The sequence below is a fragment of the Akebia trifoliata genome, chromosome 13 (genome assembly GCF_017979445.1).
Source record: "Akebia trifoliata isolate Shusen 1 chromosome 13, ASM1797944v1, whole genome shotgun sequence".
In the NCBI taxonomy this organism is placed as follows: Eukaryota; Viridiplantae; Streptophyta; class Magnoliopsida; order Ranunculales; family Lardizabalaceae; genus Akebia; species Akebia trifoliata.
Genome location: NC_141387.1, coordinates 12,828,023 through 12,900,111, shown reverse-complemented (window position 1 = coordinate 12,900,111; position 72,089 = coordinate 12,828,023). Strand labels below are relative to the sequence as shown.

Here is a 72,089-nt window from a genome sequence, read left to right as displayed (position 1 = left end):
CATCTCTCCAAATCAAACACCATACCTCTTCAACCATCTCAACACTCATTCTCCAAACAACTCCCTTACACCACCATTCCTCCCATCAACCATCACTCATCTCACCCCACCAAACACTCTACCCAAATGGATTTGGATAAAATCCAAACCATTTGGGTTAAAACACAACCCATTTCCCTCATTACAAAACTACCCTTATTTCTCCCTCAAATTTCATACCCTTCTTCTCTCAAACCCATGCCATTATCCACTATTCTCATCCTTCACCCTATTATACCCTTAAAATACCTCCCAACCTCTATAAAAACCCCTCCATTCTCCTCTTACAACACCTAATGAAAATTTGACAAAAAAACCTCTAAAAAAATCACAACTCTCTACTCTACTCTACTCTCAACACCTCACTCTCAACTCAACTCAATCTTCTACAACCTCAAGCAAGTCTAAGTCAACTCAAGGGAAGACCTATTTGAAGATCAACTCAAGGACAAGGTTGGTTCAACAAAAAGGAACACCCCCTCCACATCCCCTCTTCTACTCTCCCTTTTCCCACACATTTGCACACACCACCATGGGTTAAATCACCAAAGGGCCCCTTCTACATAAGGGTGCCCTTAATGATTGAAGCCAACATTGAAAGTCCCTCATGCTTGAGGGCACACATTGAAGTTTTTTGATTTTATTTTATTTTTATTTCAAAAAAACCGAATCCGAGGTTACCACCTATGGTGGGTGGAGTAGGGTGCCTAACACCTTCCTTACTCCATAAATGGACCCCCTTACCTTGAATCGAGGTTGGACCACGTGCATTATCCGACGAGAGTCATCAAACATACAAATGTATGATTTTTCAAAAAATGTGACATCGGGTGACCATTCACACCCTTTTACCAATTTGAATGGTGGCGACTCCAAAACACCCCAAAGTGGAGGGATGTTTTCGAAAATATTGAAAATCCCGTGTTCACAGCTTGGCGACTCCACTGGGGAGTACATACTAGTGGGTCCGACCCTCTTCCTTGATTCGGTTATTTCAAAAAAAAAATGTTTGTTTTCTTTTTGTTTGTTTTCTTTTGGTTTATCTACTAACGTTTGCCGTGTTTCTTTCTTTCTTTTTTATTTCACAAGTTTCATATGGGAATGGTTGTAATATTTATTTACATATGCTTTTGTTTTACTTTTATTTTGGGACAAAGAATGTAAGGATGGATACGTTTAAAAAAAAATGCACGCACATGCACATGCGATTCACACCCCTATGCATAAGCCACCCCCCTCCTCTTTAAATTCTAACCCCGGATGCCGGTACTCTCAAGCCCCTGAGATTGCTATTTTGGGTGGCTGGGAGGAGAACATCCACCCCATTCACCAACCTAAGACATGCACACTTCGGTGTGCATCGAGGTTTGAAGAATGGGTAGCCGGAAAACTACCTACAAACCGCATACATCGAAGCGTAACTAATAGACAAAGGACACTAAGGTTTTCAAATTTTAATTCCGTATCCATCCCACGTGTGTGTGTTGTAATTTTATTTTTTTTATTATTGCTTTTCTTGTAGCCCACGATGGCAAGTTGTATAGACGTTAGGATTTTTATTTTGTTCTTGTTTATATGTCCCCCTAGGTAAAAGGGGGAAATCTATTTTTTTTTTATGTTATCATGTGCATCATCAAAAAAAAAAAAAAGTGACATTTTTTGTGGCCCAAGCCAAAAAACAGAGGCTATGTGCCTCAAAACCCAGAAATTCTGGGTTAAAATGGGATGAGGACCAAAAACAGAGGAAGTTTGGAAAGCTAGAAAAGGTTCTGGTCCATGCTTGAAGCACGGACTCAAGAAATATTGTTAAGTACGTGCTTAGAAAACGGACTGGGCAAAATTTCTTAGGTCTGTGCATGAAGCACGGACCAATGCAAAAAAAAAAAAATTTTAAGTTCTGGTCCGTATTTGAAGCACGGACCAGCCAAGAAATGTTAGGTCCGTACTTGAAAAACGGACCCAAAAAAAAATAAAATTTTTTTGATGTTCTGGTCCGTACTTGAAGCACGGACCAGCCAAACAGTGTGAGGTCCGTGCATGAAAAACGGACCCCAAAAAAAAAAAAAAATTTTTTTTTTTTTGCTCATTTTGTTCCTTACGTCAGTCTTAACAACTTTTCTTCTTGAAGTTTTTTTGATTTTGAGTTTTAAAACTTGAAAATGATCAAATGATTCGCTTTACTAGAAAACTCAGGGCTTACTACTTGTAATCGATCCCGCTCCAAACGAAGTTTGCCCAACGCGGCTAACTATCGATCTCGGTCATAATCAAACTTGTCCTTCATCGAGTATACACTTCAAAATGGGTCCATGACCCAGATCCAGTCCAACTGGGTCCCCAACCCAGATCCACTTCCAACTGGATCCACGACCCAGATCCAACCGAACTGGGTCCACGACCCAGATCCGTGTCCAACTGGGTCCCCAACCCAGATCCATTTCCAACTAGGTCCACGACCCAGATCCGTTTCCAACTGGGTCCACGACCCAGATCCATGTCCAACTGGGTCCCCAACCTAGATCCATTTCCAACTGAGTCCACGACCCAGATCCGTTTCCAACTGGGTCCCCAACCCAGATCCATTTCCAACTGGGTCCACGACCCAGATCCAACCGAACTGGGTCCACGACCCAGATCCGTTTCCAACTGGGTCCACGACCCAGATCTATGTCCAACTAGGTCCAAGACCCAGATCCAACCAAACTGGGTCCACGACCTAGATCCATATCAAACTGGGTCCACGACCCAGATCCATGTCCAACTAGGTCTGGGTCCACGACCCAGATCCAACCAAACTGGGTCCACGACCCAGATCCATGTCCAACTGGGTCCACGACCCAGATCCATTTCCAATTGGGTCCACGACCCAGATCCATGTCAACTGGGTCCACGACCCAGATCCACTTCAACTGGGTCCACGACCCAGATCCATGTCAACTGGGCACGACCCAGATCCAATCAAACTAGGTCCACGACCCAGATCCATTTCAGCTGGGCATGAACCAGATCCACTTCAACGGGGTCCACGACCCAGATCCAATCCAACTGGGTCCACGACCTAGATCCATTTCAGCTGGACATGACCCAGATCTACTTCAACTGGGTCTACGACCCAGATCCATGTCAACTGGGCACGACCCGGATCCAATCAAACTGGGTTCACGACCCCGATCCATTTCAACTAGTTCCGACCCAGATCTATTTCAACTAGATCTATGACCCATATCGAATTAACAAAGATGACAACCGATCAATCAATTCAGATACATGCAACTTTCTAAACAAAAAAATAATAATAAATAAACAAAAAAAAAAAAAGAGATTTCGGAAAGTACCAATTGCAGTCCTTGATCAAAGTCGGTGCCTAGAAAGATCTTACCCTGTTGATACGAGGGGGATAGACTACGTCTATTCAGGGAACAAGGTGATTTAAGAGTGCCATTGTGCGCCGCCTCTTCCTTGGAGATCGGCCTGACCGGCGATGATTTCATAGAACTGAATTGGAGGCTACCACAAACATGGGTTACTCTAACTCGATTTATCTCGGAAATTACATTATTTCAAAATACTTTCCCGACTTCGTGTCGATGCCAGCTCCGTGCTGATGAAATTACCTTTTGCAAAATGTTTTACCAACTCCGCGTCGATGCCAGCTCCGTGCTGATGTAATTTCTTTTCAAAATGTTTTACCGACTCCGTGTCGATGCCAGCTCCGTGCTGATGTAATTTCTTTTCAAAATGTTTTACCGACTCCGCGTCGATGCCAGCTCCGTGCTGATGTAATTTCTTTTCAAAATATTTTATCGACTCCGTGTCGATGCCAGCTCCGTGCTGATGTAATTTCTTTTCAAAATGTTTTCCCGACTCCGTGTCGATGCCAGCTCCGTGCTGAGGTAACTTCTCTTCAAAATGTTTTACCGACTCCGCGTCGATGCCAGCTCCATGCTGATGCAACTTCTTTTCAAAATACCTTACCGACTCCGTGTCGATGCCAGCTCCGTGCTGATGTAAGTTCCTTACCGACTCTGTGTCGATGCCAGCTCCGTGCTGATGTAATTTCTTTTCAAACAGTTTTACCGACTCCGTGTCGATGCCAGCTCCGCGCTGATGTAATTTCTTTTCAAACTGTTTTACCGACCCCGTGTCGATGCCAGCATCATGCTGATGTAATTATTTTCTCTCAAAAATAACCCAGCTCCGCGCTGACGAACTATGTTTTCTTTTTTTGAATACCACCCCATGATAATTACCGGACCTAATAAACATCATGCATTTCCCTTTTTGTAAGTAAGATAGTAACACTTGGTCTTCTGTACCCACAGGTGGCCAAACGAAAAAAGTACAAACATCCTGAGAAGCCTCCATACTTTCTCCGATCATCTTCATCAGCTATGAGTAACTCAGATGAACCACAACCTGCGACAAATGAACTGGCCGAAGCCAATGCAATGATAGCAAAGCTGTTAGAAACAACGAAAAGGCAGGAACAAATCTTGGCGGCTGTCTTGAGTAGCACCAATTTTCTGCAAGCACAGGCAACTCAGCATCAAGCATCCGGGTCAAACCCCGAACCCCCTGAACAAATACGACCAGAACAACAAACCACCCCACCTCCTACTGTGCCAATATATCAGGGTCCTCCGCTTTATATACCACAGAACCCACCACCTCCCGTGATGATCCCAGATGACGAGTGTGACTTTAGGGCTCCTGAAGCTAAGAGTGCTACTGACGACAAAATGGCCCGACAGATTGAATCTCTCCAAGAGGAAATGCGACGGATGAAAGGCACAAATACTCTGGGAGGAACAAGATTCAGGGACCTATGCTTCTATCCCAACGCACAGCTGCCGGCTAAGTTTAAATGCCCGGAATTTGAGAAATATAATGGTGTTGGGTGTCCTCTGTCACACCTCAAATTGTATTGCGGATCAATGTGCCAATACGGCGAGGATGACAGACTGTTGGTACAACTTTTCCAAAGAAGCTTGACAGGACCGGCTCTCAAGTGGTTCTCAGGATTGGACCATACACTCATCAAGAGTTGGCAGGACTTGGCTGAAATGTTCTGGCACAATTATCGGTTCAATACAGATGTGGGTCTGGATCGAAACGATATGGCTAAGATGACAAGAAAACACAAGGAGACAGTGAAAGAGTATGCCCAGAGATGGCGAGAGTCCGCCTCACAAGTTCGGCCTGCGATGACTGAACAAGAGATGAACACTACGTTTATCTCGACACTGGGGCATGCCTTTTACACTCATTTGGTTGGACACACTACAGGCACCTTCTCAAACTTAGTTCAAGTAGCAGACCGGGTCGAGGACGGGATCCGAACTGGTCTAATATTTGACTTTACAGCCTTGAGTGCAGCAGCGGGGACCTCGGCACAAAAGAAATCAGTGCCTTTTGTCAAAAAGAAAGAGGATACCCAGGTCAATAATGTACAACCCAACCAACCTCTCATCATTCAGGCACCAGCTCAAAGGCCACAGGCACCTCAGGCACCTTGGGCGCCAGTACCTCGAGCTGCTTGGGCTCCAGCACCACAGAATCCCTTCCGAACAGTTCCTCCACAAGCCATGCCAGCACAGCCAGCACAACAATATGGGCAGAATCAGCAAGCAAGACCGAACCGAGTAAATAGAGTATTTACCAGGTTACCCATGACACTATCTGAGTTACTGCCAATCTTGCTTAGGGGTGAATATCTCGCAAAACGTCCGCCAAATCCTGAGGCTGTCAAGGGGCCAGGGTACAACCCCAATTTGTTCTGTGAATTTCATATGGGTGCACCGGGGCACTCTACGGATCAATGCTGGCAACTCAAACATCAGGTACAGAACCTGATTGATAAGAAGGCTTTTATCCTGGATGGACCTCCCAACCCACCCCAACAACAGAATATCAATCAGAACCCCCTACCTACCCACAATGAAGGGGGAAGTGGACACAGGGTAAATGTCATTCATAAGGAACTCGATTTCAATCCGTCTGTCTTGATAGCACCTGTCGGGTCCAAAATCAGGGTACATTTAACTCAGGGACCAGAAGCGCCAACAGTCAGTACAATCAACCATTATACGACAAATTCATCCCAAAATTCATTACCACCACTCAGATTGGCCGACCTCACCATCCATCCCACTCACCAAAATGCCGCTACCCGACCACCTTTGGTCATACCTTATGGATCACCCCATCATCAAAGTTCGACTCGACCCCCTCTTGTCATACCGTACATACCACCATATCCACAAGGATCAACTCGACCCCCCTCCATATACCATACACTTCATCTCCACATTTACCACTCGTCATCCCATACACTACATCGACTCCACCAATTTCCACCAGCACTACATCCAAATCACCACCACCTCCTCTCATTCTCAATATGAAACCCGATCCACCCCCCATAACCATACACTCACCTAAACCATTCCCATATAGCTCCGATCAGGCAATTCCTTGGAGCTATGAGACTACCATCACCACGACCGCCGGGGTCGAAATAATGAAGAAAGCAATGGTGGCTGATATCAGCCGTATAACCAGGGCGGGAAAGTGCCAAAAATTGTCAGAAAATGGGGTAAAAATCAGGGAAGAAAGTAAAGAGACTGCAGAAGAGGTGATCGACGAAGACAAAAGAAAAGCAAAGGGAAAAGGCAAGCTGTATAAAGAGGAGAAGATGGAAGAAAAGGTGAAAGTGACAGATAAAGAAGCCACAGACTTTATTAAGCTCATCCTCAAGAGAGAGCATAATATAGTAGACAGGTTGAACAAGCAGCCAGCCCAAGTCAGCATCCTAGGACTAATACAAAAATCGGAAGAGCACCAAGAGGCATTGTTGAAAGTCCTAGGGGGATCACATGTACCTTCGACCACGACATCGACGCAGTTAGAGCAAACGGTCAGCCAGATCATGGCCTCCAATCCTATTATCTTCACAGAAAATGAGTTTACACCTGAGGGAACGGGGCACGTCGAGCCACTAAACATTATGGTCATATGCAAGGGCATGATGGTTGCCAGGGTGCTGATTGACAACGGCTCAGCGCTTAATGTTTGTCCACTTGAGACCTTCCGAAAGTTGAACGCCGATTGGTCGTATGTGAAACCCAATAACAAGGTCGTCCGAGGCTTCGATAGTTCGAAAAGGGACTCGCTGGGCGAAGTAGACCTACCAATCACAATATGCCCATGTACGTTCGAAGTAACGTTCGAGGTCATGGAGATACCAACGATATTCAACTTACTATTGGGTAGACCATGGATCCATACTGCCGGGGCTGTGCCTTCCTCGTTGCACCAAAGAGTCAAATTTATCATGGGGCAGAGGATGATATCAGTATTGGCAGAGAACCTTATTCCAGCTGGGAGAGCCCCAGACGTGCCTTTCATTGATATCGAAGTGACAAAGGACAAGGCACTCTACCATTCGTACCAATTCGCGGCTGTCAACCACATCGAGAAGGGAAATGAGAAGGTAAAGGCAAAGCTATCGAGAGCGAACATTATGGTTGGTCGGGTCATGAAAAGGGGAGGTTACCGGCCCAAGCAAGGATTAGGACCAGGGGGAAGAGGAAGAGCTACACCAGTCGAAGCAAGCAAATATACTCCTTATTTTGGTCTAGGGTTCAGGCCCACAAAGAAGGATATAGCAGAAATGAAAGAAAAGAAGAAAGAACTTCGACTAGCAAGAAAGCAAAATCGGGAATTGAATGTCTGGAACCCGGGCCGAGTCCCTCACATTAGTGTCAGCTTCTCAAAGTCCCATATCAGACCTGACAACTTATCAGAACCACCACGGGCAAAAAAGGTAAAAACGGTAAATACCGCACCACTGCACTTTCAAGAAGACTCAATCGTCGAGTCCCAATCATCCTTCGTAGAAGGCATTGACGTTTTTTTCAATGGGGATTCCGAGGAAAGTCCATCGGAGACCGCTCCAAAATCCATCGAAGTAGAAATCAGTACCAGCCAAGGGAACGAATCACCTTTTCCCACCGGCATTGAGTGGGCATCAGTCTTCATCCCACCAAGTTTGGGAGGGACTGTGCCCCAACCTGACAACAACAAAGATCAATCGGAAATCATGGTTATCTCCGAACCACCAATCGAATCATCCAACAAATCACTTTCACATCTCATTCGTCCCCTCAGAGAAGGGGAGACTCTGAACAATTGGGAAGAATTCCCTCTAACCCTTGAGGCTACCATAGCCTCCAAAAAAAAATGCCGTTAGGCAACATCAGTTTGCCCGAGGATCATAACGAGCCCTCGTCCTCGGGTAAAGACTGTTTTGAGGGCTCCCTATCTTTACTAATGCATGATTGTTCTTCTTATTTCAGATGTCCGAAAAATAGCATTCAAAAATCAAAAAAATCAAAAATTCTTCAAAAATCAAAAAAATTAAAAAGTCTTCAAAAAACAAAAAAATCAAAAAGTTTTCAAAATCTCAAAAAAACATATATATTCCAAAAACCAAAAAAAGAGTTTTCACAGAATTTAAGGGATTTGTCTCAATCGAATGGACCCTTGGACAGAACAGAATATGAAAAGGATGAGTATGACTTCGATCTCGAACTCGACTTCGATCTCATGGGAATTGAAGAAGAGTCTGAGGACGAAGTGGAATACCCTCCTAAAGAAATCAAAGACTTGTTAGAACGACATGAAAAAGGTGTTCAGCCAAACATTGAGGATACAGACTCAGTTAATCTCGGCACTGAAGATGACCCACGTGTTGTAAAAATCGGAGCCTTGTTAACCCCTCAGCAAAAAGAAGAAATGATTGAACTATTGCGTAACTATCAAGACATCTTCGCCTGGTCCTACAAAGATATGCCCGGTTTAGACACGGATCTTGTTGTTCATAAGTTGCCGATCGCACCTGGGAGCAAGCCGATCAAGCAAAAATTGAGAAGACTCAAGCCAGAATGGACACTCAAAGTCAAAGACGAAGTGATGAAACAATTTCAAGCAGGATTTCTCGCAGTCTCTACGTACCCCGAATGGCTAGCCAATGTCGTTCCGGTACCAAAGAAGGACGGGAAAGTACGAATGTGTGTCGACTATCGGGATTTGAACAAGGCCAGTCCTAAGGACGATTTTCCACTACCTCACATCGACACTCTAGTCGATAGCACAGCGGGGCATGGTATGTTCTCATTCATGGATGGTTTCTCCGGATATAATCAGATAAAAATGGCAGAAGAAGACCAAGAGAAGACAGCATTCATTACACCCTGGGGTACTTTTCATTACAAAGTCATGCCATTCGGGCTTAAAAATGCAGGGGCAACCTATCAACGTGCAATGACGGCTTTATTCCACGATATGATCCACAAAGAAATGGAGGTCTACGTAGATGATATGATCGCTAAATCAGGCATAGAAGAAGATCATCTGATAAATCTCAAGAAACTGTTCGACAGGCTAAGAAAGTACAGCTTAAGGCTCAATCCAGCAAAGTGTGTCTTTGGGGCAACATCAGGCAAACTATTGGGCTTCATCGTTAGTAGAAGAGGCATTGAGATAGATCCAGCAAAGACCAAGTACATTCTTGAAATGAAAGCACCGGTATCAGAAAAGGATGTCCGAGCATTTCTGGGTAGAATACAATATATCAGCAGATTCATCGCACAACTCACGCCTATCTGTGAACCAGTATTTAAGCTACTCAGAAAAGATATGCCGAAAGCATGGAACGAAGACTGTCAAGAAGCCTTCGACAAGATAAAGAAATATCTGCTCAATCCACCAGTTTTGGTTCCTCCTACGCCAGGACGACCCTTACTGATGTACATCTCGGTGCAAGAAACGTCTATGGGCTGTGTACTGGGGCAACACGATGAGTCAGGCAGAAAAGAGCAAGCCATTTACTATCTCAGCAAAAAGTTCACTGATTATGAGGCAAAGTATTCGGCACTCGAGAAGACTTGCTGCGCACTGGTATGGGCATCTCAACGACTACGCCACTATCTCCTCAGCTACTCGACTATGCTCATCGCTCGAATGGACCCTCTCAAGTATCTCTTCGAAAAGCCAGCACTAACGGGTCGTACTGCGAAATGGCAATTACTATTATCTGAGTTTGACATCACCTATGTCACTCAAAAGGCCATCAAGGGGCAAGCCATCGCCGACCACTTAGCCGAGCATCCATTGCCTGATTACGAACCATTGAAGACAAACTTTCCTGACGAAGCCATATTGCTCACTGAGATTGAAGACGATGATGAAGAACCGGGCTGGAAAATGTACTTTGACGGGGCAGCAAATCAGAAGGGAAACGGAATAGGGGCAGTCTTGATCAAACCAGATGGGTCCCACGTGCCAATTGCAATCAGACTAAAGTTCCAATGTTCTAACAACGAGGCTGAATACGAAGCGTGCATAGCAGGGTTGAAAGCGGCACTGGATCTCGAGGTAGATGAGATCGATGTTTTCGGAGATTCAAGCCTAGTAGTCTATCAGACGACTGGAGAATGGAAGACTCGAGAGCCGAGATTGATCCCTTACCATGAGTATCTAGAGGAACTAAGCTCATGCTTCGATAGAATCTCATTCACTTATATGCCGAGAGCTAAGAATCAGTTTGCTGATGCACTAAGCAACGCTCGCTTCTATGATCAGTATCTCAGAGGACTTAGTCATTGATCCTATTGAGATCGGACTTCAAGATGAGCCAGCTTACTGCCTACCCGTCGAAGTATAAGAATCTGAATAAAAGCCTTGGTATTCAGACATCAAAGCCTATCTCGAAGATCGAACTCTCCCATCAGACGCAACGTCTAATGATCGAAGGACTATTCAGAAGCTAGCAGGCCAATTCTTCCTAAGCAATGGCATTTTGTACAAGAAATCACATCATGAAGTCTTACTCCGATGTGTGGCAGAAATAGAAGCAAAACGACTTATCGAAACCGTGCATGGTGGAGTCTGTGGACCTCACATGAATGGTCACATACTTGCTAAGAAGATCATGAGAATGGGATATTACTGGACAACAATGGAAAGTGATTGCTATCAACATGTCCGTAAATGCCATCTCTGCCAGATTTATGCCAATAAGATCAACGCGCCACCTTCAGAGTTGCACAATATGACTACTCCTTGGCCCTTCTCACTCTGGGGCATGGACGTTATTGGACAGATTTCGCCAAAAGCTTCAAATGGGCACCGCTTCATCCTAGTCGCTATCGATTACTTTACGAAATGGGTAGAAGCAGCTTCTTATGCCAATGTCACAAAGAGCAGTGTTCTGAAGTTTGTCAAGAACAATATTATCTGCAGATACGGACTTCCTAGTGGGTTGGTAACAGACAACGCCAAGAACTTCAAAAACAAGGATATGATCAAGATGTGCGAAGATTTTCAGATCACTCATCACAACTCTGTACCTTACAGGCCCAAAATGAACGGAGCAGTTGAGGCTGCCAACAAAAACATCAAAAGAATCATCGAGAAAATGGCAGTCACTTATAAGGATTGGCACGACATGTTGCTTTCGCCCTTCATGCTTACCGGACTTCATTTCGAACCTCAACTGGGGCAACTCCGTATTCATTGGTATATGGAATGGAAGCAGTCTTACCTGTCGAGGTTGAGATTCCCTCCCTCCGAATCTTAAAAGAAGCAGAGTTGGATGAAACAGAATGGGTTCAAGCTCGATTTGATCAACTAAATCTGATAGAGGAAAAACGTCTCGCAGCTATTTGTCATGGCCAAATCTATCAGAGACGAATCGCACAGGCCTACAACAAGAAAGTCAAACCTTGAAATTTCTCACCAGGAGACCTTGTCTTGAAAAAGATCTTACCAATACAAGAAGATGCTAGGGGAAAATTCAGACCAAATTACGAGGGATCATTCATTGTGCAGAAGGTAATGACGGGAGGAGCTTTGATCCTTACAGAAATGGACAGACAAGTCTTCCCTCAGCCGATCAATGCTGACACCGTTAAAAAATACTACGCTTGAGATCTGACCCTGAGATGACGAAAGGCCATCTTTGCTATCCCAAACAAACTATCTAACCCTAGTCAACCCCTTTGAGCCATCACATTCATTTCTTAACCCAAGACGGGGGCAAGTCAACGTTAAAAAAAAAAAAAAAAAAAAAAAAAAAAAAAAACAAACAAAAAAGGAGAAGAAAATCAAAAGTCAAAGCACCAAGTTACTCCTGGCCCGCATGAGGATAAACTGTGAACGGCTAAAAATACAAAAAAATAAAAAAAAATTCAAAAAAAAACTCGGACACTTGATCTTGAGCTCGATCCAAATCTCCAGCCTAAACAAGTTCGAGAGACGCTGGGAGGAGACATAGATCACCTTTTCGAAACAAAAATAGCCGAACCACATGTCTAGCCCACGTTAGATAAACTCAGACCTTAACCTATTTTGTACCTTTCCACTACACTCAGCCTTAGCCAACACTTCATCCCATCAAAAGTCCTTTCGGATTAGGGAATGTTCTAAAGCATCATAACGACGGTGGCAGCACCAATGATCTTGCGACTTGGTCCGGACCTCAAAGTCTTGCTAGTCGTTGGAAGATTCGAGAGGGGAGTCCAGGTCGGATATTCGAAAAAAAAGAGTACTCGAAGTGTAGAGTAATTGATCTCGCGGCTCAACTTGAGTTGCCGAGCCACGAATAGTCGTCAGCAAACTCGAGAGGGGAATCTAGATCTGTTACTCAAGAAAGAGTGCCACTACAAGAGTAGAGTCGCCGATCTCGCAGCTCAACTTGAGTCACCAAGCCACAAAGACACAGAGGCTCCAAACAAGATTTGCAATGTAAAAATCCAAAAAAATACAAGCATAGTCTGAAAGGGCATAGTGAAAACCCGAAAGGGCGCTATGAGTAAAAGAATCAGACTATGGCAAGATCAAAACCACCGGCACGATGAAAACCCAAAAAGGCATCGATGCGCAAAAATGTGGAAACCGGGTCTGGTGAAAATCGTAACCGGCACCAGGGGCAATAAGGGAATCATAAAATTTAAAAAAAAAAAAAAAAACAACTCCTGGCCCGCGTGAGTATAAACTGTGAACGGCAAAAATTTCCCAGAATCCTAAGTCTCATTGCTCGATCGATATTCACCCAGTACTGGGGCACTGGGGATGACTCTAAGAAGAACCTGAGAACTGCTGACATCTATATCCTCAGTAGTTGGCAAAAATACCAATATCATCGAGATAACAAAGGTTTTTCAAAAATCTTCATATTTTGGATCTACAATATCTATTCGACAAAGACAAATTACCAAAAATTCAAATGTTTTCAAAACTACTATTTTGGCCGATGACGAAAAATCTAGGACTTATTCAAACATCATGTTTTCAAAGCAATAGATACACCTGAGGCCAAGTAAGTAAAAAACCTATTTTCCTTCCATTTCAAAAGTTTCACGTTATATTTTGTAAACAAAAAAACAAAAAAAAAATGGTGCCAATCACACATCTCGTCGAGAAATGAAGAAGGAATCGAGTCTTTCTTCTAAGGCGCGAATGCGGGCAGCTTGTCCAATCATTACCACCTCAGCGTCGGAAGCATCACGACTCACCAGGTAAAATGCAAAGGCATCAAAACAGGGACCTTGAGCAAGTCTCTCCCGGAGATCATCAATCTCCGCCCTCAGGATAGAAGACTCTTCATTCTTCAAAAACTCGAGTCGAGCTATCTGGTTCTTCAGGTCATTCTCAGAACGCAACCAAATCTTCTCAATCCGCTTATGAGACACCTTCATCTCCGCCAGTCGATCACGGTGGTCAGAGGAATGAGAACCAGAAGAGCTCCTTTGAACTGAAGGCGTGGCACAAGTTCCCTCAGCAATCTGTTGTTGCATCCAAAGTTGGTAGTTTTGAAAAGAATAACCCAGAAATACAGGATAATCAAGAGTCACCACGTTCTTCCAAGCTTTCTCTAACCGATTACGCAATTGCCATGAGGAGGGAGAAGAAGAAAAAGACCCGACCCACTCTCCAAAATCTCCATGAGTCACTATACCCTGTTCTTCACCAAATTGCCGCAACACACGAAGAGGGATGTAGTGAGTAGCTCCAGTCAAACCAATCAATATGGCAAAACAACTCTGAGAGAAGGAAAGAACAGGTGAAGCCGAAGGCTGGAAGGTGCCTAACCAACGTATCTCTTCATCTGACATACCTTGCAAACCTTCAAACCAACCGAACTTGCCACCAGAATGGACGGGAAGTTTCCTTCGGTTCATCAAAGCCACCAAATCGGCATGGACGTTGAAAGGGCGACTAATTGGTGTAGTCAAAGCCAAATGATCGAAGAACCAAAGCTGCACAAAAAGGGAAGTCAACTTTAATCACAATGCCTCAAAATCTAAAAGCTTCAATTCTAATCATGATGTTTCCAAACTTGAAAGGGACATTACCTGCAACAATGGAGCACACCCATGATACACTCGCTCTCTCCCGCTCGAACAAGCCGTGAGAGATAAATATGTTTCTCCTAGAAGCATGGGAGCCAATCTAAAACCTTGTCGAACTTGGTCAAGGACGCTTATCAAAGCTAGATTCACATACTCATTGTTCCGAGGAAATAAGAGTTGGTTCATTACCACCAATGACAAAACATCAAATCGAGATGGAGAATTCATGTCCCCAAGCCATCGAAGCAAAAATTCTTTAGAAACCTTGAGGAGATTCGAGTTTCCATCCACCCATTCTAATTGTTGTTTGGTGACCCCAAAGAATCCTGACGCTTCTTTTCTATAACTTTCACGCAAGGGTGGTACAACCACCCGAGGCGATTGGCAAAGGCCAAGTATGCGCTCAAACTCTTCAATCGTACGAGTCATTTCTTTGTCTCCAAAACGAAACAAGTTGAGCTCCGGGACCCAAAATCCCATAAGAGCCTCTATCAAGTCCCACATGATAGTGATCTTTGACAAAGAGAGAGTGAACCCAAGCTTGTTGGAATCCCACCTAACTCTCTCTTCATGGGTCATAAAACTAAGCCATTGATGTAAAAATGGGTCCACAACGGCATACCTTTTGAGATTTGGAAGATTGAAGTTACCTTCGAGGGCGGAAGACGAGCTTTCAACCGTAAGATCAAAGTTGGTGGAATCCTCCAAAACATGAGTGGGCTCCATTGATGCCCTAGGGGGTGTGAAATTCCTAAAAATCGTGAAAGAGAATGACCAAATGAAGGTCTGCGAGTTAAAAGGCAAAATGAAAAGTTCTGGTCCGTACATGGAGTACGGACTGAGTAAATTCACTTGAGTCCGTGCTTCATGCACGGACCGTTCAAAATTCAAACAGTCCGTACATGAAGCACGGACCGTTCAAAATTAACGCAGTCCGTGCTTCATGCACGGACCAGTACATCCAAGATGTTGAATTGATGCAGGAATTAATACATAAAGGGGCCCATAAACCCTAGTTATTTGATGTTACCACTTCCCAGCCTCGGTTGCTCAATGACGGTTCTAATCACCATTTCACAAGAGGATTCAAAATGAAATAAACAATGTCATATATATAATCAAAATGAGTCACACAATGTGCACGAAATACAAAAAGATATATATACATGTGTTTCAAATGTTCATAAGCATATCCTAAGATCTATCGTCATCTGATCCAGGAGCATCTCGAGCAGCAGAATCAACGCCAGATAGATCTACGTTCCTCAGTCCGGAGAAGACAGAACCGGTACCCGAAGAGGCAGGCAGATCGTGCATCCCTAAGCCCATATCAGAAGAATCTACAGTAAAAGCTGGGGGTCGGGCAGAAGGTCCGGCGCCATCCGAAGCCTGAAAAGACAAACAGATGCACTCAAATAACAGGCAAATATGCAAACAGGCTAATGGAAGAAAATAACTGAAATTAAAGGTACCTGAGTAGGGGGAGGTGGATGAGCAGATGTGCTGGCCCCGTCACGGCGTCGATGATAGTCCTGAAACATCACAAGAAAACAAAGCAATTAGCCTACAGTGATAAAAATACTAAATTGGAAGAGATAAGGGAAAAAGAAGAACGTACCATCTCAGCCTGTGAGCGAGACTCTCTCATGGCCAGCCTCATCTCTAACTCATGGATGCGCTCGGCCTGAGCTGCCACCTCCGCCTGAGCAGCTCTCCACCGAGCCTCCATCTCAGCACAATGGGCCGCCTGGGCCTCGATCACACTGTACCCCTCTCGGAGGCGACGTAGATCATCAATCTGAGAAGAAAGTAGAAGATTAAACTTCGACAAATATGGAGAATCAGAAGACAAGAAAAAGAGAAAAGTCAAGACTCACAGTATCATCATGCTCCCGGATGAAGACTCCACCGATCTCAGTAATCCCAGCACGCATGGGCATAGCAGGCATCAGGCAACCAATGGAGGTGGTCCTGAACCAACCAATGTAATCACCCTCCACTAGAAACCCTCGTGCTGGTACCCCACCGACCTAGGCCAAGTACTCCTCAGCCGATAGATCCATAGAAGAAGGCGTCACCGGAGCTGCTGGGATACTGAGAAATCGATCATGCTGAAAGAATAGCCGCTCTCCAAAGTAGTACACATAAAAGAGACGACCGATGAAACAAGGATAGAGCTCTCGTCGCATGTCTCGATCGAAGGCTGCCCACACCTCTCGGCGCTCCTGGACCGACTTAGGGAGGTCCGAAAAGGTGACTGAAAATATCTGCACAACAAAGAAAAGGGAAACAATGAGATATTGGAAAGAAGCGCTAGTACTACAAACCAAAAGAAGTTACTCACCTCATGAAGCCTACACCTGTCAAAGTGGGCCCGGGCACTACGGGCGTTGCTCTTGATAGTGCGCCCGTCTCGAGTCGCCCAAAAAGCACCGAGAGGATAGCCCTCATCTGGATGGCGCATCTTAGGCAGATAGTACGGGAAGTGAACATGTACAAAAAGCTGGAAGAAAAAGGGAACGACAAGATCAGACCAATCAATCAAAAGAAAGGAAATGCCCAAAAATTCGAAGACTTGAGAAAGAAAGTACCTCGATAAAGGGCCAGAAGAATCTGGCAGAGATACCGCCACCTCGTGGGGAAGTGATACCCTCCACGATACGATCTAGGCCACCAAGGATGGTGCCATAAATCAGACTCTCCCAGTCATAGGTAGCTACTCGGCGAATGTCTCGAAGAAAAGGGAAAAACCAGGTCATCACCGTGGAGTCGTCCTCCAAGAAGAAGCAGCTCCCCAACAACAGTAAGAAACTGAGGCGGAAGACTGCAGCAAAGTCAGCATCTCCTCGCCTCACTGTCCGACCCCGCTGGCCTAGGGTCGACCATAAAAACCGCATGCCCAGTCTATGTAGCTTGCCCACCTCGGCAGCTGGAATATAAGGAGCCCCAATCAACTCGGCAACCTCGTCTAACGGCAGCATATGAGGAAAAATGGCATCTCCCTCCATAGAGATCCCGGTGATGGTCACAAAATCTGATGGCCTGATACCAATCTCGGTCTCTGGCATATGAAATGTGTGCGTAGCCGGAAACCACCTCTCCATCATCGCAACAAAAATAGGTCGGTCTGACCTAAAGTAGGGAATCCTCAAGAAAGCTCCAAAGCCGGCCCAAATAAACTGGCCCTTCAGATCCTCAGTAAACTGAGATAACTCTAGCATAAAAGTTCTCCAACTACCCCTGTAGCTGCTGGATGGGTAAGGAGTCGGCACGTCCATCCGTACGTACATCGAGACGTGTCTGCTCAATCCACTGAGAAGAGGAGTATCCACTACACCCTCTCTGGCCTCTGCAGGAATCGAAGCACGAGCTCCCTCTACCCCTCGACCTCGACTACCACTATCACCTCGACCACCACTACCACCCTCACTACTACCATCACCTCGACCACCACTACTACTACCACCATCACCTCGGCCACCACCACCACCTCTGCCTGCCGCCTCTGTAGTCCTACTCCTCCTAGGCACTCGTCGAACCGCAGCACGGCGTCGCGAAACACCAATATCCGCCTCGCTCCCAGAGGATGAACCACTCGATGAAGACTGAGTCGCCTCCTCTGTAGGTGGAACCCTCACAGTCTCCTGCTCGTATCGAGTCCTCGCAGACTGCCTGCCCTCGGACTCACCAATCAATGCAGCTCTGCTCCCTCGAGTACGCGCCATCTACATGAGAAAACCGACTACCCAATAAAAGCCCAGATCAAAAGTCCTAACCATAATCAAACCCAATAACCAACCGAAGCCTATCCACAAATCAAAGCATTAACCCGAACCAAAACCTACCAACAATTAGCCCACCCGAGTGAGCTCATTCAAGACCCCTTACAAGTCAAAATCCCACCTATCTTGCTCCAATAACCATGCCCCACCACCTCGAACCTCGAAAGCCAACCCCAACCTACGCCTAGCCTACCCTGAAAGCACTCAAATCATTCCCCTCTACGGCGTAACCATTCTCCCCATCGCTTCCCAAAGCCCACCACCATCTAATCAAACCTACACCTAAGAAACCCGCCCCAACATCCCAAGCAAAGCCTATGATCTCAAGGAGAGTACATCGGAGTGATAACATGATAAATAACAAAAGCATGTAAGGCAAAACGAATAAATCATAAGCAACATGCCACGAATATTGCACATCCAAAAGTAAGTACGATAAAAGAACATGCAAGGCAAAATGAGCATGCCACGAAGGTTCTTATGCGAAAGCAAGAATAGGCAAAATAATACAAATCACATTGGGCATACAACGAAAATTTTGTAATTCAAAAGCGATGTGATAAGGAGTTCCAAGAAAAGGCAAGACATATGATGAACCCTCATGCAATCAAAACCCTCAAAAAAATAATGAACGAAGCATAAATAGCATACATACAGTAGGTTGTGTGTTCGTCATAAATTGTTCAAAACAGGTGATCATGCGATAGAGGTTTGCAAAATCAAAAAGAAATTAATCTAAAAGGAGTAGATGAACTGACCTCTATCGAAGGAATAATCCAAAGAAGTACCAAAAATGCTCCAAATCCAAGTCTCCACACGCCCGACATGTCTCTTCGACCACCCAAGCACGCAAAAGAGAAATGAGAGAGGAGAAGACGAAGAACCAGAGGAGAAGACGAAGGAGAATAGCCAAGTGAAACATCTAGGCGCGACATTCGATTTTTAAAAATGTTCTGGTCCGTGCATGAAGCACGGACTGAATTAATTTTGCGCAGTCCGTGCTTCATGCACGGACCGAAAATATTAAAAATAGAGTCCGTACTTGAAGCACGGACCGAATGAGATTTAAACAGTTCGTGCTTGAAGCACGGACCGAATAAAATCTAAACAGTCCATGCTTCAAGAACGGACCACTGAAAAAAAAAAAAATAATAAAAAAAAATAAAAAATAAAAAAATATAAAAAATATAAATATAAAAAATAAAAAAATATAAAAATATAAAAAAAAAAAAATAAAAAAAATAATATAAAAAATAAAAAATAAAAAATAAAAAATAAAAAATAAAAAATAAAATAAAAAAAATAAAATAAAATAAAATAAAATAAATAAATAAATAAATAAATATCAAAATGGTATTCTTGCAAAAGCCAAAATCAATTGCTTAAAGACTCGTTTGAAAATACCTAAGTCAAAGTTTTTTTTCTCAAATCATCACAAATTCGAGACCTCACACGAGCTCCGCGCCACGAGGTCGAGGAAATCAACTGGCGCCTTGTCAGACCCCGTGCTTGGGTAGCCATCTCTCAACCATCAAATCAAATCGGTGTTTTCAAAAACTTATCTAAGCAAAATCCTCGGACCCGGAAAAATCAGGGTTTCGTCTATTCTTTGCAGTTCTTTGCACGCAATTCCTGCAAAGAGGGGCAGCTGTAGACACCCGAATTTGAGCGGGCCCTCGACGCAAAATACCCCAAAAATTGGGATAGGCCCCAAAGTCCAAATCTACATTAATGTCCGAGGTCACCCACGTGGCCCATGGACCCACACACCTCACCACCCTCCTACATCCTTAAATTCAACCCAATACTATTCTACCTAAACCCAATCCATCCCAAAACCCAATCCATTATAAATCCAATCCATCCCAAAACCCAATCCACCTAAATCCAATCCATCCCAAAACCCAATCCATCATAAATCCAATCCATCCCAAAACCCAATCCAATCCATCCCAAAACCCAATCCATCATAAACCCAATTCCACCTAAACCCAATCCATCATAAACCCAATCCAACCTAAGCCCAACTCATAACCTAAGCCCAATTCAATACTCAAACCCAATCCAACCTATCAATCTCATCAAACCAATCACCAACTCAATACAAAAAATGACACATGTCATCACACCCTTCCCCCTCCCTCATCTAATCAACCAACTCCATCACTTCCCTCCAAAAATCAACTCAACCCATAATCCTACCATAACCTAACCTATTACCCAGCCTCACATCGTCATCAACCAACTCCATCACTTCCCTCCAAAAATCAACTCAACCCATAACCCTACCCTAACCTAACCTATTCCCCATCCTCTCATCATCAACAACCAACAACTCAACCATACCCTATACACCCTAACCTATTCCCCATTCTTTAACAACCCACATCATAACCCATATCTCCCACACATCAAACCATCACTTTTCCTTAAAACACTCCCACAAAATCACCTCAACCCATACCTCCCATACTCTTCTCTCTAATCATCCAACCACCATCACCAATCAACTAATCTCTTCATCCCTACATTTGCCACATGTCATCATCCCTTCAATCCTCTCAAAATCAAACCAATCACTACTCATCTCTCCAAATCAAACACCATACCTCTTCAACCATCTCAACACTCATTCTCCAAACAACTCCCTTACACCACCATTCCTCCCATCAACCATCACTCATCTCACCCCACCAAACACTCTACCCAAATGGATTTGGATAAAATCCAAACCATTTGGGTTAAAACACAACCCATTTCCCTCATTACAAAACTACCCTTATTTCTCCCTCAAATTTCATACCCTTCTTCTCTCAAACCCATGCCATTATCCACTATTCTCATCCTTCACCCTATTATACCCTTAAAATACCTCCCAACCTCTATAAAAACCCCTCCATTCTCCTCTTACAACACCTAATGAAAATTTGACAAAAAAACCTCTAAAAAAATCACAACTCTCTACTCTACTCTACTCTCAACACCTCACTCTCAACTCAACTCAATCTTCTACAACCTCAAGCAAGTCCAAGTCAACTCAAGGTAAGACCTATTTGAATATCAACTCAAGGATAAGGTGGGTTCAACAAAAAGGAACACCCCCTCCACATCCCCTCTTCTACTCTCCCTTTTCCCACACATTTGCACACACCACCATGGGTTAAATCACCAAAGGGCCCCTTCTACATAAGGGTGCCCTTAATGATTGAAGCCAACATTGAAAGTCCCTCATGCTTGAGGGCACACATTGAATTTTTTCGATTTTATTTTATTTTTATTTCAAAAAAACCGAATCCGAGGTTACCACCTATGGTGGGTGGAGTAGGGTGCCTAACACCTTCCCTACTCCATAAATGGACCTCCTTACCTTGAATCGAGGTTGGACCACGTGCATTATCCGACGAGAGTCATCAAACATACAAATATATGATTTTTCAAAAAATATGACATCGGGTGACCATTCACACCCTTTTACCAATTTGAATGGTGGCGACTCCAAAACACCCCAAAGTGGAGGGATGTTTTCGAAAATATTGAAAATCCCATGTCCACATATACAAATTGGAGTGTCAACAAAAACATTATCGAAATAGAAAATTTCCTAATTGGAAAAAATAAAAGCCTATCCTACTAATTAAAAGTTCCTAATAATAAATTTCTAAAATAAATAGGACTAAAAATAACATAAAATAGACTCATAACTAAAACTCAATAACTAAAAATAAGATAAAACCCTAAAACCAAAATATGGTCCAAATAGGATAGGTCCATGAACTTTGATGTCCCCATCAAATACCCTTACTATATATTTAAACTTATTAATTATTATGAACTTTTTGGTCAAAAGGAATAAAATTGTAAATACACTAAGGCTAACAATTGATTGGGTTTGAAGCAACCAAGGTTGATTTGGTACCAATCTGAAAGAATCAAATGAGTTTCTTATTTTGTCGAATTTTTATCAGATTTCAATATTTTGTTCCAAACTCAATCCAATAAAAATTAGATCAGATCAAACATGACTTGATGTACAAATTCTAAACAAACTTCATATATTTAAAGAAAATATATAATATAATTTATATAGTTTTTTTGTATTTTAACAAATTTGGTCCTTATTATATCGGGACATGATTGATCCAGACTTGATCCAAAAAATATCATCTTGAATCTTTATCAAAATTCAAACCCGAAGTTATTGAATCAGAACAAATCAAATTTTGGGTCTGATATGGTCTATTACAAATCCAAAAACATGCAACTCCCGTAGCAACTAAAAACACACACATATCTTTATGTCATTCAATATTATAATGTGAGATAACAAATTTAAAATAATTATAATTATTTAAATTAATTATAAAAAAATTAATTTAATTTAAATTTTAAATAATATTAAAATAACATTAAAATATACATCATGAGGATATTTCTGACATAAATGTATTAAATGTATGTCAGGGCCATGTATGTGTTTTCATCGTCAGAAAAGCATTTCAATGTTATTCCAGCACGACATGTAACACATGTTCGTTGGGAAGTCACCTACAAGTCAATTTTCTTTTTCTTAAAAAAAAAAAAAAAAACTTCTAACATACTTGAAAACGTCACCTCAACAATAGGGAGGTGATAAAAGACCTATGAAGGATGTGGTCGGTCAACAGCAAACTCCCAACATACCTAAGTGAGGGTGGGACCATACATGGTTTTTCTTTTAAATTTCGGTCATTTTTTTCATGATTTCGTGGAAGTTTCATAAGGTATCAAACAGATTGCCCACCCTACCAAACCAAACCTTAGGAGTTTGAAAACTGAAAATATGTTAATTATTGTTAAATTAAAGTCGAAAAAGAATAATTTAAAGTATATAATAATATTTTATAATATATTTATTGATTCACCTGTCTTAGTTGAACAGTTTCTAACCATTAAAGAAGTCTTCGCGTTCAAACTTGAAGTGAGAGTTACTAACAATGACATGTGGTACTTAAACTGATTAAGAAATTAATGAAAAAAAATTAAATCTATCATAATTAGAATTTTAAAATATTGACTAACTTCACTAATCATGAACATGGACAAACTTATCTTTAGAAAATTATCCTTCTTTCCTTTGAATATGGAAGTCATATTTATTTATTTACTTTTCTGTTCAAAGTCTTCGATTTTGATTTTCTTACCTTCAAGAAGCAAACTTGCAGAATTCCTTCTACAATTTATATTGCTAAAAACTTGAATTGGTTTGAATTTTTATTTTTAATTATTTATTTTTGTTGTGTTACACAAGATTTTCTATTTTAAAAAAATCCCTTTTGACTGAACTTAGCACATGATGAGTTAATTTGATTGTTTTGTTATTTTAGTGGCGGTCATAAAACGGCCTTAAAATTATTTTTTCTAATAATTGTTATCGTCGTTTTCTTTGATCGCCACTCGTAATTAATATATATATTTTTTTCTTAAAATAATATTAGCAGTACTGTTTGCTCAATGCTTGTAACATTAATATTAGGAGTGGTTTTTTACTGCACTTGTTATCATGAGTAAATGTTGTTAAAATGCAACGATTAACTATCATCTTATAGTGTTTTAGTTGCACAAACATTGCTAAAAGATAACATAAAATGCTCTTGATTGGTCTATATTAGCGACGGTTGTAAAACCACCGGAAGAGTCGTCCTTAATTCCATTTTCAACAACGGTATTAGCGATGCTTCTTTAATTTCCCTAATTCCATTAGGGGCAGTTGTATATTCTATATCATTAATTTTCAGCCACCACTACAAAAAAAAAAAAAATAATAATAATTTGAATTTTTGTTGTGAAAATGGTCTCAAATGGATATATTGACATAATTAAGGGCTTGTATGAGAGGGTTGTAATTAGTGTGGGAAAAGATAAAGAAAAGACAAATTAGTCCCTAGATACATTTGAACATCATGTGCCGTCGTGTATAGTTTGCAGATGATGTAGTATAAATTAATTGTTGAAACTAAAGAGAGGGTCACAGCAAAACTAGAATTATGAAGATATGCGTTGGAGTTCAAGAATTGCAAAATAAGTACAAATGAGACTAAGTATGTGGAGTATAAATATGTAATTAATATTCATAATTAAGAAGGAATATCCAATAATAATTGATGATCTATAAATATCCCGAAGTGATCATTTTCATCACTCTAAGTCTATTACAAATAAATATATAGAATCAGAGGTGAACAGTTAAAGTAGAGTTATAATTGCTATGTGACTGATGCATGCCAATCAAATCAAAAGAAAATTTCTATAAACCAGCCGTGCTTTATGAAATTGAATGTCGAATGGTGAAGAAGCATCATATTAGTTGATTAATTGAGAAAAAGAGTGGAAATACTGAGATAAAAGTATAAATATTGAAAATTTGAAAAAATGTTGGAATAACTCCAATAAATGATAAACAAATAAAAGAGCCAAAAAATCCATAAGAATGTATGGATAGGAAAAGTGGATGTCATCCCACTTTCAATAACAAACCCTGACTTTAGAACATTGAATGGAGCATGATTTATTTAGCTAATCTCAAATCTTTGGGATAAGTCTTCGATGGTGATGATGAGTATGTAATAGAATAAAAGGTGATTTAATTAGACATATGTCTTTGTGTTTGGGTGAATAGCCGAGATCTCCTTTTGCACTATGTGAAAACTGGAAAATTCAACATAAAAATTTGATGGGCCAAGGCCCATGAATTTTAGAAATTGAATTTTGACGGTCTAGGACCGTCGAAATTCTTGATGTTCTCAAATTTGACGGCTTAGAACTGTCGAATTTCTCTCATCCTTCATTAATTTAACAGTTTCAACCCGTCAAAAAAAAAACGTGGACAATGAAAAATTCAACATCTTGGTCCGTCAAATTTTATGAAATTTGACAGCCCAAGGCCATCAAATTTGTGTTTTTTTTCACATTGTGTTGTGTTTTCAAACAAATGACATATCACTTGATCTTAATCGTCTCTATAAGACTAATATAAAAAAATAACGTAAATGATTTCCTCCCCAAAACCTATCACCTTCAATCCCTAGGGAAAATTACTACCCCTAATTTTTGGACAATAACTTGATAGTCCAAACCTTCCAAAACAAAAAAAAAAAAAACCCTGGTAATCCAATTAGTTTTTCAATGTCACATCACCCCTTTCAATTGTAGAGATCGATGATCCAAATCATTGAATCAATCTTTGATTCAATTATTGAGATCAATCTTTTTACAATCGTCGTGATCAATGATTATAAATTTTCAATCTCAATGCTTGAACATGAACTGTTGAGATTGATAATTCAAATATTCTAGGTCAACGATTCAAAAAGTTGTTAAATTTTGGCTCTTGACAACTTAATTTTAAAATATAGTAGAGCGAGGGTCATTAAGAAATAAAGATTTTACTAACTGGGTCGTTAAGCTACTACTCAAAAGTTTGATAGCATTTAAAAGAAATCCTATCGTAGGATCCATAAAGTAATTTTTTCGAAAATGTGTCTTTTTATCAAACAAGGGTGCAACCCCACCTCCCAATGCATAGTGACAAAATTCTCCAATTGTTTTTTAAAATTAAGATTTATTTCAAATTTAGTTACAAAATTTGAAAAAATATATTTAATATGAAATTTTATAATTTTATTTAATATTATGTTTAACATAAGAAAAATATATTATATATCTATACAATAAAATACAACTGTACGACTCACTTTACTATTGTTTTGTAGGGGATAAAATCCCATCCAACTATAATTTTAAAAGAAGATAAAAATCTTATCCAGTTATAATTCTACAGGGTTCATCTTACTAACTTTATTGCATTTTATGTTCACCACTTCAATTTTATTGACTTTTCTCTCTTCCTCATTTTTTTATTTTTCAATAATATCTCTCTAATTTTATTATATTTCATCTTTTTTTCTCTCTAATTTTACTATTATTTCTTGTTTACCCCTTAAACCCATTTTAGGGTCGTTTCTCATCTCTCCCATTTTTTTAATAATATCTATTTAATTTTTTTTTTCTCTTGTATTTTTTATAATCTTAATCTTTTTTTAATAATATCTCTCTAATACTATATATATATATATATATAAATCGTTTTTAGAGGGTCCTCAAACCCTAGTCATTTATGAGTAACAGTGTATTTTTATCTTTTTTATGACGTGGTACATTTTTTTACAAATTTTCCACTCGGTGTATTTCCCAGACTTAATCACTAATTCTTAAGTGCTCCGTTGAGTCAAGTGGGCCAATATACACTCCTACAAGAAAGAGGTGTTAGTGCTGGAGACTGAATCTTTTTCTTAAATTGATTTCAATTGAAAAAAAAAAAAATTTAAATTGCAATCAGTTAAAATCAGTCGGTGTTCAAAGATATTTTACAAAGAAATTGAAATTCTTGATCAATAGAGGAACAGTATCACCATTTTTTTGCATAACAAGATATGGAAGTGTGATGTGGAGAGGCTCAGGAGCTTATGAGAAAAGAGACAAGGTAATTTGTGTCCGATGTGAGACTAAACTCAACTAAGTGTATGATTGACTCATTCCATAATAGAGAACATAATATATTAGACGATACGTATCGATATCAGCCAAGACCGATACAATGTATGGATTTGTATTGAATGCATCAATCGATATCATATAGGGTTTTTTTTCATTAACCGATACATTCAATTGATACAATATTTTTAAACCAAACTAGGAAAAATTGCATAAAATCCTTTGACCATCTATTTTTTTTATTATTTTTAAAAAGAAGAATGAAATCAAGGATAATCAGAATATTAAAATATAGACTGACATCATTGACGAGTCCCCATCTAATTTGCAATCTATTTTGGAGGAAGAAAATCTGGCTTCAACATATCATCATGCTTTGAATGTAGAGGTTTTTTATTTATTTTTCTAGGCCAAAAGTCGGCATTCGCCTTTGATTTTCAGACCAAAAACCGTCTCATAATATATGCGGCAATCTTTTGTGGGCGTAGCTGAAGACTTTAATTGGCTTTTAACGTCAAACTTGACGATGACTCGAAGTTTGAACGCGAGACATTGAAGTCTAAACTCAAGAAGCCGTAAAGTAATTGAGTGGGCTTTTTTTTTTTGTCAGGAGTTGTCCAATAAAGACCACAATATTGGCTTTAGTTTGTTAATCATCAAATTAAAGTGATGCCAGCTGACACATTTAAGCCCAGTTTTCCTTTCATGATGCTTGAATAGTTGAACTTCTACAGACATATTTTCTTAGGAAAATCGGGGAATGACACAAAGGTGAAAAAAAAATGATGCGGTGACGCGCACATAACCGTAGATGCTTTTTACTTGTATCTCATGGAAGCATTTACGGTAATATGCGTGACACCACATCATTTTGTCACCTTTGTGTCTCCATTTGTGTCACCCCAGCACGATTCATTTTCTTGATCATTCAACTTCATGGTGTAAACATCATAATTATCAGTATGTATTAATAACATTGAGATGATTTCATAAGCTTTTGATGGTTAAATAGTGAGCATTATGATTCAAATCTCTTCACTTATACTTGAAATGACTCAAATCCCGAAAGGTCATCTTTCAAATTATTAAGCTTTTGATAGTTAGATAGTGAGCATTATGATTTAAAACTCTTTCCACTTATAGTACTTGAAATCACTCAAATCCTGAAAGGTTATCTTTCCAATTATGAATTGTAGCAAAAATCTCGACGGGGCAATGGATGATGTTTTCACCATGAGTAATGAGTCTTAGTGGACGATCATTTTCTTTCAATGTGTTATAATGCCATCTTAATAGCTTTCTCGAGACCACGAGAATCACACTTCAAAAATTTCAACGGGACAATGGATGATGTTTTCACCATGAGTAATGAGTCTTAGTGGACGATCATTTTCTTTCAATGTGTTATAATGCCATCTTAATAGCTTTCTCGAGACCACGAGAATCACACTTCAAAAATCTCGACGGGACAATGGATGATGTTTTCACCATGAGTAATGAGTCTTAGTGGACGATCATTTTCTTTCAATGTGTTATAATGTCATCTTAATAGCTTTCTCGAGACCACGAGAATCACACTTGAATTGGAGGTAGTTTTAGCACTAAAACTCATCATCATCAAGACCTGTTTAGAAACTCGACTGAGTTATATTATACTCAGAGAGCTTCTATTGATGCACCAACGTCTAATAAATTACTTTGGCAACCAATTTGGAGGAATTTTTGGAACTAAAACTCGCTCGGGGTTGACTCGGCAAGATTGATTAGAAACCATTTTTCAGTCACAATCCTTAATGCATTTTCTATAAATTCTTGAAAAAAAAGATCACATTTAAAAAAAACAATCAAAATCAGTCCTTGTTATCATCCAAAATCTTTAAAAGCAAAACCAGGCATTTCTACAAGAGCAAGATGATCACATTCAAATGATCCTGCAAGTATTCACATTGAAATGATACTGAAAAGATGTTTACACTTAATATAATCCTTTAATATAATTTCTTTAATTTAGAACAAAGAAACCCTAATCAAGTGTAATCTGGGAGTATTAATTTACAAAAAAAGAAAAAAAAAAAGTTGACTCCAATCAAAAAGATATCAGTTAAAACCCATGAAGCTATTCCTAATCATCCATTTTTTTTTTCCCAAATTAATTACTAATCAAAATCCGAGTCTTCATCTTCTTGATCCTCGCCACTTTCCTGATAAGTCAAATGTTGATGCCAACAATGCTTACAACGTATGTACAAATAAACGCTCAAAAACCAAAAATAATATATATTTTTTTTAAAAGAACCAACAAACAACTTACCTTTCTCTTTATATACTCCGCCATGGCCTCGTCGAAGTCTGCTCGTTTTTCTGTAGCTATGTCATAGTATTGAACTTTTTCCTGGAAAAGCAAGCAAAAAAGGATAACCAGTTTGGCTTTGATCCTCATACATGAGAACAATTTTTCTTAGAAGTATAAGGAAGAAAATCGCAAAAACACTTATTGGCACCCAAGGTTGCATGCATAAAGCTAGCAATGAGTATGCTACTAAACTATAGAGTAAAATAAATCTGTTAATTCATCATTGCATTTGATACAAATAAATAATTTTTTAAAAAAAATCATTGAAGGGCATGCTAAAAGAAACCAAATTATGTTCCAAGTACAGAAAAACAATTACCTGCATTTGGATTTCAAGTTACACAATTTTCTATTCGAGGATGTACAAAGACAAGATGCAGTAGTCTTTGATCAAATTAAAGTTATAGCATGGGATGTGTTGAAATTATAGAAGTAAACATAGTTAGAAAGCCTCCATGGAAAGACTGCACACTCCTGGATTAGCTAAAACATAGAAATCCACTTCTAACCAACTCTCTAATGGGATCTATTACATAAGCAAGTCTTCAAGAGTAGTTTCTCTTCTCCATCCATGCACTTGATAGTGTTCATAAAGCCCCTTCAACTCCAAAAGGCTCTCAAAATTATTCATAAATTGTCAACTAAAATAAAGAATTACTTACCATCAGAAATGTATCTACACTGTAAGAAAAATTAATTGAGCCCTCACATAACTTGGACCGTAAACAATTGAGATTAAAATAGTGAAAAAGAAAAAAGGAACCGTTTTTCATACAAATCAATTTCACAAGCTGGCCGTGTCTTGGCTGGTTTACATCCCAAGATAAAGTCCTGGTTCCTTGGGAGTGCTATACAGAATTGGCATGTAAAGAAGCTCTAACAATTGTTCAGTTTAAAATTACCCTAATTTACGGAGAAGGTAAGCCTATTCCAAATGCAAAAAAATCACAATTATCTACTCTGGCTATGTAACAAAGACACATATGTGTGTCCGTCTGATATGGTATACGAGTTGGACACTGACCACCAATAATCCATTACGTCAACAACTCCATACAGGCTACAGCTTATTCCACAAGTTGAGAGACATTTATTAGAATACTCTAGTTCACGTTAAGTATATAATATAGAAAGAAGAGAGATTTACTGGCAGACCTATCCATCACAATTTTATTATAAAAACGCCCTTACTTTATCAAGTTGGTTACTGAACAAACTTTACTTAATAAAATCATGCTAGCATGATTTTATAATCACTAAGGGCCATTGAGCCCACATGGATTATCAAATTTGCAATCCAACCAGTGTTGTCAAATGCGGCCGCATATGCTATTTTCAAAATAAAAATCGCATATGCTGTCATTGCATACACCCAAAATATGTCATTGCATAATATGTGACGGCTACTGTCCATGCAGAATTTTTTTATTCTTTTAGCTTAAACTCACTTTTCTCCAACAAATACCCCACTTCTACCCCCCCCCACTCCTTTTACATCTCTTCTACATTTTAATCTCTTTCTTATTCTCACAAAGCCTCCGACTCTTAAATCTCATTATATTTTCTACAACATTCTCACACAATTATAAATATTTTTTAAGCTCTACTCTACACTATTATACTCAAAGTTCAAGTGTCACGCCCCAAAAACTCAACCCGAATCCCCATGATTCCCAAGTTGAATCCAGAGGCATGATATATAATCCATATCATGATGGTCAATATATAAACGTAAACGACAAATAAATAACTATATGTCATACCTGATAATTGCCCAACAAAACAGATTTGTAACTTCAAACATTAGTACACTTGACATATACTTAAAATAGTAACGACATAATACCGTATTCGTTGCTATATAAGAAAATAACAACAAAAGACTCAAACCTAACTCTAGTTCAACACTCATCAGTAGTACCCATGCTCTTCTCCTGGAAGTTTGGACTGATCATTTGTAAAGTCATGACAGTGAGTCTCCTTAGAAGGATCACCTAAATCAGGTGTGCCTGAAATTTGTGATGTCGTAGGGGTGAGTAACAGGGGAATTACCTAGTAGGGGAATCTTACAATTCTAAATAATAGCACCCTATATGCAGTTTAAACATTCTAGGAATTCGTAAATCGTGAATTTTTTATATTTAACACATAACTGAAAATAATTGAACACCGATATCATGAAATCTAGCAAGAAATTGAAATTCAATTAAAAATCTAAATAAACAATTTTTCATAATATAACATCAAATAATAGAGTATTATAATAGAGATTTGAGGGTCACGACTAATGTGAACATCTCAATCAAAATATGATTATTCCAATACTTCACCAGTATGGAACCCCACCGTTAGTTCATGATTCTATGGCCAGCCTCTACCACAATTTGGGTAACTATTTTCCGGCTCAGGTTGGCCGTTGACTAAGGCCTTAAGAAACGGGCCAAATCAAATAGGTCATTCTTTCTTGACTACTCTAGACTATTAATGATCATTAACTAGTCATCTTCATCTATACCAATCTGGCGTGCATGTGATCCTCGATAATCTCTATCAATCATACAACTATCTACATCTTGTTCTCTATTAAAGATAGAAAGTAAATTCCCGGATTTCTGTTGTGATGTGTTCTTATACATCCCATAATACATAAGAACTCAAACAACGCAACTGTTATCCTAGAATAACATATCGTTCCGGAAATATCACATGTTATTCTTTATAGGTTTTCACAATCTCTTTAATAAATCACTAAAATACTACATATAAGTATTTATTTTCTTTTCAAAACGTATTGAAAGTAAAACATACACGTGTTTTAAATACCCAGTCCACTCTTAAATATCCAGTTTCATTTCTCTTTTCTTTTTCTTTCTTTCGTGTCTTACACAGTCTATGACTGAAGCATTTCTCTTATCTTTTCTCTCTCGTGTCTTATACGGCATACGCCGAAACATCTCACTAACTGGGTAATTTAAAAACACGACAATTAATTGAGAACTCGTTCTCATATTTATTTTAATAAATTACTTTTCTTACCCAACTTTTTAATTAAAAACATTTCTTGGAAATCCATCACCAAAATGATTAAAGTATACTATCCACTAGTTTAACTTATTCAAAATCATGCATGTCTATAAAAATGAGAACAAAATATATGAATTGTGTGTAAAAACAACTCCTCATATATTTGTTGTACTTTTCTTTTTGACAAGTACAAAATACGTATAAAGTTCGTATAAGTAACAAATGTTTTGAGCATTCAACTTAATATGCAGTGTAAATTTATACAAAAACAACTTTCATAGTTGTTGTATTTTATTTTTAACATGTATAAATACGTATAAAACACGTATAAAGTAACTACAAACATGTAATAAATTATTTCTAAGCAAAGTAGCACTAATTAATATTCTTTAAAATCATAAAAACACTAATATAAATATCTATAAAATGTGTGCATGTTGTTGAGAATAACTACAAACCAATATTTTTTTTTTTTTTTCCAAACTACTACAACAGAAAAATATAAAACAAATTATATTTTAAACTACAAAATTTAGAAATTCTTTTCTTAAAATATTCTTAAGGCTATCAAAAAATTGAAATGGCCTACCTCCTTGTTTTTCTTTCTTTTCCTTTCCTTCTTTCCTTTCTCTTCCTTCTTTCTTCTTATTTTTCTCTTTCTTCTTTCTTCTTTATATAGAAAAAATCAACTAATATAATATCTAGATATTTTCAAATGATATATAATATTTACATTTTTTTTTTTTTGAAAAGTAAATTGATTTAATATTTACATATTTCCAAATAGTATCTAGATATTTTAAATATTTAGATAATACTAAAAAAATTTAATTCTTTTAGAATTTCCTAAAAAATGGACTTTAGTCAACTTGACTTAGTCAAAGTTGTTTGACCACTTGAGTCAACAGTGGTTGACTTGGTTAATAATTTATTTATTTATTATTATTTTTTTTTGGGACATTACATCAAGTCTCAACTCAAGTCACTCTCATTCTCAACTCTCAAGACTTAAAGACAAAGAAAACTACTCAAGAATCAAGATTCAAGTTCAACCTTCAAGATTGATCAAGAATTCAAGATTCAAGTATAATTCAAGTTCAAAGATCAATATTCAATATCAATACTTGAGAGAGTTGACTTTGTATGACTATTTCTAGTGACTTAAGCATTTCTCTTTTGAATATTTGTATGACCATTTCTATTTGACTTATTGTTGACTACTTTTAGTCTTATACTTGCACTTTTTTAACTTGTGAATTCTGATTTATGAATGGTAATAGAATTATGATTTATTTGAGCACTTTTTAATTTATTGTGCATTTTTCTAGAACTTTTCAGCATTTTTTTTAGCATTTTCTGCTATTTTTTAAAGCATGTGCCATCGCAAATGCTATGTGTTGGTCGCATATACTATTTAATAACATTGTAACACAGCCTTCTAGATTTCATGGAAAAACCCAGATTCAATAAAAAATAAAAAAAATAAAAAAAATCATTTTTGAGCTTGATCGAAGGTGTTGAAAATGGATGGCTACCGAACTCCCAAATTAAAAACTGAAATTCAAGGGTGAAAATTAAATTTTCTTTTTTTAATTTGTTTTTTCAAAGTTCTCAGAATCTTTTCCTTTATAACCCTGTGGCATTAGATCATGTTTTTGGATGCCACAAATTGATGAGGTTAGGATCCACTCCAACGTATGTAAAGTAACATTATTATTATTTTTTTTTTTGATAACTATAAAAATTTTATTAGAAGAAAGAAGATAAAAAAGACGCTGAGATAGCTAGCCCCTGAACAATGGGAAAGAAACAGAAGAAAAAACAAGCAAACCAAAAAAAAGAAAAATACACTTCCGACGGAGGGCTACAAGTCACATATGGTATCCTCACTCCAATTTGAATTGTATGACGTGGATCCCCACTCCAAGGTTTGCTGGGTAATGAACTTGATAAAGTAAGGTTTGGTGGGTAACAAACTTCATATAGTAATGTTCCCTTGGAGTTGTCATAACTCCAATGGAGTTTTTGTAATAAAAATACAACAGTTTGGTCTGCCGGGTAAATCTCTCTATAAAGAATGTATGTAGATAATATATCCAAAAACATGAATGTATATGGACAAGCTAATGTATTTTGAAATCATATAAGCCATAAAATATTTTAACTACGTTTTTTGATGGTGAAATGTGTAGGGAAGTGCCTAACATGTGTGTATAACACTGCCTGGATAGGTGATGAGCAGTATCCACAATTTTAGATTCCAAAAGATGCAATATCCACAGCAACTGTTTTGGATTCTTTTATTTTTTACTTTGTTAGAGTTTAACTATATATATTAGTATGTATAAGGGCATTATTTTCCTTTCACCTTTTAAAATGATATAAAAGTAATAGAGGAGGCCAAGCTCGTCAAGTTCATTCCTCTCTCTCTCTCTCTCTCTCTCCCAACCTATGTTCTTTTCTTTCTACATAGCATGGTATTAGAGACCTTTTGATCATATTTTCCTTTAATTTCTTCCTCTTCTCTACAATCTTCTTCCCTCTATTCAGTTTTTTCCTTTCTTTTATTTCCAATTTTGTGCCTTAGAAGGTACAAACACCTTAGACAAGGACTTCAACCCTAGGGTTTGATTCAAAGAGGTGCCACACCTCCTAAAATTAGTATTTAAAGTATTTCAGCCTCTTTATGGAGTGAATGGTGACTATTGTGACATATTCCAAGGGTTTTAGGTGTTGTTTGGTGTAGTTCGGGCAGCTATCAAGTTTTTTTGGGTGCTCTGGTTACTACAGAATGATCTTTTGGTGTTGTTTTGTGAATGTGAGAATTACTGCAGGTCCTCAGTGATGGTTTCAAGTATGTATGTGTATGTGCAATTTGGTGATTGTGAAGTGTGCTTGGGCCTTTTCATATATGGAATAATGATTTGTTTGTGTGGGTGAAGTATGGAGAACAAGTCTAATATGATAATGCCATCTGATTTATTTAGTGTTCAGATGACATTTATCGAGTTGAATAAATAAGCTCTTACATTTTGGACTCAGACCTTAAACCTAACATGACTAAAAACTCTGACATTTTTTATCTTGAGATACAAATCCCTTCATTTACTAATACTCAACCAATATTTTGACCATAACGTTTTCAAAATACATCAAATCCGCAAAAGGTTGGATTCATGGGATAGGTAATTTTTTTTTTTGAAAAGTATAATATATTGATCAGAAAGGGAAGACAAGAAACAAAGAGGCCGAGAAAGCCTCAAGGAAGAACAAGAAAGAAAAAAATAACATTAATAATTACAAAGGGAGTGCCATCTAAAAATAAAATCGTCAAATGTAGTTCCCGCGAACTCTATATTCTGCTTTGACCAAAGGTATAACAAACCCAAGATCTCCAAGAAACCTGCATGAGAGCTACTATTCTTCTTATTGAACACTCTGTTGTTTCTCTCATTCCAGATCCCCCAAGCGATAGCCGAGGGAAGCAAAGCCCATAGGATCTTTTTCCTGGTGTGGAAAGCGTTACTGGTCCATTCTATTAACGAGGAGAACTTACGAGGAAGGACCCAGTTAAAACGGAAAAGACCAAGAAAAGTTGACCAAATATTATACGAAAAAGAACAATGGATTAATAAATGATAAACAGATTCCCCATCACACATGCAAAGGGGACAACAATTGGGAATGATCCAACCCCGCACAATCAAATTATCCAACGTAAGAATCCTACCAAGAGAAGCCAACCAAACTAAAAAAGATACTTTAGAGGGAACTAACCTGGACCACTTGATTGACCCCAATAAGGAACTCTCTACGTTGGAAGTAAGCCCCTCATAGAAAGACTTGACAGAGAATCTTGAATCCTTAGCCCTAACCCATTCCCACTTATCCTGTTCGCTTTCGTTGAGATGAACTGTATGCTTGAGATCAAGGAAAGATGTCACCTCACTTAGCTCCCAGTCATTAAAATTTCTTCTGAACCCCAAATCCCAAGTAGGATCAGACTCATTGCCAACCAAACACTGCTGAATAGAACGGTTCTTATTAATTGAACAAGCGTACAAAGACGGGAATTGGACTGCCAAAGACGATGTGCCGCACCAGGTATCCTCCCAGAATTTGATTCTATCTCCCGCTTTGAATCTAATCCCCTTCTCAAAATCCTCCAACCCTTTTAGAACCCCTTTCCAGACACTGCACCCATAGGGATCTTTAGCCTCGCCGCTATACCAGCCTAGCCTCTTCTCCCCATACTTGGCCCTAATAACCTTCCTCCACAAACTACTCCTCTCTTCGCCAAATCTCCATAGCCATTTTCCTAACAGAGCTCTATTAGCTACTCTAAGCCCCCTAATGCCCAGCCCCCTGTTCTTCTTGGGCGTGCACACCACTTTCCATCTGTTAGGATAGGTAATTGGACAACCTTTCAAACCAAACGAAAAAATCAACCTAATAAGATAAGTTTTGACTCCTAAAGATAAGATCTAAAGAAAAATGATGTGAATAGTACTTAGACCCAAATCAAACTCTTAAAATAAACTAAAAAACAACTTCAAACTAGAGTAATAAATCTAACCAGGTTAAAATTAGCTCTAACAAAAATAAAAGTACTAAAAATTAAATCTGGACTCAAAACAAGTGGAAACCCAAATAATTACATGATTCCTCTGGAGTCGCTGATTATTGGCTTGATTTGTGTCCCGCACGAAAATAAACAACCTACCTTGGCCCATGCTGACAATTGAGATTGCCCTAGCTAAAAAGTAAAGCATGGAAAAATTCATCAAAAAAATTGCGGCTGACAAACCTCATATTTCATTGTCTTCCACTTCTCTCCGCATGCCTTGCCAATCTGAAGAATGGGAGTATCGCAAATTTCGTAGTAAGGAGAAAAAACCAATAGATTCTATACATAACTCAAACAAAATAAATGCAACATACATCACGCATCGATTTGACATCTGGATTCTGTTCTTGGTATTCCTTACGAAAATCTTCCCTTCAAAATCACAATAAGGTACTGTTAAATGCATACCTCCTTACAAAAATTCTATGGCTTACACAACTCTAGAGAAAAAACTCAACATCATGTTAGCATGTACTAATTCAATGTTTAAATTGAAACAACAAACCATTGTTGCTATAAGAGAAATATCTTTACCCTCAAAAAAGGAAACGTAAAAGGAAAAAAAAAAGGTCCTCGAACAAAAATGAACTAATTCGCTAGTTGGAGAAGCAAATGCTTAAATGGTCAATACCATAAGCTATTCAGAGAAAATTAGCACTTTTTTTTCATTGTTTTCCCTATATTTGTTCTATTTGCAACCAAGAAGGAAGGCAATGCATTTCAAATGCACCCAAGCAGGCAAGCAAGTATCTGATTGAAAAAAACAGGCACCAAGTATTGCTAATTTCAAAACTAGGACAAGGAGAGGGAAAAAAAAACTTGAGATTTAATTAAACTAAAGAAAAGAGATCATTGGCTTGACAGCATGATTCTGTTATGGAATATCATGCAAAAATCTACCCTTAAAATAACAAAACAATATCAGTTAAACCTGTGAAACAAAGATTCCATGGCCTACATTACTCTAAAGAATTGGTTATCTATTTGTTGTTCACTATAGCATGTACTAATTCCATCTTTAAATATAAAGCATCCTCCATGAAAATCATTAAACCAAAATCACGCCAAGGTTCAGTTAAGTCCATACAATTACAGAAATCTTATGGTATATATTACTCAGAGAAATGCTTATCTAAAGCTTGTTACAGTTGCTATAGGTCTTGAAAAGAGCTTCCTAACGAATTTGATACAACCTCAATCTTGTGCAACTCAAAATGTGTCCCTCTCTATGTTCAGCGAAATTTGCAGATCATGGAGTCTATATGACATGACCCTTGTTTTCTAAGAGTGGAACCCTCAACCACTTAATGTGGCAACCTACTTTTTCGGTTGCATCATTCTCCTATTGCAGTAGAACTCATCATTGCATTCAATTAACAAATTTACGTGAAACAAACTATTTTTGGAGCGTTCATGATTTATCAACAGATTTCAGTTGTGTTTGTGCTGATGATTGTTATATTGGGCTTTTAATACCTATATGAAGAGTTAGAGAAGGCTTAGTCGGTTGCAACTTGAATTCCAAATACTTCTAGGGTTCCCTTGTTGTTGAGAGTGGAGTTAGTGATCCCCTATGGCCTGACTGATTTGGTGTAAAATTATAATATGCCCATTGGTAGGTGATTTTTTAAATTATTGGGAGAGGTAATTATTGTAGGTGATTATGGTGGAGTGTCCTGTATTTTAGCTAGTGTGAATTGAATAGTGGCTGTGTTTGAACCATTGGTGATAAACATTTCCAGATTGCACTTTGGGATCTACTATTGACCAGTCTCTATCTATTGGTAGATCTTAATCCTTACAAATTACAACTTTTAAGTTGAAAGGAACAATTAATACGTGGCTGTTAATGCTATCCATTAATATGGAATTAAGTGACTTGGGGATTGTCTTGACCTCCAGATGATGATCTTCCATTTGGTGAGTGGGAAGCTATTAATAACACAGTTTTGGGTTAGCTTTCATAATCCATAGGGCTTCAGATGTGAATGGCCTATTAGTAACACTGTCAGCTAAATGTATTATAGTCAGCAAAAATGTGGATCGTGTATATATATATATATATATATATATGGGACGTGGTTAGAGGACATCTAAAACTGACAACTATTCTTACACAACCACTCGGATGCTGTCCATTTTTTTGATGTTTTCTACAAAATCACTAGATGCCATTTGATCTTGTAAAATGGATGGCATCCGAGAGATGTAAAAATAGTTGTCACTTGTAGATGTCCCCTAAACGCGACCCTATATATATATGACAACATGATGAGAAAAATCAGTTTAAAATTTTCAGTGGAAGCATCAATTAATCTGGACCTTTCAATATCGCTTGTAATTTTAATCATTATTCAAACTAATTCTACAGAATTGAAAAGGCATACCTTTCAATGTATTCGATGACGAAGAAATATGAACGAAGACAAATGACCTCCAAATCTCAGTGAATATGCTTCTCGTTGATAAGGTACTTTTTCGGTTTCTTCTATATTGGAGCTTGTATGCCTTAAGCTCTCTAAACTATCCCTTTTAGTATGTGTAAACAAAAAACATTTTTCTTTTTCTCGTGTGTTTGTTGGAGCAGTCCTATACCTTTTTATAGACTTCATATCTTTTGAAATTAAAACACCCTAAGAGCTAGGTTCAATCCATGTGGATCTTTCTTGTCTCAAAAGATATCCTAAATCCTTTTGGATTCTAAAAACAAATATTTAAAAATCAAAATATATAGGATAAAGGGAGAATGATATAAATGAATCCAACTTTGTTGGAATCCTTATTTTATTTGATTTTAAGTGGCCTCTCTTAGTAGAATCATCCCTCACATTAAATCATTCCTTAAGTATTTAAACTTATCCAAATAAAATAATAATGAAATGTCCAAACTGCCCTTAACCTTTATTGGTTAATAAAACATTAAATAATGGAGCTTGGGCATTTTTTAAGTTTACACATTGAAAACAGAAATTAAGTTCTTGTACGCCGATGACACATAATAAGTCATTAAAAAATATTGTCTTTGCTAAATGTAATGTAAAGAAACTACTACTACTATTGAATTGAGTAAAATAGTTGCACCCGGGCCAACTCTAAGCTTCCGCACCACTGGCAGTGAGTTTTTTGTCACCGACTCCTTGCAAGGAATTACAAACAAACACAATGCATATAGAATTTATAAAACAAGAGTTAGTGGCCACATCCAAAATATTTGATTCTACCATTGTATGAATTTGATTATATTTCATAACCTAAAGTGGTATTTTTTCCCTTTCTTAAGGGTTGACAAATAAGCACCACATTTTCTCTTTCATTAACCTGTCTTGTCCACAGTGAGAACATTTTCCTTTTTCATTCTTTTTGTTGACATCAAGTCTAGAGCTGGTAACCTTCAAATTTCCTTTGCCATCAAAATTACCCTTTTCTCCTTACCTTTTTGTTTTCTTAAAATTTCTTTTGTAGTTTTTTGAACTTTCAACAATCAAAGCTGATTCTACTTTACCAGATTGCTTCTTAAGCAATATTTTAGCAATTATAAGCGAGTTTGACAACTCACTTGTTGTCATTTCAATTCTGTCCATCTCATAGTTTAAAATAAAGGAATTGAAAGACTTGAGGGAGTGACAGCAACATGAGTCCAATATGTGAAATAGTATCCAACTCACTTTCAAATAATCCAACTAATTTAGGAGACCTATCATTTTCACATGTTTCCTAACCAGTGTTCCCTCTGACATTTTGCAATCAGAAGTGTAGTCAACTATTCATACCAAGCCTTCCGACTTTGTTCACCAAACATCTCATAAAGATTGAGCAAAATGTTAGAAGCTTTTTCAATCTTTTCATGTTTACTTTGCGAAATATTAGACATTGGGACCAATATGTAAAACTTTTGCTAATTCATTCGAATAATCTTACTGCTTGAACTCTGCTTTTGGGTTGTTGTAGCATGTATAGGAAGGGTTGGGCTTAAGGGTCTTCAGGCATAAGCTTAATTTTCCAACAATAAAGATTATTTTTAGTTTTCGCCTCCAGTCAATGCAATTAGGACCTATCAATTTCTCGTCATTGAGATTTTCAACTAATGAGTTTAGACCATACATGATTCAACGATCTAAATAACCAATAAATTTGAATTTAGCATACCATTCATATTTATCATTACACATTAACTATTTATTCAAGGATAATACGATATTAATAGTTTTGTTGACTAGTGAAAATAGTTAGATATCGAAATCCGAATTTACTTGCTATTATAACCCCACCTCCAAATTAGGTGGATCGTATCTATCCATTCCTATTCAAATGATTTGGGAATTGTTGATTTCCTATCCAACCTCAAAATTATCAAACTCACATTATGGCATTTTCTTTACCATTAATTCTACTTATCTCTACTCATGCATCTTATCTCGATCTTGGTGAATAATAACCCTGCAGGTTTTTTCAGAAACTCTAGGGGTTTAAGATAAGGGCATACCCTCTCTCCTTTGTTGTTCATGTTAGTGGCAGAAGTGTTGGGGCATTTCCTTAAGAGGGCTTCTAACCTAGGTAAGGAGTGATGGCACAAGCGTGACACATTTGCAATTCGCCAATGATATGTTAGTTTTCATGGATGCTTCAGTGGATCAAGTGACATACCTAAGGGGTGTGTTAGGTTGCTCTGAGGGGGTTTCAAGTGTAAGGATAAATTTAAAGAAGAGCAAGTTGTTTGGGGTTGGATGCGCAGGTGAGGTTACAAGATGGGCCACAATGTTCAGGTGTTAGAAGGAGACTTCACATACACTTACTTAGGCATGTCGTTAAGGGCAAAGGATAAGAGTAAGGTTATCTAGGAGTCAGTGGTGTAACGTATGGAGAAGGGGTTAAGTTCTTAGAAAGCCAGGTACTTGTCTAAGGGCGATAAACTCACTTTGATCAAAAGTACCTTGGCTAGCATCTCGATTTACCACCTTTTATCATTCTTGATCCCTAGGAGTGTTTAGGCAAAATTAAATCAATTGATTAGGGACTTCTTGTGGAATGATAAGGATGGGGTGCAAAAATTGCAAGTAGTCAAGTGACAAGTGATTTGCGACACTAAAAGAGTAGGGGTATAGGCATTAAGGGCTTTAGAGTGTCTAACTCGATTTTGTTAGGGAAATGGCTATGAAGATTTGGAGTTGAGACTACAAGTTTGTAGAGGAGGGTGACAAGAGGGTAGTACGGGTAAAAAGTGAATGGTTGGGAAAATAAGGAGGTGAAATCTTCTTTCGGTTGCAATGTGTGGATAGGAATGATGAAAGTAGGTTTGAACTTCAGGAAGAGGATTAAATTTAGAGCGCGAAAAGGGGAGAGGATCAGGTTCTAAGAGGATTGGTGGTGTAGGGCTGCTCATATTTGCATCCAATTCCCTAGGCTTTATCAAATTTCTGGAAGAAAAGGTTCGTCTTGCGCTACTGAAGCAAACCTCGAGGGAAATATGCATGTGGGATTTGGGTTCTAAGAGGAACTTCAATGATTGGGAGGTCCGGGAGCTTGTGAAACTTACAGAATAGCTTGATCTCGTTCATAGAAACATCACCTAAGAGAATGGAAGGAAGTGGACTTGCACCAAAAGTAACATCTTCTCTGTTAGCTCTTTCAAGGCAGCATTGACGGAATCTCCCAATTCTGTCCACTTTCCTTCCATTTTCAGTTGGGGATCACTAGTTCCTAGGAAAGTGCGCTTCTTGGTTTGGCTAGCTACCCTTCACATACTTCCTACCATAGACCTTATTCTTAGGGGTTTTGTGACCCCATATTGCTACTATATTTTCCTTTCTAATGCGCAGTCAGTGGACCACATCCTTCTTCATTGTAAGCTTCCCGCATCTGTTTGGTCTTACTTCCTTCCACTTTTCGAGATCCACTAGGTGATTCCTAACTCAGTGGTGGCTCTTTTCCAAAGTTAGGACTAGTATTTGTCCTTTGGGAAGAAGAAAATCTGATGCAATCTCTTCAAGATAGGATATTTTGCTAGAGGTCCTTGGGCTTCTAATCTATTGGTGCAAACTTTTACGGATTTGATAGGGATTTTTTTTAGGATTTTGTATTTCGATGGGATTCCTTGTGTGAGGGCTAGCTACTTTTGTTTTCCTTTTGGTTGGTCATCTCAACCGACTATTGTAAATTCTTCTTCTTTTTCTTCTAATAAATTTATACTTTCTTGCACTCATTGATTAAGGCTCCACTCACCTTTAGTGTAAGGTGACCTGACCAGGCTTCAAAAAGGTTTTGATGACTCAAGGTGAATATTAGGGAAAGGAAAGCAAAGTCCAACCAAATCATGAGCGCTCAATAGCAAGACTATGCAAATGAAGGTCTACCAAGAGTTATTGATAGATAGTGAGTTCCATCAAGGACAAAATGCAGGTTGTTATTGTTAGCTAAACCACATCTTGCTGCCCTCGACTCGCTCATCCAATTCGCTCCAATAGACAGGCATGGTTTGTCAAAGCTCAAGTTAGATTGGAATATGATGTCCCACAGCAATCTGAGTTTGTACTCGGATCGAATGATCAATCTTTTTATCCTCATAACGTGAATAAACTTAAAAAGGCCCAAAGCCCATTATTTAATGTATTTTCTCAAGCTCATAAAGTTTAAGGGTTGTTTGGCCATGAAATTATATTTTAATTGGATAAGTTCAAATCCATGATTTAATGTAAGGGATGATTCTACTAAGAGAGTCCACTTAAATCAAATAAAATGAGGATGCCAACCAAGTTGGATTCATTTGAATCGCTTCTCATATCCTACATTTTTAATTTTTAATTATTTTTTTTTTAGAATCTAAGAGGATCTAGGATATCTTTTGATATAAGAAGAGAGATTCACATAGATCGACCAGGAGATTAGGGCTTTCTAATTTCAAAAAGATATTAAGTTTATGAAAGGATAGAGAATTACTCCAACAAACGCACGAAAAAAAAAAGAAAAATATAGTTTGTTAGCACACACTAAAGGGGACGATCTAAATAGCTTGAGGGGTACAAGCTCCAATTTAGAAGAAACTAAAAAAAGGTCGGTCATTGACAAGAAGCATATTCACTGAGATCTAGAGACCATTCGTCTTTGATCATATTTCTCCATCATCGAATCCTTTTTTTATAGATCAAAAGGTATGTCTTTTTTATTATGTAGAATTGGATAGAATAATAATTATAATTAAATTTGATATTAAAGGTCCCTATTAATCGAAGCTTCCACTGCATTTTTTAAACCGATTTTTTCCATCAGAAAAGACGTGTATATGAGCTCCTTGCTAGGTCAAGGGGTGAATATGAGCCTAAATGGCTGAAATCATTAATCAATTGACCATTCCATGTTAACTATTGCCTATTCCTTACTTCAGAGAGAAGATGACAAGCGACTTGTTATGCAAATATCGATTCCAGAAAGACCTCTAATGACTAATGAGTGAGCAAGCTCATCCTGGCCAAGTTGGTAAAGGTTGAGCCTATCTTTCAACCAAAGTTGATCAATCTATTGAAAGTCGTGGTCCTGGTGTTGAGAGCAACGAATAACTATATTATACTAATTGTAATAAGTCTAACCACACGCATTAAACTTAACCAGTTCCATGGTTGACTCCCTTGAGTTGAGGGGTGCACGCTTGTCTACCATTCCAAACATAGTGAAACTTCTTCTGCATCCTTGTCTTTTATCAAACCAGTATCTCAGGGCCAGCATCTTCTACAATACCCATAGCTAGCTTATATATGACAGAAGAGCAACTGCAAGAGTTGATTACTCAGTGGAATTGTTAAACGGGTGACCAGATTGCATTCATCCACCCATCCGACCACACATAACCTTCTAGCATAATGTTTTTGGCCATTTGGGTATCGAGGCCTCTGCTCTTATGCCTTCAACTGGCTTTTCCTCTTGGATCATTGATTAAGGAACCACTCGCACTAAATGGTATGTATATTTGATTCCATTCATCATCTTCCTACACCTACTTCCATTTGTGTAGTTAATGGCTCCTTATCCCATTTTGCTAAACGTGGAACAATTTTTCTCCATTGTATCTCCCTAACTTTACATGTTCCTACCAATTATTTCAATTAGTCCCATCACTAAAAATTTGAACATCTCCATGCATAACGATACTCCTAATTTGTAGAATATCAACAAAATCATCATCATCATCAAAGCCTTATCCAAAAGAATTAGGGATAAGTTATCTTGACAATTTTTGAACCATCAACCTCCATTTTTATTTTTATTTTTGTGTGTGTAGACGACAGCCCTAACAAGCTTGGCAAAGGTGGTTTCTTGACAAGCTATGAATCCCACAATGCCACATTCTCAAAAAACTATATATATACTCAAAAACTGAAAGAATGCAACATGCATTACTTTAGCTAGTTGTGAAACATCTAAACTTTTGAGATGGAAGCATTGAAGGTTTGGAAAGAGATCGGATTTTCCAATACTGCATCGCTTGAATTGATAGAAGACAATGTCTTAGATAAAATTGAACTGAGGGACAAGATTTGATCAGCTAACCCCAAAAAACAATCCTTCAACAAATATCCGACAAAATTTAAACAATGCATTTTCAAACATTACAATCATAGGAATATTTCACCTCTCCAAGCTCCCATCCAAACTTCTATCACGTACTTTTTCTTCATGATTCTCCTCAAGACTTGCCCGATCCACTCCAAATCTCCAAAGCCACTTTCCTAGAAAAACTGCACCTAAAACCCCCTAATGCCTAATCCTCCATTCTTCTTAGCAGAAGAAATCAATTGCCACTTAAACTTCGAGCTACCTTCTTTACTATTCCATAGAAAATCTCCAATCAACTTTTCAATGATTGCTTCAACAATCGTAGGAATCAAAAACAGGGATTAAGCGTAAACCAAAATGATTGCCACTATGCTTTTGATCAATGTCAATTTGCTTCCTTTTGATAGGTACTTGGCTTTCAAAGAACCAACGCTCTTTACTCTCCTTTCAACCACTGGATCCCCATATGCTTATGCTTTAAAGGGTGGCCCAGGTAGGAAGATAGAAAGTATCCCACTTGACATCTAAAGGACCTTACTAAAATGGTCAGGCTTGGAATTGGTTTAAATTCAAACACTTCACAATTCTTCAAATTGATTGGTAATCCTGAGATCATCTCGATGCAGCAAAGCAAGCCATGAAAGAATCTCAACTGTTCCAACGACCCGTCCAGGAATATTAGAGTAACATATGTAAACTGAAGGTGTGAAACCTCATGCTGTTCTCCTTCACTAAAAAGGAAAATATAACCCCATTAGCACATGCCTATATAAAAGTCTTCTATGAGCTTCCCCACTATGACAGACAAGAAAGGAGATAAAAGATCTCCTTGCCTTAGACCTCGAAAGCTCTTAAAAAATCCAGTTGACATCCATGGACCAGAATTGAAAAAGATGTTCAAGGAAACACATTTCATGACCTGATGAGGGCATCAGAGATCATAGCTTTCCTGGCCATAGGATTTATCAACAAAGATAGAAGAAGACCCAATCCTTATGGATGGGTGATGGCCTAATTTGAGTTGAAGACCTCATGGCATGCCATCATGAAGACTCCACCCTTGGAAAGATACCTATTAGTTGTGTTTGAGAGCATGGGAGCATCATGGACCTTTTCGATTAAGTCGTATTTTAGTTTAGTTTTATTTCTTGTGTTTAGTTATTGGGCCATGCTGGTGGACTTTTTACTATAAAGTGGTGGGCCCACGTTTATATTTATTATTATTATTAAGTGGACCAACCACTTAAGTGATGATTTAATTTAGTGTGGGCCCCACATGAGTGACCGTACAACCTGGCTCATTAAGAGTTTGAGTTGTGCTTTTAATTTTAAAAGGGTATTTTGCATAGTTTGCCATATTTTGGCTTTAGGATTTTCTCTTTATATAAACTATGTTATGCTGGATTTTAATAATTAGAGATTGAATAAAATTTATACGTTTTTCCTGATATTGAGAGATTGGATGTCTAGCGTGAACCCATTGTTTTTCTTGATGTGATTCTAAGGTAGGATCACTTTTCATGGTGTGAAGCCAAAGCAATACTCATTTATCTTCTTATTCTCCATCTTCTTGATCTTCTTTAGATTCTTTCTTTTTTCTTGTCACTAGAACATGCTGTGCAGATATTTATAGCCACCATTCTCTTGGCCGAACACTTTCTAAACCCTAATTTCATCATTAAGAACCTATGGCCCATAATCTACATCACATAATAGTATTCACCGATCCATACATCTACCTCACAGATCCTATTTTTATCCCCAAGTATTCCCAGACCTAATCCCTTGGCTGAACCAACCATTCTTCCAATCTCCCAACCAATCTATCCCATACCCCTTGAAAACCCTGCTGTGATTTTTTTTAGTCTTTAAATGCCCAACCGAATCCTCCATAACATCGAAACCCTAAACCCAAAATCCTTCCAAACCCTCTAAAATCTCACTTGAACCTACACCTGCCATCATAAACCCTGCTGTACAAAATCTAGCACTCACACATCCTATCTTAACCCATTAAACAACCATAATTCCTAACCTGTACCCTATTCAACTATATTTATATACCATACCATCCGTCACCTTTTTAAACCCTATTAATTGTTCTACATGGTACTCAAAAATATTGCTGCTAGTTTTATTATTGATAAATTGATCATATGCCTATTTTAATAAATTCTTAAGCTATCAACTTTAAAAACCCTTTGAGGGTAAGACTTCCTTGAAATCCCTAGGATATCAAGAAACTCCTAATTAGATATTTGACTTGCAGCCCTAAACTAGTGGAAGACCAATCTTCCAATAGCACCCCCTTTTTTTTAAAGTATAAATGTATTAAGAAGAAAGGAAAAAGCAAATACAACCAGCGGTCGAGATGACCAACCGAAAGAAGGCTCAAAGCCAACTGTTACAAAGAGACTCCCATCTAAAAATGAAGTCCTCAAAAAATACACCCTTAAACTCCGGACATAGCTTGCACCAAAGATAAAGTAGCCCCAGAACATTTAAGACTAAATCATGAAAAGAAGTAGCCACCCCTTTAAAGATTTTCTTGTTCCTCTCCAACCATAGCCCCCAAGTAGTAGCGAAAGGAAGAAACCTCCAAAGAATTTTCTTTCTCCCCATGAACATGGAACAATCCCAACTTTAGAATAGAGATAACAAGAAGTAAGGAATTGCATTAAAAATTTTAAATATCCCAAAGAAATGATACCAGATGGAGTACGAAAAATGACAACACATCAAAATGTGATCCATAGACTCACCATTCAAATGACAAAGATAACAAAAGTTTGGAGTCACAAAACCGTGATTGATTAAATGATCAAGGGTAGGTAACTTGTCAAGAGTTGTTAGCCAAGTGAAAAAATGCACTTTTGAGGGATCCTTCAAACCCCAAATGAATTTGAAAGGGAAATGCAAAGAAGAATTGGTAGGAGTTGACATACCAGTGGCGAATGAACTAACAGAGAAGTTTAAACCTTTAGTATGAGTCCACTCCCTCCCATCGTCTTCCGTAATCACCTAATGAATATGATCAAGCTGAGTTGTTAAATCTTGTAGGTCTTGCAATTCTCAATCATTAAAATCCCTCCTAAAACCCAGGTCCCAGCCAGGCTCGTTTCCCACAAGATTCAAAAAAGCAACACATGGTAGCCTTTTTTTTAAGGAAAGGTTATAGAGGCAAGGAAAGCAATCACAGAGCACTAACTTCCTTACTCTCCTAGCCCAACTTTCATAATTCCTTTCCACAAGCTACACCCATATGACAATTTGGCTTCCTTACTCTCCAAGTCATTCCAACTTTCTCCATACTTAGCCTTAATTATCTTTCTCCAAAGACTAGAAGCTTGAAGTTCATACCGCCACAACCACTTACCTAGCAACGCCTTATTGGCGATCCTAAAACCCATAATACCTAGGCCCCCATCCTTCTTTGACTCACAAATCACTTTCCAATTAACTAGATGCATTTTCTTGGCCCCATTCTTATCATGCCACAAAAAGTCCCCGACCAACTAATCTAATCTCTCGTCCACTCTTTTTTGGCATCGCAACCAAGGAGAAATGGTAAACTAGGAAAATACTTTGTTTTCCACGAGCTTAACTTTTTCTCCATTCGTTCGACCACCAAATCTCAAATGGACTAAGTCATGTACTCTACTCCTAAAGGCAAACCTAAATACGACGTTGGAAGAGACTCCCATTGACAACCAAACATGGTGGCCTACCTAGGAATTCCCATATCGGCCCCAACCCCAAACAGCTTGCTCTTTCTAAAATTAATCCTTAACCCCAAAACCGCCTCAAAATAACAGAGCACTCCCCTCAAATACCTCACCTCATCATCCCTTGCATCCAGAAAAACCACTGTATCATCCGCAAATTGGAGGAATGACACATTCGAACCATCCTGACCCACCGAAAAAATAGAAATCTACCCAAGTTTAGACGCCCTACGAAGAAAACAGCCCAACACTTCCACAAATTAAAACAAACAACAATGGGAAAAGAGGGTCTCCTTGTCTCAAACCCCTTGAACTTCTAAAGAAACCAATAGGACTACCATTCACTAGAACCGAAAAAGATGCCAAGGTAACACACTTCATCACCCACTCAATCCACTTGTCCCCAAATCCCATACAGTGCATCAAGTATCTCAAAAAAGCCCAATTCACATGGTCGTATGCCTTATGCATGTCAATTTTACAAAGTAAACCTAATTTACCAGATCTTCTCCTAGAATCATTACACTCGTTTGCTACTAGGACACCATCCAAAATTTTGTCTCCCCTTTACAAAAGCCCCTTGCTCCAACCCGATCAAACCATAAATCACCTCCTTTAGCCTATTAGCCAACACCTTTGCTATTATCTTATACGTAGACTCCAACAGGCTAATTGGTCTAAAGTCCGCTAAATCCCTAGCCCCTACCTTTTAAGCCGTAGTCCAAGAAATTCCTTTCCTTGAGATCCCTAAATACATTCGTCAAATCCTATTTGATTGTAACCCAACACCTTTTAAAGAAAGCCATAGTAAAATTGTCTAAGCCTAAAGACTACTCCCCACTTAACGAATTTAACGCCCCCTAACACCTCCTCCTCCTCAAAACTCCATTCTAACCAAACCTTTTGATATAACGATATTGACCCTAGCTCCAGAAGCTCGGGGACAGGTCTGAGCACTTGATCCTCAAATAATTTCTTATAAAACTCCACAGCCCTTTCTCTAGTCCTCTCATCTCCCTCCACAAACTCCCCATCAATTGCTAGACTTCTAATATGATTTTGACTCCTAAAATTGGCCACCTTATGGAAGAATTTTGTGTTATTGTCCCTTTCCTTCAACCGATTGATTCTTGATTTTGTTTCCAACTCACTTCCTCCATCAACCTACCTTTTGAAATTTCACTCTTAAATAAGTTCTTTTCAACTTCTCTTCCCCTAAAAGCCTAACACTTTCCTCCTTATGACTTACTTTAGAACCTAATTAAGATTTACTAGATTTTCTTATTGATTTATGATTGCATGAGTACTTAATTTATATTAGAATTGTTTTTAGTGATTTACTTGATCTCAAATTCATCATTCTAGGTTAGTCGTCACCGTCATGCATCATGACGCATCCATCCTATCCATTTCTCTCAAAACCTATACGACCCAGTAAATATTGAAGGAATTCCCAAATAACATGATTGTATGCCTTTTTTAGCTCTACTTTACACACATTCCTTGATCTCCCCAACCAAATTCTCGACTCAACACTTTCATTTGCAAATAGAACGCAGTCAATGATCTGATAACCTATAATGTAAGACAATGATGCCTAGACTAAAGATGGGTCTAAGATAAAAAAAAACAATTCACTAAGAGTATCCGCAATGTACAAGTTAGTGAATCTGTTAGTGTCAGACTCACTAACTTTGTCTAGTCAAACCACTCCAATGGACTTGTTAGTATACCCATCAAACATGCCAAACATTAAAGTCTTTGTTAACTGTGGCGAGCCAAGCATCATATTAATTCCTTCTTTTTCACTCAAAGAATATATTTGAATAAAAAAATATTAATTTAAAATTTAATCAAAGGTAAGATGTAGACTAGTAAGTACATTGAAGGTGTTGAGTTTGTTAAACAAACTAATTTGTTAAAAAGTGCCTAGCATATGATAAAAGTGTCTACGTGGCACATTTAACATGTAAATTTTAACATCTCCATAGGACATACTCTAAGATAACCTAAAAATATTCTAAACCTAACTAATGACCACGATGTCCTCACCAACCTATAATAAACACTCCTTACTCTACACCAATGATACCATGCATGACCTTTGCGGTGATTTTGTATGATGAACCCACCGAAATGATTAAGCAGATTAGCCTAAATTTGACATGTCATATGCTACTAGCTTTTTAGGACCAACACTACAAACATTTTATTTGAGCAACAATAGAGAAAACACCTTTCTTGAAAAAATTTAACCACCAACATCAAGTCATCTCAAATTATATCCTAGCACTTTTGGAAGAACAACATTTAGATAATCCATCTGGCGTAGATGAATTTTCACTACTCACGGAAGACAACGTTTGGAACACCTCATCTACCTCCAAAAGGTCATTTCAACCAAATATGCTCTACTGAAATGACATCAAATCCCAAATTATTCGAACAAGGTTGATCTATATGAATCTTTGTGTACAAATTCTTTTAGTGTTCCACCTCCCCTTCCCAAATCCCCCCTTGCCATTTTAAAACTTCCCCATCATTTCAATCATTTCACACTGGATTTATGTTTCCACCAAAATTCTTCCATGGCTGTAGTTTTTTGGAACTTCACTCTTAGTTGAATCTCCACACTCGTTCCCCCAAAGATAATCTTTCCTTTTCCTCCCACTTATCTAAAAGTTAAATTTCTCCCATAATAGCTTTCTTTCTGGACTCAATCTTTCCAAATATTCAACTTTTCCTTAAAACTTTAAGCTTGCTCCCAAAACAAAATCTTGGGCTACCAAAAAAGGAAAATGAGTTCCACCACTCTACCACTTTCACAATAAAATTAGATAGATAGAACCACTTGTTCTAAAAGAGAAAATGAGTCGGATGATTACAAATTATCCAACCTCGAGGGCAATTGGAGAATGATTATATGCTGGATTAGGTACTTTGATGTTGGACGTTTACAATTTTAGTTAGAGAGTCTTAAGCAATTTCCTAATTCTAATAGGATTTGTTTATATTTATTAGTTCTAGCAATATTTCTAATTTCTAGTTTTAGTAGTAGGATTTTTATTTCATAATTACTTTAGGAGTACTATTCCTTGTTAGTTTCTAATTTGTTTTCAAATTTCTACTTTTTTGTCTAAATCCGTTTTTATTCTTTAGGCTATAACTTGAAGTGTTTTTAGGTGTCCAAATTGAGTTATAATAGGTTTTGAAAGTTGGTATTATATTACTTTTTAGTATTTTGAAAGGTTTCTAAGTTTTTATGAAGGAATTATCCATGTAAGGAGTTTAAAAAATGAAATTCAAACAATTCAAAAAACATATCAATTCAATTTCTCTGTTCTTTCTCAGTTACTTTCTACCTCTTTGCTTTATTTTTTTTCCAAGCTATTACTTGTTTATATATTGATTCACATGCTTTTGCTACGTCAGTACTAATGAGTGATATACTGAGATGAAATGCTCCTCACAGTTACTTAGACTAGAAAACTATCCAGCTAGGGCATTCTAGAATTATCCTTATTACTTGCCTTCCAAAGACAACTCTAATAATGAATGTCGATTTACAATTTCGCCAAATTGCCTCATACTCCTAGTGATAGGAGTGTCTCCTTTCTTTTTAGATAAAACTTAGTAACATTAAAGTCTCTCCTCTAAAACACTATGGTTTATCCCAAAATACAGCAAAATCGTCCAACTCATCCCAAAATTGTCAATGTTCTCATCCTAAAGTTGGACCATACAACCTTGAAAATACCTATGTGAAATCACAAGCCACACAGTTGCATAAGGACACAAAGAAAGCCCCCAACAATTGATCATCCACATCACATATTCTTTTTTCCACATAAAAATGACTCCACCAGAGGTTCCTACAGCCAGCAAATACTCCACCCAATATTTCTTCCCCTCAACTATGATGATCTTATTATTGCACTCAGAGATTGGACTCTTGAAGGGTAACAAATGAGAGGATTCCTAAGCCTAATCAAAGCTTCCACTGCTCGGTTTGTCTTATCCCCAAAACTCTCACAATAGAATTTGAATTTTCATAACTAACACAAGAAACCACCCCTTCCTTTTTGAGTTGCCTTATAAAGTGAGTTTAAAACATTAATATGTTGTTCTAGATTGCTAAATCATATGACAATGGCACTCAAACAAAAGAAAACAGTTAGAAAGATATACTTTGAATCCAAAGCAAATAATTATTTATGGGTAGAAGGAGCAACTAATAGTATTTTATCTTCTACTTCTCCTTTCTTAAAGTTAAGTGCAAAGATTTCACTCACAAAAAAAAATGCCCCAAAAAGTGTTAGGAGGCCTAGACAACCATCCCAAACACTTTGGCACTAATTGCCACAGTAATACTTTTCTAACTCAGCAGAAAATGTAGATAAACCTCCTCCCTGCAGCTGAAGTCCCACCTAAACATGAATTTGTCAAAAAAGAAAAAAACAATAAAATCTCTAAACCAGTTGTAGATCTTGTACCAAAGAAAAATAAGTGTTTGACATTGAAACTGATGTCTTGCATTGGATTCTCCTTCCCTTTAAGGATTCTCATACCTCTATCTTACAATAGGCCCCAAACAAAACACAAGGGATTTGAGTGCCAATTCGAAAAAAGTCGATAATACAATGGAAGAGAGTCAAATAGCTACCAAATAAATTAAAAAAGTGGGCTTAGATTTTCAAAGTTAACTCAAAAACCAAGAGATGGTTATCTAATTCACATTCAATAGGCCCAGTGTGTGAACAGGAGCCTCTCATGCCAGTCACACCCAAAATCAATTGTCTGCTTCATTAGTTTTACATGTCGAGAAATGCATCATTAGCTTTACATGTCGAGAAATAATCTACTATGATCATCCTACAAGAGATAATTTGATCAACAATTGAAATCTTAATCAAGACCTTTGTCCAAACAAAGAAAGCTAGCTTTGATGGAATTTTGGAACCAAAGATGAAGGAACTGGGGACTTCTTCTACACTCACTTGTCATCGACTATAGGATAAATGGTGTCATGGATACATCTCATGAGGTCAACCATGGAACCAACCTCCTAATTTTTTTTCCTAAATCCAAGGGTCTCAAGAAACCCAACACGGTATCACACCATTAAATTCTAAATTGCTGGCTTTTTTTTGTTCGAGATGGAATATAGGTCAAGAACCTAAACCATCAATAAACATTCACCACACCAACATTCTTCCTAATATCTCACCCTATTACATTTGCTTACTTTGAAAGCCACCCCTTTATTAGATCTATCAACCCATCATGTATACCTATATAAATCCCACATCCATGTGCCAATCTAACCATGTCACTCTCCCATCCAAAATTCCTACTTCCAGATTCAGTAAATATCATTCTCCACTGAAAACTATTAGATTCCACTTCAAATTTCTAAAGCCTCTTACCTACCAATGTTAAATCAAGAGCTTTAAATTCCAAAAACCTGACTGACTACATGATATTCAGTGCAGTGTTCCCTATCATTCCATAGAAATCATCTTATTAATTTATCAATCTACTTCGTGACCCACTCTGTCCTCGACCATATAGTGTGCTCTAAAGGAAGCCCGAGGTATTATAACAAAAATTCCTCACCTCACACCTCCTAATCCTTGCAAGACAATCAATGTTGGGTATAACTAATAATGCATCATGGTGGAGACATTACTTCACTTTTGTGAAGAGGGCTGCATCTGTGGTAAGGTTTTGCCCATTTTCACGCCTTTTGTGCCCTTAAATCAATTCTTTCTTTGCTTTCCAAGATCCAAGTTTCAACATTTTCCAACCTTAATTCAACTAAGCATGAAAAAAAAAAGAACTCTATCTCAGTTGGGACTCATGAACTATCAGTCACAACATAACACATATAGAACACAAAGAAAGTAATAGAAGTGAAATAAAAGAGAAAAGCAGAGACTTTGAGACATACAAGAAGTAGAAGAAAGCAGTTGGGGGTTTCTTGGGCTTGTTGGCATCCTCTCTCTTTGTTTTCTTCCTTGGCTTCACTTTAGGCTTTTTTGTTGAAATGGGTTTCTTCTCTTTCTCACTAGTAGCAGCTCTGCTTTGTCTTGCTGTCCTCTTCATCTTCTCTGTCGATTTTAGTTTCAACTACTCCTTCCTGGAAAGAGAGAAGTTAGGAAACAATGTAAACAACCCCACACAAGGAAGAAAACATGTACGAAGCTAAAGACTTCAATTACTTCTCAGCCATCTTTTTGTTTTTCTCTGCAGATAATGGGAGAGATTTCAGGGTTATCTTGCCCATCTCTCCCATTGTTGGGTTTTTTTTTTTCTTGTTTGTTGGGCTTTTGAGCTTCGTTGTCTGTCGCAATGTGAATTGTAATTTTGACTAGGCCTGTCAACGGATGCTAATTGAATCGGATAGAGGCATATCTAAATTCAAATCCGGAAAAAAAAAAATTGGTATCCAATAATATCATATTCAAATTTGAATGATAAATCAAATTACCTGTATCAAAAAGAAAAGAACCCTTGATTTTTTCCTCAAATCCAGCCATCTTCAACTCTTGATGTTTCATCTTCAACCCTCATGTTCAACATTGATTAAAAAAAAAAATCCTTCATTTTTTTTCTCAAACCTTGACGTTTGAACTTCAACTTGTAAACCTCAAGTAAAGTTGGGTTGTTGGGTAGTAAACAAACGTGATGGAGTTTTGAGAAGAAAAATCAATGGTTTTCTACAAATAGTCGATTGAAAAAAGATGGATTTAAACTTTAAAGAGATTGAAAAATGACAGATTGGCAACCACAACAAAACAAGGGTTTTTTGGCTTGAGGTTGAAATGATAGAGAGAGAGGATTGCTTACCTAAACTGGTTCACCGTTCGGTGGAGAAGATTGTCGTCGCCGGCTGTCACCTGGTTCGTTAGCCCTAACTCCTTGAAGATGAGATGAAAACTCCGGAGTTCGAGAGTGGAAAAGATTACCGATGTCCGTGTTTTCAAAACTTTTACTTATCACGCCCTTAATTTCTTAAATCATTTATCACCCCCAGTTAAAGATTAAGACACACTCATCAAACCTTACAAACTAGGGGTGCACACTGGATTGGGTAAATCCGATAACCAAACCAATCCGAACCCTTTTGGATTGGATTGGATTGGTTTGGATTGAGCATGGCTTGATTCGGGTGCGGATTGTAAAAAAAAAATCCGATTGATTTGGTTCGGTCTGGGATTAGGGGTATAATAGAACCAAACCAATCTGAAGTATCTATTACAATATATATATTTTGTACTAATTTTTATATGCTTTAATAATAAATATTAAAAAAGAACAATTTTCTCCTAATGAATTTTAACTTCCTTTCTATTTCATTTTATGAGTATTTAGTGTCACACTCATATTTGAATATGATTCTAATATTTATTTTCTTTCCCTTTTCATTAATTACGAATTTTTGAATTATAAGAATTTCTCTATCAATCACTCCCGCTTGAAATATTCATGGAATTTTCATTTTTTTAAAATAAATTCCAGTAATTTTTGGTGTATAGGTAGACTAATGTAAGATCGGACTAAGGGTTTGTTATTTTTGTGTTATGTGTGATGCTTTGTTTATGTTGAAATAATAAATATGTTAATGTTTTGTTTGTGCGTGGTATGTGTTATGCGTGATGGTTTGTTTAATATTTATTTTGCTTAGTTTTAAGTTTTAACTATTTTAATTGTAGTATTGAAAATAATAAGTATGAGAATCGAGATCCGATCCGAACCAAGGTTGGTTTGGATTGGTTCAATTCTATAGGGTAATTGGATTGGTTCGATTTCAAATTTGTAGAACCGATCATACTTGGTTTGGTTCCAATTTTGTCAAAATTCGAATCAATCCGAACCATGTGCACCCCCTATTACAAACGTTTGAGTCAAATTATTATCAAAATTACTTATCACGCCCTTAATTTCTTGAATCATTTATTTCCCCCAGTTAAAGATTAAAACACACTCTTCAAATTATTACCTAAATTACAAGACATTACAACACTCGTTCAAACAATTTCATTAGTTGTTTGCAATTATGATTCGGCTAATATGAAATCTTAAACACAAAAATAGAAATCTAGAAAAATAAAATGAGAGAGTGCTTCTATTGGCACTCTAACTTTTACTCATGCGCAATCATTTTCCTCAAAACGAATGCAACTTATGTCCAAATTTTGGTTCAGTACACTATTCATTTTAATTCCCAAAACATACATTTCAAGTGAATTCATCACTTTTATAATCAATGAATTCATTGGTATATCTACAAATTTGAAGATATTAAAAGTGACGAACCCACGAGTTCGTAGGTTATAAAAATGACGAATGCATGTTTTGGGAATTAAAATGAACAGTATATCAAACTTGGAATTTCTTCATATTCAACACACAAAATAGAGATTCACCCTTCCTTTATTTGTAATTGGTGTTTAGTAAGTAAATGTTGGGGTTCCTATAACAACTCCCAAAAAAAGGATTCATGAGGGAATTTTATTGACACGGCCACAAACTCTTAGGCTCCTCATATTTTGAGCAGCACCTCTAAAAATTAAAATTTTATTTTGGGAACTCCACATCAAAGGGCACCTCTATTATAAGTTATAACCCTTGCACTGCCGTCATCCTCTCATTTGAAATGGTTCCAACGATTCCGACAGGTCCATTGAATCAATCAATAAAGAGAGATGAAAAAAATGAGAAAGAGAGAAAGAGAGAGAGAAGAAGAAGAAGAAGAAGAAAAAAAGGAAAAAAGGAATAAGCAAAATAATCAATTGTATCGAAAACTACCATTCGACATTCATAAAGTTGTATCAAAAGATTCCATCCGACATGCTTTGAGCCATGTCAAGATGCTTCATTTAACATTCATAGACTCATTTGTTGTAGGTCAAATTAGACCCACATCATGATTATTGTCAAATTTTTCCTATCTGGAAATTAGACACAATTATGGATGTCCAAAATCTTGTGAAAATGAATTTGAGAGTTGAAGAATTTGAAAATTGAAGAATTTATATAAGAAAGTAAGAGGTCAGAAGTATCATGTTGTCTAAAACTGTTCTAAAGAGTACTATATCATTCTAAGAAGTGGCGTCACATCAAAATTGCTATTTGGATATTATACCGAAATCGTTACAAGTTACTGCACCAATAGATCGCTATTTTATGTAGAAATTTTTTATCTTTTGATTTAGTTCAATAATTTCACATGTGCTTTTTGAAATATGATGTAATTTCTTTAATACACATCTCCTTATAATATAATTTTCCACATGTTTTTGTGTACATGTTTATTTTTAGACATTGCATAATAAGTACATCTTTATTATTTTAGGAAAGACTTAGTCTGTAAAATTTCTCCCCCTATGATTTCTATAAATAGGGAGGAGAGATTATTGTTTAGAGAGAAAGGATTTTAGATTTTTTTTTACTTTCGAAAAATGCAAAGAGAGATAAAAGTGTGATTTTTTCCCATTTACCATGAAGATTTATTGTAAATCGAATTGGAATCACTCAACAAAGGAGGTAAGTAAGAAAGTTTAATCAAATCTTCATAAATTATTTTCATTGTAGACAAAGCTGAGATCAAATTCATATTATGAACTCTCATCATTCTCAAATTTACTATAGATTTTGATTTTTTTTTATCAATAATTCATTATTTTCACTGTCAAAATCCAAGTTTACCCATGAATTTCATCAAATCTAACTATAAAAATGGATTTTGACCATCAAAATAATCTTTTAATTGATAAACTTAATTTTCTCTCCATTAATTTTCGAAATCCAGAATCTAAATAAATTATCCTATTTTATGAAAATTCGAAGAAATCCTGATAACGGAGTTAATCACCTTGTCGTATTGCGGGGTTGGATTCACAATCCTTTTTCTTGTGATAGAAACGAAATCAACCAAGAACTCATCATTGTCCCCCTTTTAATGTATTCAGATCTCAATTTATGAATCATTTATTAGATCACCACGAATTGAACTAAACAACGAGAAGGGAAAATAAAATTATGCTTTCACTAGTCATATAATAATATATTCATTATTATATGACCTGTGATTTTTTAGTTTGGCTTATTCAAAAATCTTTGGAATGTTTTGATTGTTGATTTAAACCACATTTATTCAATATCTTTGCTTTGTCCTTTTTTATTAATTTCTCCGATACAAGCTTTTCTATTTTGAAAATTAGATATACTTTTAATTATTATATAGCTTGTAATTTTTTTTTTACTTTGGTTTATTCAAAATCCTTTGAAATGTTTGGATTGTTGATTTAAATCACACTTATTCAATAGCTTTGGTTTGTCCTTCTTCTATAGTTTCCATGGTACAAACTTTTCTATTTTGAAAATCAGATATACTTTTAATTATTATATGACCTATGATTTTTTTTTTTTTTTTTTATATTTTGGTTTATTAAAAAATCTTTGGAATGTTTGGATCAATTATTTAAACCATGCTTATTCGATATCTTTGGGATGTTTTGACTATAGATTGAAGTCTTTTTTTTACATATTTTTAACATGGATTATAAGATTTTTAAAGTTAAAAAAATTCTAAGCCATTCCAAATGATACAAAGGCAATGCACAGATATATGATTGTCTAATGGAATTGATTAGTAAAATAGCTAACCAGGAAACTAACAGAATACCACAACAAATGTATGACATAAATGTTCTCAAGGATATATTTCATGTGTGGATGAGATAGGAAAAAGACAAAAAAAAAGAGGTTGCATCGGACAAAGATAATGTTTCTGCGTTTAAAGCACCAATGACCGATAAAAGGACTAATAATGATATCTTAGAGGAAAATAGGACTTTGAAATCATAGCTAATACAGATGAGAGAGACAATGGATAAAATCACGAAAGATATAAAAGAGCACACGTCTGAAAGAGAATGCGAATTTTCTAAACCATGGATCGAAAAGCAATTTCATAATAGCTTATATTCGAACAACATGACTGACTTTAGGAATGTGATGCAAGTGATGATGAAAGACATAGTGAATTCAGAGAAAGGAGAAAAGAAGAATCATCGAAAGGTATTTCGAAGAGAAGTACTTTTACACCCATTTATGAAAAAATTTACTCCACCAATTTTCGTGCAATATGGCGGGTCTACCGCACCGAGTGAATACATTTCCAAATTTGAAATATTATGAGGAAAACATACTATGGATTCAATGTTGATGCTCAAGTTGATTCCCACGTCCTTATGGGCTCAGTTTTTACTTGATTTTTAGATCTACCAGCAAATAGTATGGGAAATTGGGAAGATTTTTGCGAGTTATTTTATGAGAGATTCTTTTCCTCTTAAAGATTGTAATGATTGAAGATCTTCAAAGATACAAGCAAGAACCTAGACAATCATTAATCGCTTACTTTGACAATTTTCAAACACTTAACTACAAGCTTATTGATGATGTGTCGAAAAAGCATGCTGAGTACTTTCATTGGAAGAGTATTTGCAAAATTTTTGAAAGTTATGATTGTCAGTGTAGCAAAAACAATTGTAGAACTTCAAGGGGTAATTGAAGGTCTTCGACAATGTTATAGTCATACACGAGTATACACACACATACTGCAAAATAGGGATTCCAGTCTAGTCATCGAGAATGAAGAAGATGATACTAAGGAAGAGGTCGATGAAGAACTGGAGGAAATGATAGAAGATATCAATATAAAACAAAGGAGAAATTGAACTATGATGTTGATAAGACATATGTGATTTTTTGACACTTACTCAAGAATAATCTTATCACACTACCACTCAAACTTATGGAATAAACCCACAAATTTGATTGATGAGTCTAGGTGACCTGAATTCTACAAAATGCATGTACATGAGATTAAATATTATTTTAAGCTACAAAGTATTATCTAAGATCAAGTAGCCATAGTACTCTGGTCAAACATGCAAATGGTCAAGGTTTGCAAATAATTGAGTCTCACACACTTCTATAGTGATAGAAAAAAAAAATATAACAATAAGAAATAAGAAAATAGGAAAGAAATAGAAATGAAAACTATTGAGAAAATTTTAGAAAAGAAAAATGTGATAAAGGTATAAAGAAAAAATATTGCTAGTGGAAATTAATAGTAAAGGGATAACTGAACAAGTAGCCCTCTTAAGTAAAATGAATCATAGGCTCATAAAGAAAGATACTTGGATTTTTACATTAAAATCTATTTACGATGTGGTAGCACATTTAAAGAAAATTCTCGCAATAGTATTTGTCTTCAACATTTTAAAGATTTCTCTTAGGACGTGGCTAGCTCTGGAAATAATTTTGGTTGAAGCTTTATTTCGAGGCAATGAGGTACAAAGTCATTTTGTTGAAGAGGTTCTATATCTACCAAAGATACAAAAAAAAACTTTACTCATTGAGGTGAAAGAAAAAATAGAAGAATTAATGACAAAGAGGAAGACATAAAAAGTGTTCAGCACAAATAGCTAGAAGGAAAAAAGAGACTGATATGTTTTTCCAATAATGATTTGACAGTAAATTTTCTCCATAATCGACCCCTGTATATCCAAGTGCAAGTCGACGATGTTCTGGTCAAATGAACTTTAATTGACATAGGGAGTTCATCAAATATATTGTCCTTATATATGCTTGAAGTACTGGAGATCCTGAATGGTAAAATCTACACCAAGAACAGTAGACACCCCATTTTTGCATATGCTTAATTCAACAATTCGTCCTTCGGTTGCGGTGAATTCTTAATGATGAGCACAAATAACTTGAAGGCTTGCTAGTACTGTCTTTGATTTCTCTCGTTTCTAGTCCTTTCATCTCCCTCACTTATTATGACTTGACATAGAAATTTACGTACGCTTAGGATCGTTATACCTTATACTCGATTTAAGAAACATGTACGCTTAGGTTCGTTATACAGTTCGATAACTGTAGACACCCCATTTTTGCATCCGCCTGATTAATCAAGTCGTCGACCCGATCGCAAAGGTTCCCAATGATGGATGTCTATTCCAATGCTTTATTTTGTTACCAGATATGTTTCAGAAATCCGGATGAGGTATCTCGAACTGACAAAACTTAGAAACCACGCTACGCTAGGAAAATACGACCCCAGAAACATAGAAATCATCATCTTGCAAATAAAAAAAAAGCTTCACGATAAAAATCACTAAATTACCAAAATACCCCTAACATCAAAACAACTCTAGAGCCTGCATTACGCTTAGGAAAACCCACTCAAACACATAAAACAATAAATCGAAACCAAGTAAACCACTTCGCCAATTTTCACAAAATTTGACAAAATTATGAAAATACCCCTCATAAAGTTCACGATCATTTCATACAAAAAACTTCATAAATGACAAAAACCAACATTCCCATTGAATTCCTTACGAAAAACTGATTCCAAAACATCCTGGAACATTGAAAAACGACTTAAAACGTAAAAAATCCTCTCCGAGGGCAAAACAGTAATTTCACAATTTTCATAATTAAAAAATTCGAAATTAATAAATAAAACATTAAATAATTAAAGTGAAACATCAATGAAATTAATTTGAAAAGTTGAACCTGAAAAATCGATTAATTGGACTCTCAGGCAAAATTGTTGAGGGTTCGTGGGATATTTCTTTAAGGACCCCTCCATTTGGGGGTCCAAAGAATTAACGATATAATAGAAGGGGATTCTCCAAAAATTAAAAGTAAATCAAGTAAGACTGAAGTCAAGGTATTAAAGTCAATCAAGTGAAACTGAAGTCAAAATTAAAGTCAATCAAGCAAGACTGAAGTCAAGGTACTAATCGAGTCAATCTCATAAGACTAAGGTCAAAACCCTAAATCAAAACCCTAATCTAAACTAATCAAGTCAATCTCATAAGACTAAGGTCAAAACCCTAAATCCAAACCCTAATCTAAAACTAATCAAGTCAATCTCATAAGACTAAAGTCAAAATCCTAAAACCCTAAAGACTAAGTCAAAATCCTAATTGAAACCCTAAAAGAAACCCTAATCAAACCCTAAATGCTTCTAAAAACTTTATAAATAGGAGCCTCCACACCCTATTTTCGTATCAAATCATAAACCCTAAGAGAAGTAGGTCTAGAAGCTCCCCTAGCCCCCCATAAACCCTAGTTTTGGAGCCCCAACTCCTTAGCTAACATCCCTCCTTCAATTTTAGTCTAGAAAACATCCAAAAGCCTTCTAAAAACATCCCCAAATCCGCAACGAACTTGAAGAGTTCAGATTCAAAAACAAGGAGATACCTTGCCTCGGAGATCCGAAGTCAAATCCGGAAGCAGAACGTAGCAAGGGAGCACGGTACAAAGAGTTCTTTTTGTTAGATCTGAGGGAACCAAGTCCTTGCCATCGGAAAGGTAAACCTTCTATTTTTATTTATTTTCTTATCTAGGTTTTAGCAATGTAATTTACTTGGGAATTTAGTAGAGACCGGCTTCGGCCGGGCGGGGTTGGTGCCTAACACCTTCCAACCCCGTAACTTGATCCCCGAATTCAGTTTTTTTGGTTTTAGATTAGTTTTTATCCGTTTAGAGTCATTGATCGGTTCCTAGACCGTAATAACTAGGTGGCGACTCCCAAACCTCAAGGGTCAAAAGCGGATCCGCGCACCCCGCGGATCGAGGGCGCTTTCAATAACTTAGAGACCTCGCTACGTTAGGAAAATACGACCCTAAAACTTAGAAATAATCATGTTGGGACTGAAAGAAATCTCACTCCAAAATTCATAAAAATATGTAAAAATCACCAAAATGACGAAAATACCCCTCATGAATTTCAGACCTCCTAAAAATCTTAAAAATACTTCCATTGCTTTCAGAATATGATTTCGTGTCTAACGAAACTCAAATCAACGAAAATAGATAAATTTAAGAAAAATCACAAAAATGATCGAAAATGCCCCTCAATATCCAATTTTGACCTAGAAACTTTGATTCTGAGGAAAACATGAAAAAAAATGAAATAATTGAAATTCGAAATCAAATTAAAAATCTCATATAATGAAAATCACATTTAAATTAAAAATTAAACTCAAATTAAAAATCAAACAATTAAAATTAAAATTAAAAGTTAATCGACCAAATTAAAAATCAAATTAAAATTAAAATTAAAAATCAACCAATAAATCAAAACCAATAAAAATCTAATTGACCAATCAAAGTGAAATTAAAATCAAAGACTAATTGACCAATTCAAATTAAAATTCCATCGAAATCCAACTAAATTAAATCAATAAATTCAAAATTCAAAATCGAACTCAATCGACCAATCAAGATTAAAAATAAAATTAAATCAACTATTCAAGATTAAAATAAAATCATCCAAGGTTAAAATCAAAATTTAATTACATTAAAAATCAAAAAAATAAGAAAATCATTTTTAAATTCATTAACGAGGGACCATTAAGTACGAGTAGTGTGGGATCACCACTCCCATTCTTTTAAGAAGGAAGGAAAAGAAAAAATAGAAAGAAAAAATGTTAAAATAGGAACCAAAATAAAAACATGGTTTCTATAAAACATGGTTGAACGTCCCTACTTTGGTTGATCTCTTCTTCTTCTCCATTGGCCCCATGTCTTCCTCAACCTCTTTGCCCAATTCATCTATCTCTCACGTCAATTCCAACTCTTAAACCAGTGACTCTCCAACGTCTCTCAATCTTTGAACATTCTTTGCCCAGCTTACTCTCAGACCTCTATCAGCCTACGTTCTTTCTCTGCACTCATCTCTCTCACTCAGCCCACGTCTCCGGTCCACCTCATCTTTCTCATGATCAACTCTCAGACCAACAACACTCACCTCTTTAACATTCTTCTCAGCCCACATCTCTACTCCACCTCATCTCCCTCTTCCTCATGTCTCAGCTCCACCATATATCTCTCTCACGTCCTCTATCATTTTTATTAATGCAACATCTCTCTCACATCTTCTGTTATTGCTACAGAAGTAACACTACTCTTTCTCACGTCCTCTGTCCCTATTATAGTAGCAACGCTGCTCTCTCTCGCTTTATTTTCTTCTTTTATTAAACTAGCTGCACTGGTAAGCACAACAGCGACTCATGAGTTTGTCGAGTTATTTATGAAGGAACGAACTTGTTACTTCATCGTCTAGGTAAGTTTTTATTATTATTATTGCTCTCTTCTTATTCTTCATGGCAAATTCATTTATTTTTTGCTTATATTTTCAAGTATATTTATAGTTATATTTACCTTTCATTGATATCTTACGTTATAATTTTAGCATCGTGATCATCGTTGGATCCATCAAAAGAGAATTTGTTTTTATACTTTCACTAGCAAAATTATGTATTTTTTCTTGGCATCATAATCGTTGTGTTTAGGTCGAGTTACAATGGGAGAAGTTTATTTATTTATTTTTTTGCTAGTAAGGTGAAGAAATTATTTATTTATTTTTTAGAACTTCATGATCATTATGCTCGAATTGATTTCGCATGACTTATGATAATGATGGGAGAAATTCATTTTTTGTTCTTGTAGTAGATGGGGTATTAGACAAATATTTTTGTTTTCCTTGTAAGGGCTTCATAATTTCATGCTTAAAATGATTTATGTGATGGGTTCATGATAGGTTGAATTTTGCGGTTAAGAATTTGTGGTAATTGGAGAATTAGTTTGTAATGATGCGTAATTTTTTTACTCAACAAATATGCATATTTGGGTGATGATTATTTTGGGAGAATCAAAGATTGTGTACATGTGCCTATTTTGTTGAATTGAAAATTGGGTGAATATGGAATTTTTCACATATGCAAAATCATACATCATTATTTTGTTAATTCTCAATTTTCTAATTCGTCATGCCTTTATGATTTTCTGATTTTGAAACTCACATTCATAAATTTTTTATTTTGGAAAACTCATGTTCTTAAGTTTCTATAATGGAAAATTAATATTTGGGACTTTCTGATGTAAAAATCTCATAATTTTTTTTTATCTTGAGAAGATTCATACTCATCAATTTTTTTTCTTAATTTTCCAATTTAAGAGTTTTGTGTTTTTAGAAGTTCCTTATAGATTTACGATTTATGAATTCGAAAATTTTGCGTTCTTTTGAAATCTTCTATTTTGGGAAATTCCTATTTTGCAAATTTCTAATTTGAGACTTGTCATATTGGTAATTTTTTATGTTGAAAAATTATTTTATCAATGTCTAATTTGAGAACTCGTCATATTTGTAAATTTTTAATTTGAAAAGTTTCATGTTCCTAATTTATAAACCTTATAAGTTACCAATTTAAAAATTTTATATTTCTAATTTTTTAATTTAGAAAATTTTCACGAACTCCTATTGTTATTGATTTGGAAAATATTTGCATATGGATTTTTAATTAATTTTAGATCATGGGATATAATTAGGGTTTTTTCATAAAATTTCCATTATTATGCAAAATTTGAGAAATCATGTAATAATTAGAGAATTTTAGCCGTAAGATTCGTTTAGCAAATCTGATATAGATTGATGATGATTGGACCCTAGTTTAACTTTAGTCTTTGTATGTTGACCATAAGACAATTTTAGATCGTAGCAAAAGTCGATTATCTTGACTGGGTGGGTTCGGTGTCTAACACCTTTCGAAACCCGTAATGTGACCTCTTATTCATTTATCTTATTCGTGAACCGATCCAGATCCATTTGGTGTTATTTTTGGTTCCTAAACTTAAATTAGGTGGCGACTTTCATTTCTCAAAAAGTCCCCAATTTACCAATTGGACCCCTTTCACTATTTAGTGAAAAAAGATTAAGACAATTTTAGTGGCGACTCCACTAGGGATATTAGGGTCAAACTTGACCCGATCGAAGACTATCCTTAACTTGACTTTTCGTTTGAGTAAACCTAGTAGACTCAAAAAGACTCTTAGATTAGGCTGGATTTTGTCATTTCTTTCATTGGTATGTGATTGGATGTAATCGACTATTTATTTCTCTTAATTGGTTTGATGATTGGATGTATTTGGCTTGTATGATTGGATATTCACGAAATACTTCAAGAATACTTTGTCTCTTCGCACTCACTCACAAGCATGCACACTTATATTTGTATCATGGCATGTCATTATAAACCCCATAGCAAAATCCAAGCTAACATGGTCCTTTGGGGACACGGGGGATGACAGTAAACGCTACAACTTTAGTACAGTACCTTTACGTATATAAAATTGGAGCACCACATACTGCTTGACCAAGTAAAACTAGGATAATATATCAATGTTTCGGGTTGAAGTGACTTAAGCTTTGTCCTAACCTAACTTAAATCATATAACAAGCCTAGAGACTTGAACTTAAGTGCCGTCCCATTTAACCACGACTCAGATCGACCATGAATGTTCTTGGGTTGTTTTTTTTTTTTTTTAATCTAACCAAAAGGTAAATGGGTGGACTAGTTTACACCGCTCAAATTGAACCTGCAACATCGATCCAACCCAAGAGATGTAATTGACAAGACGTGTTGGCCAATCATTTTCAAACCCATTAGCTCGATCGATAAATCAATCTTTTATATCGGTATACTGGCAGATTGAGTTAATTGGTTTAGTAAAATGTCATTGAGGTGATGTATTATTCTTTTTGAATCCATTGGGTAAAACCGATCCAAATGTGACAATCGAATTTCTTTTTCTGACCAATTCTATTCAATAGATCGGATTTTTCTTTAAATCAAAATGGTTGAATCACATTAAAGATCGTACCAAAAAATAAAAAAAACATAAACTTGGTTCATTTTTAATGTGTCAATAATGGAATGTAGTTATTTGTATAGATGGCTCACAATAATGTACAACATTTGATGGATCAAGCCTTAGAAGCATTCACCACCATTGAGAAGTATAATTTCGGGGCATATGGACTTCATAGCGTATTTTTCCTTAAGTCAATAAATGTCAAATGGAACCTCTTATGTGCCGCAACCAATTTCTAGGACCCGAACTACCACATATTCTGTTTTGGTTCAATCACGTTTTGCCCCACTCACAATGACTTTTGTAGCATCATGAGGATAAACACATTAGGCCCAATGGTCTACCATTCATTACCATTTCAATGCAAGGAAGAACTCGCAAGAAGATTAGGAGTTACGCTTTAAAAAGTAAGAAGATTCATAAATCACGGCTGATTGAATATGCAAAGACTCTTAAAAGTACACTGAACTCCCAAACGTGAATATCTTAGGGATTTCACTCTAGAACCTCACAAGAGGGCTAGAGATTTTACCTTATGTTTAAGGGTCTTGTCGATGTATTTTTTGGTTTCCTTCAGGACGAGTCATCAGTTGCCAGGCTTCTTCGTGGATATCACCAGACAACTCAAAAATAAGGCTAACTCGGTTCCTACAATACTCGCTAAAACTTTCGAGGGATTATCCAATGTGAAAGCAAAAGAAGGGGTAGGGTTTCGAGGAAGTCCACACTTGCTTTATGTATGGTTATGCATTCGACTCCGCATTGTAGAATTCCCACGAATTAAGAAAAGTAAATGGGATAAATTCACAGGAAAAGAGACATTGGTAAATTTTGTATCTATGAAAGATTGGAAAGACTGGCTCTCAAATTTGACTGCCCGGGACTTTAATTGGGACAAATTGGAATCAACGACAGGTGAAGGTATTGTGCTCACTTCAAAGGGATATGATCATATAACGCTCATCAAACCTTTGAATACATATTTTTATTGCTCAAGGATGGTACCAAGACAAACTGGACTCCCTTCATGGATCCCAGTGTACTCGAGAAATCGACACCCCACTAAGGGACTAAATATGCAACTAGTAGAACATATAGTTGAAAGCTTGGGATAATCATACATTTACTGAATTGGAGGATCAATAGGCATTTAAGAAGTAGAAGAGGGGAGCAAAATAACATGTCTGAAAATGTAGGGTCTCGGATTGAGTCACTTTTGCTTTTGTAATAAGAGGAGAGTCTCCTCATTTCTTTTGTGTTTGGGTTAATTACGCATACTCAATTTGTTCCACACCAAGTTTCTTACATAAAACTCTCATAATTAGTGTGAACTTTAATCATGATGCAAGTCTCTCTAAATAAGGTCTTAACTAATAATAAATCACCTTGTCAAACATAGGCTTGACCATCACATCTCATCAATTATATACAAAAAAAGGAAAAAAATGCTATAAAGAGGGATCATTTACCTACCACCAATTCTTAATTCACTTTTGATTAGGGTTTCAGGATACTATTACACCCAAACTCAAGCGTTAACCACCTAGTTGGAGTCGAGAATCAGATCGTTTGGGGTGGACATCAGCATCGAGTGAACCGTAAAAAATGGCCTCTGAATCCAAATTCATGGAGATTCATAAGATCTTGGTAGTCTTTACAATGGATATAAATAACATAAATAACATGGTAGAGGTGCTAAAACAGATCTCTGAATCAACAAGAAACCCCGCTGACGATCAAAGGGGTAAGAGACCGGAAGGTATCATGGCCAAGAATCTGAAATAGGTTTATAACCTTGATGGAAATAAAGAACACTTTAATGAAAATTCGATGCTAGCTAACAAAATGACTTTGTTGGAGACAGCCTTGAAGAACATAAAAAGGGTTGACAAAATTGCAGCAAGAATTAAGGTTTTAAATCAAATCCCTAAGATTCATTTGCTTGAGAAATTCGTAATGTCAGAGATGGAAAAATTCAGTGGAGTAAGCTATGCAAAAACACACCTCAATGTGTATGTCACCAACATGTCCACCATAGGCCTTAGTGATGAACATATGACATTATTATTCCAATGTACTCTATCAGGATCAACGTTACGATGGTTGATGTCTCAAGATCCAGTTGTAATAAGAACATGGAAAAATATGTCAAAGGTGTTCTAGCACCAATACAAGTATAGCATCGAGATCGAAACTTCTCGAAGGGATTTGGAATCAATTAAGTAAATCCGAGAATCAAACCAATCCGAAGCCTTTTGGATTGGATTGGTTCGGATTGAGCATGACTTGATTCGGGTGCGGATTGTAAAAAAAAAATCTGATTGATTTGGTTCGGTCTGGGATTAGGGGTATAATAGAACCAAACCAATCCGAGAACCAAACTAATCTGAAGTATCTATTACAATATATATATTTTGTACTAATTTTTATATGCTTTAATAATAAATTTCAAAAAAGAACAATTTTCTCCTAATGAATTTTAACTTCCTTTCTATTTCATTTTATGAGTATTTAGTGTCACACTCATATTTGAATATGATTCTAATATTTATTTTCTTTCCCTTTTCATTAATTACGAATTTTTGAATTATAAGAATTTCTCTATCAATCACTCCCGCTTGAAATATTCATGGAATTTTCATTTTTTTTTAAATAAATTCCAGTAATTTTTGGTGTATAGGTAGACTAATGTAAGATCGGACTAAGGGTTTGTTATTTTTGTGTTATGTGTGATGCTTTGTTTATGTTGAAATAATAAATATGTTAATGTTTTGTTTGTGCGTGTTATGTGTTATGCGTGATGGTTTGTTTAATATTTATTTTGCTTAGTTTTAAGTTTTAACTATTTTAATTGTAGTATTGAAAATAATAAGTATGAGAATCGAGATCCGATCCGAACCAAGGTTGGTTTGGATTGGTTCGGTTCTATAGGGTAATTGGATTGGTTCGGTTTCAAATTTGTAGAACAGATCATACTTGGTTTGGTTCCAATTTTGTCAAAATTCGAATCAATCCGAACCATGTGCACCCCTATTACAAACGTTTGAGTCAAATTATTATCAAAATCACTTATCACGCCCTTAATTTCTTGAATCATTTATTTCCCCCAGTTAAAGATTAAAACACACTCTTCAAATTATTACCTAAATTACAAGACATTACAACACTCGTTCAAACAATTTCATTAGTTGTTTGGAATTATGATTCGGCTAATATGAAATCTTAAACACAAAAATAGAAATCTAGAAAAATAAAATGAGAGAGTGCTTCTATTGGCACTCTAACTTTTACTCATGCGCAATCATTTTTCTCAAAACGAATGCAACTTATGTCCAAATTTTGGTTCAGTACACTATTCATTTTAATTCCCAAAACATACATTTCAAGTGAATTCATCACTTTTATAATCAATGAATTCATTGGTATATCTACAAATTTGTAGATATTAAAAGTGACGAACCCACGAGTTCGTAGGTTATAAAAATGACGAATGCATGTTTTGGGAATTAAAATGAACAGTATATCAAACTTGGAATTTCTTCATATTCAACACACAAAATAGAGATTCACCCTTCCTTTATTTGTAATTGGTGTTTAGTAAGTAAATGTTGGGGTTCCTATAACAACTCCCAAAAAAAGGATTCATGAGGGAATTTTATTGACACGGCCACAAACTCTTAGGCTCCTCATATTTTGAGCAGCATCTCTAAAAATTAAAATTTTATTTTGGGAACTCCACATCAAAGGGCACCTCTATTATAAGTTATAACCCTTGCACTCCCATCATCCTCTCATTTGAAATGGTTCCAACGATTCCGACAAGTCCATTGAATCAATCAATAAAGAGAGATGAAAAAAATGAGAAAGAGAGAAAGAGAGAGAGAGAGAAGAAGAAGAAGAAAAGGAAAAAAGGAATAAGCAAAATAACCAATTGTATCGAAAACTACCATTCGACATTCATAAAGTTGTATCAAAAGATTCCATCCGACATGCTTTGAGCCATGTCAAGATGCTTCATTTAACATTCATAGACTCATTTGTTGTAGGTCAAATTAGACCCACATCATGATTATTGTCAAAATTTTCCTATCTGGAAATTAGACACAATTATGGATGTCCAAAATCTTGTGAAAATGAATTTGAGAGTTGAAGAATTTGAAAATTGAAGAATTTATATAAGAAAGTAAGAGGTCAGAAGTATCATGTTGTCTAAAACTGTTCTAAAGAGTACTATATCATTCTAAGAAGTGGCGTCACATCAAAATTGCTATTTGGATATTATACCGAAATCGTTACAAGTTACTGCAC

General features: G+C 36.8%; 1 protein-coding gene across 5 annotated transcripts; it reads right to left on the bottom strand.

Annotated features, from left to right (window-relative positions):
• Positions 1–28,676: 28,676 nt before the first annotated feature.
• LOC147387907 (high mobility group B protein 14-like) lies at positions 28,677–56,045 on the bottom strand. 5 transcript variants are annotated; one of them, XM_086421711.1, is made up of 8 exons: positions 55,887–56,034; positions 55,528–55,605; positions 55,259–55,413; positions 54,988–55,176; positions 37,083–37,140; positions 36,949–36,993; positions 29,076–29,156; positions 28,677–28,965 (listed from the first exon to the last, which is right to left on the bottom strand). In XM_086421711.1, the coding sequence occupies exons 4-8, from the start codon at positions 55,140–55,142 to the stop codon at positions 28,921–28,923; spliced, it is 384 nt and encodes a 127-aa protein (XP_086277837.1). In that variant the 5' UTR covers positions 55,143–55,176; positions 55,259–55,413; positions 55,528–55,605; positions 55,887–56,034; the 3' UTR covers positions 28,677–28,920. The 5 variants fall into 5 exon arrangements, with proteins under 5 accessions (XP_086277837.1, XP_086277836.1, XP_086277834.1 ...); XM_086421710.1 differs by lacking the exon at positions 55,259–55,413 and having other exon boundaries at positions 55,528–55,597; positions 55,887–56,037; XM_086421708.1 differs by lacking the exon at positions 55,259–55,413.
• Between the last annotated feature and the right edge of the window lie 16,044 nt (positions 56,046–72,089).

Coding starts and splice junctions, on each gene's coding strand:
- LOC147387907 (XM_086421709.1), bottom strand. CDS start 55,142: ATGAAGAGGACAGCAAGACAAAGCAGAGCTGCTACTAGTGAGAAAGAG. Junction 29,157..36,948: donor GGAAGACAATGAAATATGAG/GTTTGTCAGCCG, acceptor TTGCTTTTCCAG/GAAAAAGTTCAATACTATGA. Junction 28,966..29,075: donor CGGAGTATATAAAGAGAAAG/GTAAGTTGTTTG, acceptor TTGACTTATCAG/GAAAGTGGCGAGGATCAAGA.